The sequence below is a fragment of the Aythya marila genome (genome assembly GCF_965140915.1).
Source record: "Aythya marila genome assembly, chromosome: 20".
Lineage (NCBI taxonomy): Eukaryota > Metazoa > Chordata > Aves > Anseriformes > Anatidae > Aythya > Aythya marila.
In genome coordinates this window covers 5,977,302-6,048,121 of record NC_139061.1, presented here as the reverse complement: position 1 = coordinate 6,048,121, position 70,820 = coordinate 5,977,302, and the positions used below count along the sequence as shown (strand labels likewise).

General features: G+C 43.5%; 3 protein-coding genes across 15 annotated transcripts; all 3 read right to left on the bottom strand.

Annotated features, from left to right (window-relative positions):
• Positions 1 to 10,257: 10,257 nt before the first annotated feature.
• Positions 10,258 to 29,853, bottom strand: TMEM248 (transmembrane protein 248). Of its 4 annotated transcripts, none has more exons than XM_082776486.1 (7): positions 29,686 to 29,853; positions 20,420 to 20,594; positions 19,443 to 19,728; positions 18,244 to 18,394; positions 17,283 to 17,466; positions 16,686 to 16,829; positions 10,258 to 15,912 (listed from the first exon to the last, which is right to left on the bottom strand). In XM_082776486.1, exons 2-7 carry the CDS (start codon positions 20,576 to 20,578, stop codon positions 15,892 to 15,894), a joined length of 945 nt encoding a protein of 314 aa, XP_082632612.1. In that variant the 5' UTR covers positions 20,579 to 20,594; positions 29,686 to 29,853; the 3' UTR covers positions 10,258 to 15,891. The 4 variants fall into 4 exon arrangements, with proteins under 4 accessions (XP_082632612.1, XP_082632614.1, XP_082632613.1 ...); XM_082776488.1 differs by lacking the exon at positions 29,686 to 29,853 and adding an exon at positions 28,275 to 28,450; XM_082776487.1 differs by lacking the exon at positions 29,686 to 29,853 and adding an exon at positions 22,366 to 22,482.
• A 2,634-nt stretch (positions 29,854 to 32,487) lies between these two features.
• RABGEF1 (RAB guanine nucleotide exchange factor 1) lies at positions 32,488 to 56,099 on the bottom strand. 10 transcript variants are annotated; one of them, XM_082776537.1, is made up of 11 exons: positions 55,873 to 56,099; positions 46,002 to 46,187; positions 43,514 to 43,680; positions 42,459 to 42,578; positions 40,320 to 40,340; positions 39,264 to 39,433; positions 37,637 to 37,718; positions 36,674 to 36,806; positions 36,177 to 36,268; positions 35,578 to 35,834; positions 32,488 to 34,608 (listed from the first exon to the last, which is right to left on the bottom strand). In XM_082776537.1, the coding sequence occupies exons 1-11, from the start codon at positions 55,980 to 55,982 to the stop codon at positions 34,210 to 34,212; spliced, it is 1,737 nt and encodes a 578-aa protein (XP_082632663.1). In that variant the 5' UTR covers positions 55,983 to 56,099; the 3' UTR covers positions 32,488 to 34,209. The 10 variants fall into 10 exon arrangements, with proteins under 10 accessions (XP_082632663.1, XP_082632665.1, XP_082632666.1 ...); XM_082776539.1 differs by having other exon boundaries at positions 39,264 to 39,430; XM_082776540.1 differs by having other exon boundaries at positions 42,459 to 42,575.
• A 5,499-nt stretch (positions 56,100 to 61,598) lies between these two features.
• KCTD7 (potassium channel tetramerization domain containing 7) lies at positions 61,599 to 67,582 on the bottom strand. Its single transcript, XM_082776548.1, has 4 exons — positions 67,296 to 67,582; positions 66,374 to 66,543; positions 63,996 to 64,174; positions 61,599 to 63,473 (listed from the first exon to the last, which is right to left on the bottom strand). Exons 1-4 carry the CDS (start codon positions 67,437 to 67,439, stop codon positions 63,097 to 63,099), a joined length of 870 nt encoding a protein of 289 aa, XP_082632674.1. The 5' UTR covers positions 67,440 to 67,582; the 3' UTR covers positions 61,599 to 63,096.
• Between the last annotated feature and the right edge of the window lie 3,238 nt (positions 67,583 to 70,820).

Sequence of the window (70,820 nt, the reverse complement as noted above, 5' to 3'; positions counted from 1 at the left end):
CATAAAATCTATCAGAGAAATCAACCAGCAGAGGATCGGACCTTCACCACACCACCCTGAGACCCAACACGAGGCCATCCTCCAACCCCACACCCGGCACAAGAGCCCCCTGCCAACGTGCCATGGTGCCTGGAGTGGTGTTATGAGGGCTCTGCATCGTCAGGACAAGGACAACAGCAACCACTGCACAGCTCATCAACAACTTCCCAAGGGATCCCAAGAATGCACTTCTCCAAAGCAAGAGCCCCCAAAAGATTCAAAGGGATAGATGAGAACAAAGCCCACACAAGTGCCAAATTGTAGCACCCCAGACCAAACTCAAAGCCTCTTCCCTGCTTACATCTTGGCCCTGATCTAGAGAAAAGCCCTGGCTTGTTGAGCACAGAGCTTACTTCTCTCAATAAGAAGCTGAGGTTGCTAAATCTGGGAGAGCTGGGTGAAAATTGCTATTTGGAGGAGCGGGTGAGACATCGCGTGGCTGGGATCTTGCACTAAATGTTCCCAGTCTCACCCTTTCTGTAAGTGGGAGCAAATCAACAGGAGACCTAGGAGAGCCTACAGTGACCAGAGAAGAGATGGAGCTCTTCTGCCAATGCATGTTCAATTTTTCTGATATTTTCAGACATTTGAAGCCCAGGTTTGCGAGCATATCCAGGAGCAAGCCTACCCCTAAGAAAATCCCTGCAAGAAAGCTATGGGATTCTCTGGATCATGCTGAAGGTTATTTACAGGGAAAGAGTCTGGATTTCCATACAACACCTTGACCACATTGCAGAAGAGGCACATTTAGCCTCAGAAGGTCAACCCACATATACCCAACAGCCACACCAGGCTTCCCTGAGCCACCTCGTGGGATGGCCCTGGCCATAAATAGCAGGAAAAAGCCCTGAAACCATTGTAGAACTCCGCTGCCAGGTACCTTGGTCCTCGCTCTTGCTCTCAAGACATCCATTGACACAACCAGGAGCATTTCTGATGGCAAGGACAGGAGCGAAGCCGGCTGTCTGGGGTCTGCAGATAAGCAGATGGATGGGTCCTGGGGGCAGGAGGGAAAGCTTCAAGCCTGAGAGTCTTAAAAGGTTCAAGAAGAAAGAAATCAAATCAAAGCTAAATGCCGCAGCTCTCCCTCTCCCTACAAGCTTCAGTGTTGAACTAATCCAGGAGTGCTTTGAATTCCAGCTGTGCCTGCAGAGAAGGCGCGGAGTCACCGTATTTGAGATTCAAGCCACAGTGCAGGGAGTACCGCCGGCTTTCCCCCAGATCACAGCGGGCACACCGAGCCCTGCCCTTCTTCCTGGCCAGCCAAGGGAGGTTTACAAACCTCGCCACCCCCAAGAAGCCCTTCCAACCACTCATTTAATCAACACCGATACACGGAGATGCACAAGTGCCATGGAATAACCACAGCAGCCGCGCACTGACGCCCCTGCCTGCTGGTTTCATCGATCCTGCCCCTATCGGGGGCTCTCCCATTTCCTCAGCCATAGGGCAGGGAGGTTTTGCAGTGAGGACCTGAAGCATGAGGTGCCAATTCTTTTTTCCTTTTAATTTATAAACCCCAACTGCAGATACAGCTGTGTTTCTTATTCGAGACTGCTTTCTCTCGGTGCCCCCCTAGCAAGGCATTTCCTGACCAGAAGCAGCAGTCTTAAATTCTTCATGAACAGAGTTTAGTCTCACCGCAATTTTTAGTGTGTGTCATGAATTTTAATAGAAATACATACAAACCCCAGTCCCTCAGCACCAAGGTGTTCAGGCGGGCGAGATTTGTGCAAGGTGAGAGGTACAACTGTTTGTTGCTTTTGCTTTTTGTTTTTAAACTCAGCTGCAGTGAATCTTTGTGGTGGGCAAGGATCGCTGAGCTACTTCTATCCACCGAGCTGACCACAGCTTAGGAATCCCCTTGGTCAGGGCCCTACAGCACAGGAGGGCAGCCTGCCTTGGGTGCCCAGCAGCATTTGTCAAAGCTTTGATTGAGAAAAAAAAGCCCCAAAAATGACAAAGAACAAAAAAAAAAAAAAAAAAAATAAGGAGAAGAAAGGTAAAGCAGTGTACATGCCCTCTCCACCAGCAGCCCTCACTGTTAGCTTATGCTCCTGCCTAAGAGAGGCAAAAAGCCCCAAACACACACACACCGAGCCAACCCAGAGACAGAGAGATCTTAAATGCTCTTTCTGGCACTACAGGGGGGTTCTCTTCCATTGTGGCTTTGTTAGTAAATAAATCAATTCCTTTTTCTTCACGTCACTCTCTAAAATGGCCCCATTCAGACGCCCGTGCTGGTGCGGCAGAGCCCTGCCTTCCCACACGCAGCAGGGCAGTGATTCACCCGCTGGTTTCAGCACCTCTGGAAGTACGAGAAATTAAATTAAATTTCTTTAACACATCCTTGGCATCTCCTCCCAGAAGGTTAAAGCAAACAAACAAATGGAAACAAACACTTTCGTTTGCCAGAATGAAAAGCGATCCATGCTCAGCACGCTCCTACTGGAGAACCTTGGGTGGTGTGATGGACAGAGTCATTTTAATGGAGATCTTCCCATTTCCAGGAATGAGCTTGCTCACAGGCATGTCGAAGGTTGCATTCGCATTGGCAGCTTCCTGCAACAGCAAAAGCCCCAGATGCTTGTGGTTGGAAGCGACCTATTTTGGATAAACAGAACAATGAACAAAGCACCCTCTCCCCGGCAGACGGAGCAGCACGGAGGAATGTTTTGCAAAATCTTTTGGCAACAAGGTACCCTCTGGTTTTGCAATCAGCGAAACCATGGGCAAAGCCCATGCGTCACATGAAATCCAGCTGGGAGAAGCAGGCAGCAGCGCTGCCAGCACCACCAAGAGCCCCGAGGAGACAGAGCCCACCGGCGAGACCTCTCCAGCAGGATGCCGAGGTCCTCCCGGGCTGTCCCAGCACAGACGCAGAAGCTCCCAGAGATATCACACTTGCAGCAACACGGAGAATTCACAAGCTGCTCTCAGGAAATACAGCCAGAAATAGCAGACGTTGTGCTGTCTGCAAACATCACAAGCCTTGGCCATCCTGGATTCACACCACGGGATTCGCACTGGGAGCGCCCGTAGCAGTTCCTGCTCCGTTTAGCAGCCTCTTGCTCACACCACAGCAAAGCTGGCTCTAGGCTAGAAGGTCCTACAAACGCAAGACCATGCCTGTACACAATGAGAGATGCTCTTTGCTCTCCTTTGAGAGATTTTGAGGCCTCAGAGAGAGCTTTTCACTGTCTTGCCTTAAGCGTGGCAGCAGAGAAAAATCTAGAAGCAGGAGTGTGCCCAGGTCTCACCAGCACACAGGAGAAGTGGTGGCTCCAAAACCACTGAGGTTTCTGATCTGCAGGCACCTCCTGCTCAAAGTGAGTTATGAAGCTGAAACACAGAAAGATTCAATGCTACCAGAAACATTGGTTTCAGCAAATTTCTGTTGTCTGTGATCTTCACCACCAACTCTGTATGGAGCAGCTCAGGCCAAGAAGCAAACCTCCTGCTAGATCTGTTCCCATCCCCATCAGCACCCAAAGCCTAATGCTCCCCACACCTCGATAAAGACCCTTCAGCTCTAATCCAGAGCAGTTAAGAGATTCCTGTAAGCAGCCAGATCAGCACAGCACCAGATGGGCTGAAAGGACTTATGTCTTGCAGGAGTTTAGCGGACAACCCCAGCCACAGATGGCAGGACATGGGGGAGAAGCCCCCCCTCTGTGCAGCATGCTCCATCTCCCAGGAGCCTCACCACGACCTCCCCAGCCCATATCGAGAAAGCCTGGATTTGGTTATTGAGCCACAAATGAGTTTTAGCTCAAATTTAGCTCTATCTTCTGCTATGATGCTTCAAATGACTCAAGGGGAAATCTTGATGCTGCAGCGGCTGGCGCATTGACTCGAGGTTGTATTATTCAATGCCTGCTCATATTCAGTTTGCAGCAGATCTGCTAAGATTCCAGTTTTTCAGTGAAGGGGAAGGAAGTGCTTCTCGAAGTATTTTGACTTTGTCAGGGCAACCGTTCCAGGGGACCATTGTCTGCAACAACACATTTGGCTACCCTGATGTGGAGTCACAGCAAGCCTGAGCTGCTCTGGGCTCCAGCCCCGGATGCTGGGGGACTCCTTCCTCCAGTCACTCAGCTCAGACACAGCAGCTTTCAGGCTGCTCCAACCCACACCAGGGTCCCTGCTGGCCTCCAGCTGTGCCCAGGCTTGGAGATGATAATTGTGCCTCATGTGCCAGGGTTTGGCTCCACAGTCACTTGTTTGCTTTGTGCATGCACAATCGTGCCTGGGCAACCACTGGGTGGATGGAGCTTTTCTGCTGAAAAACTGCTTTGAATGGGTCTAGTCTATGTCGCTCCTGCACACAAGAAATCAGCAAGACATCAACCCCACGGTGCTCCGACCATGAGGGAGCAGCCAGCACCTCACCTCGTGAAAGTGCCTGCTCGCAGCGGGCACTGCTGGGACATCTCCGATGATGGAGGCTTCCTGTGTTCCTACAAAACATTTTATTCATGCACAATGGAACATCATAAATAATTCCGAGCCCGCTGTGCTCCTGGAGCACAGCACGGTGTGCCAGGGGTTTGCCTCACTTGCTTTGCTCTCCTGCTAACAGCCAGCAGGAGCTGCGTGTGCATTCAGGCAAGATCCAAAGCAGGGGGTGAAAGATTTCCCTGATCCACCACAGCCGAGAAACACAGGGACTGTGGCCTTATTTTTAACAGGAGATGGGGAAAAGTTCAAATATTCAAACAAACAAGCTGCAGCTAGGTTTCTAAATGCTGTTGCCTTCAGGGCAAAGTTAGGTACAGGAGCCAGGTCCTAGTCACGAGACATTAATGTGTTGGTGCTAGCAGGGGTTTGAGCCATCTTCCTGGAAACACTGCCTCCCTCCACCTGATAGCAATTCCAAATTATGATGGGCCCCGTACTCATTAAGTAGCACCAACTGCAGACCCAGGGCACTGACATTTACAACCATCACAACAGAGAAAGGCAAATGCCTCCTCTAGACCCCTGTAACCAACAACAGGGACAAACTTGTCAAATTGCTTTGACCTTTGCTCAGCTGCTTCCCAAGCTGGGCTGCAGTGGGGAAGATCCCCAAGCCCAGTTTATTCTTCATAATTTCCCTGCTGTTACCTTTTCTTTAAATGGCAGCAAGACCCAGGAAAACCAGCCCATTTTCCAGACTTTCCCTGAGCAACAGCAGACAGATGGGAACCTGCAGGAACAGAACCGAGCAAGGTAAAGCATCCCCAGCCCTACCACACAGCCCTGGGAACGCCGCAGTGCCTCGCTTGCATAAGAGATTTGTTTCTAATTAGGAAAGGGCATCTGTGGCCTCAGATGCTGCACAAGGGAAACCACGCACCTACTGCTAAGGAAGTGCTAAGGCCGGTGGGTTGCTTATTGGAAGCACAGGTGGAGGTAAGGAGAGGATGCACATCGCCAGGTGGGTGGCACAGCACAAGAACCTGAGCACTGAGCAAATCCAAAGGAGCACATCAGCTGAGAAACTGCTTGGGAATGTCAGGGAAAGGGCTGGAAGAGGGCTGTCGTTCAGTATTCAGTCTCTTCCTAAATGAAAACCCCTCGTTTTAGGGGACAACATCTGACAAACAATCACCAGAGGAAGGATGGCAGCACCCTACACTCGCTCTGCAATTCCTAATGCCTGTTCAGGAGATTCAGCCCCGATACCTGACAGACGCAGACCCCAGCACCCCTGTGGGGTGAGGAAGGCTCCCTGTGAATCTACAGCACGCAGACACCCCGGGAGGGACGGGGACACCCAGACAAGACCCGTGGCAGAGCCACGAGCATCGCTCACTGCCCAGAGCACAGTTACACGGCCCCGGGCACTCCTAAAACACTCTGCCATCCTCTCCCCCTCTCCCCACAGGGCTGGGGGCAGAAGCAGCGCCGTGTGTCCCTCCCTGCAGCCCGGCCCCGCTGGAAGCAGGCCCAGGCCCAAGCCCCGGCCCCGGGAGGCTCCAGGCCGGGCTCCTGCCGCCCTCTGGCGGCATCGGGCGGGCAGGGCCGGGCCGGGCCTCGCCGCTTCCCGCCCCGTTTTCCCTCAGGTCCTTGTGTGCTTCAAATGAGTTTCTTGCAGAAGCGTCAGGCCTCTTTTCCTGATCTGAATTCACTCATTTCTAGTCCTCCCCCCGTACTAGCGCTGACTCTCTCGCTAGGGATTTCCTCGGGAAGTTTCCTTCCCAGCCTGTTTGCTTCAGGCTCAAAGAGCAGCAAGTTCAGCCAGCCCCGGTTGCTTTAAGCTCTGTAACAACCTCCTAGCCCACCAGCCACCACCTCCTAAAGCCCCTTTGGGTTCACTTTGGAGTCCAGTTTTGCCACCCAACACAAAAGCACCACAGCCCCCGTAGCCCCCTGCAAGCAGGGACTTACCTGAGCCACAGCAGCGCCAGCAGGAAGAGGCAGCTCCAGTCCCACTTGTTCACTTCTAAATGTTTCTTCATATCACCCCAAGCCCCCACATGCACTGCCAGAATTACCTCTCCCCCCGGAGAAGCCTGAGTGCCCAGCAGTGACCACCCCAGCTCAATCACCACGTCCCCAGCCACCAGCTGAGGAGCAATCAGAGGCGCTCAGCAGCTTCTGTGGCACCTCGTTACTTTGCAAAATGGCAAATCCACACACCTGAGCCACAGGCAGCAATTTGGACTCAGCTGCTCAGCAAGTGCTGCTGCCAAAGGAAAGGGAGAGTCCAGCAGAAACAAGTAAACTCTAAGGTGAAAATCTTCCCTTGGGTGCTGAGCTGTGGTGAGTGCTGCAGGGAGGGTGAGCTCCACATGGCCACATCCCCACCTACAGGTCACAAAATGACTTCCCTTACTAGTAGTGCCTGCTAGAATATGGTAATTTTGTTTATATGGGGCTCTGGGGTGAAATGGGAACAAGGACATGATGGGTTTTACCACATTTTGCAGTCACTCACTTACCTGAGCTACTGCTTGCACAGTAGGAGCAGACAAAGTTAGTCTTTTATACAAAGACTGTAGGTGGTCATTGTCACCCTCCTCTCTGTAAATCCCCCTCTTGTTATAAGTTCAATGTCATTAAGCAGAAAGATCTTTTCCAATGGTATATGCTAATCAGTGTAATGTACTGGGAAGTTTCCTATTCACAAACCTTAATAACGAGGTCTATGAAACGGATCATGCATGGATTGACTTGTGTGTTTAGCTACAGATGAAATCTCAAGTAGTTACTTATTTCATCAAGGCACAAGAATATTGGTGCAAGAAGCAAACAATAGAGATGACAGAAGGAAGTCTATCCTTAGGTGCCCAATTTTTATTTTAACATCCTGTACAGAAATGTCTCTGAAAGATAGATAGCAAATATTGGTTCTGCAGGGAAGCCTTGCAGGTTAGGTAATAATCTCCCTAAGTTTGTATCAGCAAAGGTCATAGCACTTTGTACAGCTGTAAAGCCTGTAGAAGTACAGGAGAAAATGAGATCTGCAAACATAAAGCAAGCTGCCCAAGTCACCCAGCAAGGCAGAGCAAGAAATCCAGATCTCTTGAGAGCTGGTGCAGTGCACTGATGGACAGGAACACTGCTTGCATCAGCGCTGAACAAAGATCCAAATCCAGCAAGTTTGCACCTCGGTTCTCAGCAATTCTGCTATTTATTTAGCTGAGTTGTTTTCAGCGTGGGGTTAACAGACACCTCAAGGTCAGTCCCCAAGCTACATCTGAAAAGTTGGCAAAGGCTAACAGAAAGACTACCCAAGTTAACAGACACCACAAAGAAACCTTTGTACATACAAGTTCTCAGGCATCTTCCAAGGAGGATGTTTGTGCAGCTCAGAAATCAAGTTTGAAAGTCACTGAATTAACTGGTTAAAGGCAGACAGGTCCACAGAGTTTAACACGTGTAGTTTTCTACAGATTTATTTTTCATCCTGCCAGGTAAATCATCGCTAGCAATATTTTGATTAACACTGGATGGAAAAGAAATTGCAATCTAAATTTCAGCATATTTAATCATATGCACTTCTGGGGACATTTCTTTGAAACTCTTTTAAAAAGAAGGCTAAGGAAATTTGCTTGCAGAAAGAAGGCACTGCTGCAAGAAGACAGATGCTGTTCCTCCTTTTCAGCAATACTTCCACATAATACCAAAATATTTGGCACAAAGCGCCCGATTAAAGAAATGCCATTGCTGACAGCAGATGGTACTTCTCATCCCAATCTGTAGCTGCCTGCTAACACTAGATGTAATCTGATTGCAAACATGGTGTGTGCATTTTTTCCAGATGAGCAAGCTTTACATAATTTTTCATTGCCGTTGTTTGTTTGTTAACAAACACCATTGTTAGGAGCAAACAGCCTGATTACAGTGCTATCAAACAAATCCCTTCTGCTCACCCCACCCTTCCAACCTTCCGGCTCTGGAAATGTCCTGTTATACATCAGCAAAGCAGTCTGGTTTTCTCCCACTGCACTACTACCTGCTTAAAACTTACTTTTAGGCTGCTCATGCTACGAAGAGCCAGGAGAGGGCCTTTAAAGAACAGTGGTACCAAATTACAGCAAGACTTTCCCTATGCAAGAGGCTGGTCAGCTGTTCCAGACAGCAGGTTCCTTGCCTTTACTTCAGAAAAAAAAAACGCATTACATTACCTGTTCATTTACTAAGTACATTTTCCAAATGGAAATTCACTATAGGTCCTCCCTTAAGTCTACCCATGTATAATTCTATGCAGTAATAGCTCTAAAACCAGGATTTTCTTCAAGGAAGTTGCACTTCTCCAGAGCCCACTGAACATATGTGCGTATTTGCCAAATAGTGGCTGCTGGAGTTATAAAAGAGAGTTTGTTTAACAGGAAACAAGTGAATACATGTCCTAGCGCCTCTCTCTTCCTCTCTGCTGGCTGACGGACTGAATTCAGCAGAAGCCAAGAGGATTGCTTTGCTAAGTGCAACAGTGACAGACTAACTCCAAATTGAGACCATGCTAACACAGGGCTTTAATGCTAATTCAGGGCAGACATTTCAGAGCTAGCCAGACTTCCTAGAGCCAAACCAAGGGGATTTGTCAAAGCTATTCTCTTAAATTCACTTTTTTTCTATTAATTCTCAGAGTTTCTCTGCCCAGAAAAAAAAGAATCTTAAACAACTTCACAGATTTGCTTTTAAACAATGCTCCCATTTGTCACTAGATTTGAATAGGCACCATCTGCATACATCCAGAGTATGTTAGAGCACTGTGTGAATGCTTTGAACTCCATTCTCCAGCAAAGCAAGACAGGCTGGCCTTCTTGTGCTTGTCAAATACTCAGTGCCTAGCTTTTAACAAGCTTCCAAGAGCAACACCAAGTATGTTTTTCCTACTCCCTCAAGCACTGAAAACATGCAGGTGCAACTTGTTCCAGCTGCACAATAACTGGAGCTAGAATTTAATGAGTTACATTATCTTGATTTCAAAAGCCATCCATATATGTCTTTCAATGATCTCAAGCCACCTGCAAGCATTTTGAAATGCTCAGGATCTGGTCTCAGTTCAGCTGAGTGAGTTACAGAGCACCTGTAGCAAGGAGGCAGGGGGTGGGCATGATAACAATCAAGGCATACTGAGTACTTCTCTTAGCATTGCTCCATTTTCAGGTTCCATGACAATCACAAGTGCTTATTTCAACCTTTTGCTTCCTCTCATAGGTCCTTACTGCAGCAAGAAGTCCACCTTTTTGGGGGTTTTCCTGCTAAATCTAATAATACTGTCAACACAGAAGGCAGATGATATTTGGCAAAAATTCTTGGGATTCTGAAAGGGGAAATACATGTGAATGGAATAAAAACTCATTTGACTATTAACAACACATTGGTCTCAGAAAAATAGCTAAGGCTGTTCTCTGTTCTCTTCTGTCACACTCCTAGCGCCCCACCTGTATGCGTTCAGCACAGAAATCTGCACTGCATCAATAAAACAAGCTTTATGTACCTGTGACTAATAAGAGACAAAAAGATAATGAGGTCCCAAGAAAAACAGCAACAGCAGAGATGTGTCTAAGTCAAATTCTGCATTTGTCATGATGGGAACCAGCTGCATTCCCTACCCCCCATAACACATAAAAAGGTGCTTACTGCACCATACAAAGGATTTGAAATTCCAATCCATTATAGACTTTCACTACTGATTTCTTCTGAGGGTGCATATAATGCAATGATTTATGAAACCTCCATAGCATCTGGTTAGCAGAAATAAAGACAACAAAATAAACTTCATCAGTTTTATTCTGCAAAGCAATATGCACATCTTACAAACACAAAATTAATCTAGGAGAGAAATGTCATTTCCAAATCAGCTATTAACCATCATGCAACAAGACAAGTGAAATGTAAGAACAAAACAAAACAAAAGAAGCCATCTTAACCCTACAATCACCTGCAGAGGGTTGAAAACCAAGGCTCAGATTTTCTATGTAATGCCAAAGAAAAATGCAAAAGAAAATGGCAGCTTTCTAAGAACAAGAAAACACGTACAAATAGAATCAAAACTGATTCAAGTCATAGTTAAAAAGAAAAAGAAAACAAAAAAGGAAAGATCAATATGATCTGAACTTTAATATTAAGTTTTTACTCTTCTGTTTGGCTGCATTTAACTTTTGTACATTGCACCTAGGAACAATCCAATATTCCTCAGTATTACAGCATTTCAACCTGATGGACACACTTAGCTCTCTGCTGCAATACATGGGTGCAAAGGGATAAGCTAAGGCCAAAAATACATTTCTCTAACATTTTCCCTTTTGCTTTTGTTGGTCACAATCTTAGCATTTCTCTGTATTTCAATGCAGTGGGTGACAAATTGCAAAGCAGGCTCCTCTAATTACCAAATAGCAAAACTGATTAAAAAAAAAAAAAATCTGTTTTCCCCACCAGATCAATTCGTAAATAGGACATTTGGAGGTGGATCTTTAGGTTGCTGAAACAGAAAGGATATGGGTTTGCTTTTTTAAAGGAGTCGCATTGTGGTTTTTATTAGGTATTTCCAGAATTTGCAACACCACCCCAATCGGTTTCCTCTTCCTGCCTTTGGTCCCGAGATCAAGCCACCCTCGTAGGCAACTCTCAAAGTCAGTATCAATGCAGAAGGCTGGGTATGCATGAATTAATTAGGAACAGCTCAGACAATTTTCAGGAGAAGCTGTCTACCTGTGTTACTTCACCGACTCACATCAGTGAAGCAGTATTAGCCCATAGCAGCATCAGGAGAAAAAACGGAAGCTTCATTTTATCCCTAGACTCCAAACTAGGCCATCTCTCAAGCTTTACCTTAACATCCCTGGAGAAAAATGCAAGTTAGTTAACACCATTTAAGTAACCAAAACTCTGGAATGGAAATATGTTCTGAAGAAAAGCGTGGTTATTTGCTTCAAATGCTCTGAAGAGTTGTGAACTTGCTGAATACTGAAGTCCTATAGATACAGACCCACGAATCAGTAGGGTAGCAATCCCAATAGTGTCTATGTGTAATAAACTAAGAATCTTATGCCAGCATAATTGAGACTGTAAGACCTTACTTGGGTTTTCTTGTTTTGTGTACTTTAGAGCAATATTTACCAAAGAAAGAGAGAGAAAAGCATATGTGTGGGCTGCAGACCTACCTGCAAAAGGTGTGCCCAGGTGGAGGACCTCCTGCAGCAGGTGGCTGAGCTGCAGGAGGAGGTGAGAAGGCCATGTGACATCAGGGAGGCCGAGATGGAGTTAGATAGCTGGTTCCAAGCGCAGCCTGCAGTGGACCCACAGCCAAACAGCCAAAGATTCTCCCGGGAGAGGGGCCAATAATGCAGAAGGGTGGAAGCTTGCAGCGGCAAGGACCAGCAGGAGGAAAAGGCTTCCCCCGAAGGCTGAGGTGCCCTTGCAGAACCACTTTACTGCTCCACAGACTGAAGGGGAGAGACCCATCACATGAGGAGAGATGCTGGAGCTGAGCAAGGCAGACAGATCTGTTCCCCGTATAACAACCAGTGTGGCTAAGAAAAGGCGATGGGAGATAGTAGGTGACTCTCCGAGGTACAGAGGCACCCATCTGCCAACCTGACACGCTATAGAGGTGTGCTGCTTACTGGGGGCTCATATCAGGGATGTCACCAAGAAACTAGCACGCCTCATACAGCCCCCTGACTATTATCTGCTGCTGTTGTTTCATATGGACACCAGCAATTTAGCCAGGAGCAGCCTGATGGCTCCCATGGCTGGAGTGTTGGGATGGAAAGATAGAGGCTCTTTAGGAGGGATAGGCAGGGGGAAACGAGGAGGAAGAATCACCCTCTGTGTTGGTGACCAGCTGGAGTGTGTGGAGCTCTGCGTGGGGATGGATGAGGAGCCACAGAGAGTTGAGGGGCCAGGTTTAAAGGAAGGGCAGGGACAGGTGACACTGTAGTGGGGGTCTGCTACAGGCCACCCAACTGGGAAGACCAAGTGGATGAGGCCCCTCTATAGATGGACAGGAACAGCCTCACATCCACAAGCTGTGATCCTCACACGGGAACTTTAACCACCCCATTATCTGTTGGAGGGACAGCACAGCACGGCACAACAAGCCATCTAGGATGTTACACAGATGTTTTGATGAAAACTTCCTTCCCCAAGAGATATAGGAGCCAACGATCAAGGCGATTCAAGGATCGCCTCCTCCAAGCTCAGGAGGAAGTCGGGCAGGAAGCCTTCATGGATGAACAAGTTACTTCTGGACAAACTCAAGCAGACTAGAGGGAGTGGAAGCAAGGACAGGTAGCCTGGAAGGAATATAGAGAAATTGTCCAGGCAGCTGGGGATCAAGTCAGGAAAGCCAAAGCCCTGATAGAATTACATCTGGCCAGGGACATCAAGGGCAAGAAAAGCTTCTATAGGTACATCAGCACTAAAAGGTTTCTCTAAGGAAATGAGAGACCTGATTACCTGGGATACAGAGAAGGCTGAGGAACTCGATGACTTGTTTTTGCCTGCCTTCACTAGCAAGAGATCATTGGCACACCACCCAAATTGCAGGGACTGGGAGAATGAGGAACCACCCTCTGTAGGAGAGGACCAGGCCTGAGACCAGCTAAGGAACCTGAAGGTGCACAGGCCCATGGGACCTGATGAGACGCAACTATGGGCCTTGAGGGAACTGGCAGATGAAGTTGCTAAGCCACTGTCCATCATATTTGAGAAGTTGTGGCAGTCCAGTGACGTTCCCACTGACTGGAAGAGAGAAACATAACCTTCATTTTTAAACAGGGAAAAAAGAAGACCCGGGGAAATACAGGCCAGTCAGCCTCACCTCTTGTGCCCAGCAAGAGCATGGAGCAGATCCTCCTCGAAACCCTCCTAAGGCACGTGGAAAACAGAGGTGATTGGTGAAGCCAACGTGGCTTCACTAAGGGCAGATTGTGCCTGACAAATCTGGAGGCCTTCTACAAGAGGGTTAGTGTTGGTGGATAGGGGAAGAGCAACTGACATCATCTACCTGGACTTGTGCAAAACATTTGACACTGTCCCGCAGGATACTGTCTCTAAATTGGAGATGTGGATTTGATGGATGGACAGCTCGGTGGGTAAGGAATTGGCTGGATGGTTGCACTCAAAGAGCTATGGTCCGCGGCTCAACATCCACGTGGAGACCCCTGACAAGCAGTGTTCCTCAGGCATCTGTTCTGGGACTGGTGCTGTTTAACATCTCTGTCGTGGACAGGGGGATCGAATGCACCCCCAGCAAGTTCGTCGGTGACACCAAGCCATGTGGTGTGGTCGACACGCTGGAGGGAAGGGATGCCATCCAGAGGGACCTGGCTAGACAGGCCTGAGAGGTGGGCCTGTGCAAACACCATAAAGTTCAACAAGGCCAAGCACAAGGTCCTGCATCTGGGACGGGACAATCCCAAGCACAAACACAGGCTGGGTGGAGAACAGATTAAGAGCAGTCCTGAGGAGAAGGACCTGGGGGTGTTGGTGGATGAGAAGCTCAACATGATCTGGTGTGGTGGTCTTTCAGCTCAGAAAGTCAACTGTATTCCAGGCTACATCAAAAGCAGCGTGGCCAGCAGGGCAAGGGAGGTGATTGTCCCCCCTCTACCCCACCTGCAGCACTGCATTCAGCTCTGGGGGCCCCAACGTAAGGACTTGGAGCTGTTGGGACAACTCCAGAGGACGGCCACAAAGATCAAAGGGCTGGAGCACTTCTGTGAAGACAGGTTGAGACAGCTGGGGTTGTTCAGCCTGGAGAAGAGAAGGGAGACCTTCTAGTGGCCTTGCAGTACTTAAAAGGGGCCTGCAAGAAAGTTGGAGAGGGTCTATTTATAAGGTCTTGTAGTGATAGGACAAGAAGTAATGGCTTTAAACTGAAAGAAGGTAGATTTAGATTAGATATAAGGAAGAACCTCTTCACTAGGAGGGTGGTGAGGCACTGGAACAGGTTGCCCAGAGAAGTTGTGGATGCCCAACGGGGCTTTGAGCAACCTGGTCTAGTGGGAGGTGTCCCTGCCCATGGCAGGAGGGTTGGAACTAGATGATCCTTAAGGTTCCTTCCAACCCACCCCGTTCTATGGTTCTACAAAGACAAGATGAAAGGTCAATTAAGGCAATCAGTGAGATTTTAAAAGCAGTGGTGGAAGTGTCTGCAGGAAAATCCAGACTCCTGAAAATTAAGGAGGTTACCAAATAACAAGCTGGAAAGAAACAGCAAAAGCCAGAATGAGAAAGGGAAAAATGCACATCACAAAAACTCCTCTGATTTAAGAATGGACACAGAGAACAGTATGAATTTTACTGTGTGGTCTCTCTGACCTTAATCGCAACAGTACTAGTTCACTCCTCATCATCTTCCCCCGAGTGCACAGCATTAAATTGAAATTGGACTAAGCTAATAAAGTGTCATTTTCAGCTGCCCTTCAGAGATGGATAGAGTCCCAAAGTGAGAGTTGGTAACAGACTATGGGATTTCTTTTTCTTTCATTATTTGCACTTGCCCAAGGCTGTGCAGAGCCCCAACAGACAGTTAATACAATGCATCTTTTAACCAAGTTTCACTTTCTAGAAAAAAATGTTTACAGAAAGCTGCTCTGCAGCGGAGATGCATATTCTGGGTCTGAGGACTGCAGATGGGAGGCTAAGTAGAAAGCTTTCCAGGTAGTCTCTATGCTGACTGATTCTCTGGCATTCAGCAGGCCAAATGGAAAAAAAATAATCAAACTTAGCAGTTTTCAATAAGAAAGATTTTAAAATGGGACTTCACTTCTTAAGTTTTTACTATGAATAAAAGCACAAGTTTGTCCTAAATACAGCACTATTAAAATGTGTATATGTATTTCTTTTTTTCAAAAAAAAATATCTAAAAATGTTCATATCTTTTCTTGCAAGCAAGGAGCAAATGGAAGAAGGTATCAGGCCACACAAATACACATTTAATTCATGTAGTAGATTGGTGGCTCTGGAAATGCAGTATTATATCAAAGGTGCATACTGTTTCAAACACACTGTACATATCATTGGGCAAAAAACAAAGATTCATTGTTTTGTTTGAGACATTTGCAAAGGCATCTTAACCTGCCCAGATGCAGCTAGACAAAAATATCTTGCTCTGACTATATGTAGCCATATCACTAAACATATCTACACAAACATTCGGCTATGTCCACAGGTAAAGACTGAAAGTTTCTGGCCGCACTACAATGCGGAACAAGTGCATCATCTGACCTATTCTGAATATACTTTTATAAATATGTACAAATCAATTACAGGCACTTGAAATGTCTTTGGTTGGAATAAACCAACATTGCAAGATAATGTATTCACAGAGTGTTAAGACCCATTCTGGGTTCAGCAGGCAATGATTACGGTTCTCAGTCATTCTCAGTAAAAGAAGAGGATGGATTATGCTTCTGACAAAACAACCTAAACAAAAGAAAAAGAAAACATTTAATTAAAGTCAAATTCCTAATCCCATAACAGTGATATTACTTATCTCCATGCAGCTGGCATATCTGTCCTTGCCTTTTTCGAAGAACCTTGGAAGTCTAACTTGGAAAGGAAATCAAAGCAAGTCTGAAGGTATTTTGTTCTTAGCATAATCAATTTAAAAACAATACAAAACAGAACAGCTTATGTTACAAAAAATCATTAAGATCAAAGGGTGCCAACATTCATTTCCTACTTCACAATAAATATATTCATATTTAATCCTTCAAGCAAAGTCCGTGTCTCCAATGCATACTGAATAATGACTGTTTCAATACCTTTGTGATTGTTTTTTGTAATTCTAATGGCTGCTAATCAGAATTATGTATCATGTTTTATTCAAAATTTTCAGTCTGTTGCGATGAAAGGTAAATAAAACCATTCGGTGCTATCTAATCAATGCTTCATACAAAATAGTGAGAATAACAACAGAAGTGTGGCAGAAGAGCTGCATTATAGCACTTCCTGAACTGCAATAATCCACTTCTGGAGGAGAGAAATCTAACTGAGGACCTACACAGCACATATATGTATTTTGTAGAACCCTTCTTTACTGTCCACGATAAAACACCTACATCTCTTTGAAAACGAATTAATCCTACATTTCAAGAGATAAGAACTAATCTGTACTGTGTAAAAAAAAAAAAAAAAAAAAGAGGCTTGCTATGTTTTCTTAACAGAGTCAATATTTTGTTATTACTCAAACTCACCTTTTCAGAGCAGAATTCTGTATTGCTTTGCCTCAGTTTGCTTGGTCTGCCTTTAATAACTGCATAGCAGAACATTGTAATCACCATCACAAAAAGAAAGTAACTGGTATGCATGAGATGCAGGTTTATTAGAGAGCGATCATCCTGCACAGAAAATTAAAACCATTTACTGACAATGCACCAATAGTTGACACTTAATATTAGAGCAATAATTACCAGTTCAGCACAGAAATTACTTCATGAATCAACTTTCTCCCCTATTAAAAGATGGCATAGTAATGAAAGGGATTCTTAATTGTGGCACAAAAAAGAGCCAAAATGCTCCTCATGTTAAAACTCTGTGCGAGAGATTTCCCATATACAAGAACTGCCTTTTGTCAAATGATTTCAGAATATAAAGCTTGGTTATTAAAAACTTTGAGGGCCATAGAGATTACATGAACACCATCGTGCCCACCAGTGATGAAGCATATTCAACTCTGTTTCAGCCCCTGCACTGAATATAATAAAAACGCACTAAATCTGACTATTTTGGGACCCATATTCAGTTAAACCACATTCATTCAACATAACGTGTAAAAACACCGGGGCACTTACATCTGGAACTATAACAGTTAGTTTGGGATTTAAAGCGTGGTACACTTTTCCAATTGCTCCTTTGTAACACCAGAAAGGGTTATAATCTTGTGCATATTTTGTATTAGAGTCCCTTGCTGTGGTAAAGATCTTGTACCAAAGCGTGGCATTGCTGTACGTTTCAGGAACGCAATGTGGTGGCTGACTGCAGAAAAACAGAAATAATTAGCACCTTAATTGCCATTCTCCGCATTCAGTAAGGTTAACTTTCAGAACCGAGTCAGGCCCAGTCTCCTCAACAGCAGTATAAAACACAGTTTCACAAAACAGCAAAAAAAAAAAAGTCTTCACCAAAACACTGTATAAAAAACATATGATTTCTATATGAACATTAAAATTTAACTGAATTTTGTTGCAGTAAGTCAACACCCCACGGCTTAATTAGAAAAATACTGGTTTTCATATGGCTTCATACAGTCCTGGGAACCTGTCTGATGGTTCTCCAGAGTATACTGAATAGTGTCAGGGAGTCTGGAGGAGACAAAGGGAAACTATTTTGATGAAAGGTCTGCACCTGCTGGGTTTGGTAGCAAAGCAACGTTCAGCTTATGCTCATCTCTTGGCAGGGAAGAGGATAAGATCCTCAGAGTCAAGTCTTAGCTCTCATACAAGGCAGTGAAACTAAATTACAGGGTATCTTTCTTAAATATTCACTGATCCCATAGTTCCTGAGGAAGTTTAAATCACAGGCTGCATGCTGAAAGGCAGGCATGCCTAGAGACAAAACATTCACAGAAAAATCTAGCCTTGCTAAAAGACAGCAGAAGTCTCAAGACAGACAGGGTTTTACGGCAGGGGAAGGAAAGCAGGTACACGATATCCAGTCAACAACAACATTCATCAGATGTGACAACCTCAGAGAAGCAGCTGAGAAATTAATCACCCAACAACCAGTCTACAAAAGAGTCTAAAATGCACTTACACTGTGACAGGAAACACGTTGCTGGCTGCTGTCACAGTCATGCAGGTTGTGAATACGACCTGCTCGCAGTGACCATGAAGAACGCAGTCATCTGAATTCCAGGCAGTCGGCAGGGTGAACGTAATGTTTATCTCCTCGTGGGATTCTCTGCCTTTGAGAAAGAGAGGAGGAAAGAAGAAAAGCTGTTTTCCAATCACAAAAGTAGCCAAGCAACAATCGCTAGGATAAGGAAAGCGTGCAATTGATTAAGAAGGCAACATTACCCTGGATCTGTACCTTTGAAGTCACCCAGCATCTTTATTATCAACAGAGAAAGCAGAAAAAGTTTAAAAAACAACAAAAAGCACCAGAAAATTTTGAAAATAACAACTGCTGGTCCTTCTAATCTCTCCTGCCCCCAAAAGAAGTGGGATTGATCATCAGGCTACTTTCAGAAACAAATACCTCCCTATTTATAAATGAATTCATGCATGTTCTGAGAATTTTATTAGAAAGTACAATCACACTTCTTTAGCCTTTCTCCTGCCAAAGACGTTGTTGAACATCTGCTTTTTCTGAAGCTCACATTTCAAATTGGAGATATTTGTGCAGATGAAAAGGTGCTAGCAGATACTGAACTGCAGATTAAGTAGTCTACACTAAATCCACATGGACATATTCATACTGAAAATAAATCCAGGCTACTTGAAACAGAACCTGCATTTGATAGCACGCAAAGCAGTAACAAAATAATAATATAAAATACAAGAACACAGATTTACAGCTATGGCAAATGTCTCCTTACAGATCTCTGAGGTTCAAGACACCTTCAGACATGATTATAAAATGCAACCCTGGCTAAAAGCTAAAATTCCACAAGCTTCTATTATTAACAATCTAATCTCATGTCAAAACTGTCAGGGCAGCCAAATAAGAGGTCTTCATTCCACAGAAATTTAAATCATTTTATTTGTTGCTGTTTTCAGTATTAAAATTTATGTATGCATTTTAACTAAACTTTGTATTTTTTAGGCAATACACTACTTGATCTCTAAAGTACATACGTTAATGCCTTCAAAATGTGAGCAAGTGAAGGGCTCTGTACAGGGCTCCACTCACAATAAATCTGCTCTAAGCAAAAGATTCGTCTCACCAATAATAAAGTTTTAATTTGAATCTGTAGCTGTCATTCAAATTTATAAAAGTCAAGTCCCGCATACCTGAGAGTCCGATTTGGTGTCCAAAAATTGTGGAACTTAGATGTGTGACGTTGCGGGAATATCCGCCAAATGGTTTGAGTGGGTCCAGCGTCAAAGTGATTGTAACAGAGATGTTTATAGGACCAGAGTCCTCAAGAGTCTGTGGAGACTGTGTAGAAGATCTCGCCTGGCCACTGGTCACGGTACTTTCTGGAGTTGTGGTATCATTGATGAGATGCTTTAGGGTTTCATTCTCAGATATACAGAAGTCCAAATCGTTAAACCTCAGGAGGAAAGTATTCCAGTCCTTCAAACAAACGCAACGATTTAGAGCAGATTAGCACGTTAACTTCTGTTGCCACTTGCCTACAGCAGCACAGACCTTGCTACGTACTATCCTGCCTACAGTTTCAAGCCATTTAACGTAAATTACATGGCTCACGAAGCAAGCACAAACACCACCATGGCTATCTCAACAACGGGACAAGTTGTTTACAAAAGTCTGAAGTGTTCAATCCCAGCCACTGCCTGACCGCTGCTGGGCACAGCAGAAGAATACCCTTCTTGAAACTCCAGAAATATACTGGCTTGGTCCACCCTCACTGCGCGCAGGGTACGAGCAGTTTCCACCAAGGTTTTCCTCCTTACAGCATTGTAACGCTAGGTAAGAACAGGATTTTCACAAACAACCTAGCTGACATCATGGAATAATAATAAAAACTAACAAAAAAAAAAAAAAGGCTCCTAGCCACGGCAGGGAAAATCCAAGTCAGATGATTTGGCCTCACCCTTAAACTAAAATAAGACTATTCACACATTCACACCAACAGTCACTTTCCCTGTAAAATCAGTGGCAAGTCTGCTGAAAACAATCTCCCATAAGACTCTTGCACCGCCATAAAAAGGTTTTCAGGAGGGAAAAAGTAACTCATTAGCTTTGTGCATGTATTTCAAATCAGTATTCCCACTGTTCAACCTGGGAACTTCTTGTACCGTACCTCTGTCATCTCTGGTGACTTGATCTCCTTGATTTTAAAGAAATAGCCCAGTGTCAGAAAAGCTATTGCCATAGCGCTTACGCTGATCATAAAGACCACAAGCGGAGGTCGGCTGCTGACGTAAACCTTCAGGTTCTCCAACAGGTTTATGTTGAACATTATTCTGATTGTTCACCTGCAAAGAAAGAACATTAGAGCAGAGTGACTGGGCCGTGTGCTGCGGGGTGGGGGCGGTCGATCACAAAAGAGAGAAGTTTGACACTAAAAAAAAATGAAATCATATGCGAAAATGAGATTCAATTATACAGCCCTGTGCTGGTCGTTGAACACAGGCTCGGTACGCCTCAAATAAAGCACAAATCAAAACACGCTCGACTTCACCTCCTCAGCTCCAAAGATCACCAACAGACTAAGCAGCGCAGACAACCTCTAGCACAGCCCAATATCGCTGATGAGCAATAATACCAGCCCTTCTCCTTCCCCACTTTCCTAGGCAGAATAGGCTCTGTGACTAATTCCAGCAATATTTGGACGCCTCGAATTGCAGTGCAAATGGAGCTGCAATGCAGCCTACAAAGCGAACTCTACATCTCTGCATATATGATCAAAACCAAGGCTGAAGCCTGAAAACATCACTCTCCCCATCCTTAGCCCCAAATGGGATCCAAGAAGCAGCCTAGGGGCATTTTGGACTTCTGCACCAAGAATCCTGTTGTCAGAAACACCCAATAACAGCACGAGTGGGGAGGAGAAAGCAGCTCCTTTCTTTCTCCAATTTGTGCAGCAGCAAGAGAACTTTTACTGCAGTCTGTAAACAAAAGAGAGGACTCAACATATGCTGAGGAAACGTACTGAATCAGTGCTTTTTATGCAAAAAGAGTAGTATTTAGTCTGATTCTTCTAATTGATTTTCCATTTTCATGGCAGGAAGTCTTAAGCTAAGTTCACTGTATCAGCTTCCCCATCTCCTAGTCAAAAGCAAACATTCAAGTGTTAAAGTGCAGCCTTGCAGCACCTCGTTCAGCAGCTCTGCAAGGAGAAAACACAAAGAAAACTTTTTACCTTTGTCTTACCTACAGTCCCGTTGACAAGGCTTTTAACCCCATCTGTAACAGGACAGAAACAGGTCCTAGCTACATGCTGCTCAGCCTCAAAACTCAAAGGAAATGGCAAGCTCCAGGACCAGTATCTACAGGATGTGGCACTGCAGTGGTTAATGTTTGAGCACTCATACTGATCTGATAACCCTTAATTAAGTCAGGGACTCTGCTCCCTGCAGGTCTGTGCGATTCTCATGGACTCTTATTAGAAGCACATGCCATTTACCTCCCAGCTGCAGCACGGCCCAAGCCCCGGTAAGCCCACGGGTACAGGAGGCGCGCAAGCCGTGATCTGATCTACTGATCCAGAAGGGAAGGGGAGAAAGGAACAGGACAAGCTTGCAAGTTGTTGTTTTTTCAGATCCCGCAATGTACATCGATCACAACTTTTGCATACTCATTATTTTACTGGCAGAAATGCTTCAGTTATTCTTGACAGAAGCAATACCAACTAAAGCTGCAAAACAGCTCCAGAGAAGAGAAATTTGGGTCCAGAGGAGAGACCTGAAGCCCTGGGGCAGCAGCAAGACATGGAGCTGTGTGTGCCAGCTCTCCTGGACTCTCCCCACACACCTACTTGCTGTCCTTGATGAGACGGGGCTCGCTCCAGAGCACAAGATCGTGTCTTGCGTTTACTTTTTTGTTCTATCAACCAATTTCCATCCACTCTGCAAAGACCAGAAAAGCCAGGAGCTTGTTATCAGCAAAAGCTGATAAAACTGCAAACACCCCCTGCCAAAAGTACGCAGCGAGTCCGAGCGTGAGAAGCACGGTGCCGAGACAGCAGAGAGAAGGAGAAGAGGGGAAAGAGAAGGAGAGAGGTGGTGAGACGAACATGCACCTTACCAGAACTTCTGTCTGCCCAAGAGCAGCCGTAGTACGGCCAAACAAGCCAAACAAGCCTGCGACGGTGTCAGGAGAGGGCAGGAGAGAGAGGGGAAAGGAGAACCGGTGCCAGTCAGGACCATGCTGGTTTGTTCTCTGCGCCCTGCCTCCTGTCTGGTCACTGGCAGCAAATTTTTTAAACGAGCCCTCGTTAAAAACCCCGAACGCTCCAGCTAAAAACATCAGAGACACATGTTGAGATGGAAATAGATCAAAAGATAACCCAAAAGCAGAGCCGTATGCAGCGTTCCCTTCTGGATTTCCTTGTGAAAATAACAACACAGATGCAGGCTTTATTAGAGCATTTAATCAAAGCTGAACGTCACCCAGAGCATATACAGGTCTGCGAGCCCTTTTTTAAAGGGGCTTCCAACAGTTCCATTAGCGCTCTTGTTTACCACAGGGCCTAAAACCAGCCATAAAGCTCGATGTGCTGAGAAGCACGCGTACGAAAAATATTTGGGCTAATATTTTTACATAAGAGATCACCAGCTTTAAAGTGCCGGGTGCTTAATATGCTCCCATAAGTCACCAGCTTTGAAAGCAATTAGAAAATGCTATAAGCTGCAATTTCCGAAGCGTAACATGCCTTTTGAGCGTTCGTGAGAGAAAAGGGAATGACTGTGGATTTAATACCAGAGCTGACATGAAAACAGCAATTGGACATGGCTAGCGCAAACCAGAAGGAAGAGGAGTATTTCCAAGCTGCTGCCTGGAGAGCTGCCGATTTTATAGGGAACAAAGTGCTCAAACAGCATTAATTATCAAAGAACTCATGAAACGGCTCAGGGCACGTAAAACGTATATTCCTGTGACATTTTAGGGGGCTGGTTAATGGTCCACACCCTCACACTCCTCCCTTCTGCTAAGGCCTGTCAGGAATATACCACGATCGCTTTTCCTCTACCAGCTCTCCTCGTAACTCACAGCTTCCTCTGTGTAAATGAATAACCTACAGGGTACCATTGGAACTTTTATTTCTCTTTCACACAGTTAAGAAAAGAAACAGAATGCTATTACCTCCTGGCAGGTCAGGGAAACAAGATCGGGTTTCTCATTTTAGCTAAATCAGTAATCTAGAAAAGAGGCCCTAATAGCTGCTGTCTGCCTCGCTCCACGCTGCCCAAGCCTTTTAATGCTTGCGCTATAAAAATATCCACGACCAACCTAACAAGTGCCTGGAGTACAAGAGGAGGAAGGAGAAATGCCAGCTTGGAACAGTGGCTCCAGCTCCAACGTAGCTGCCTGGTGCTGAGGTGTACGCGTCGGGACGACACGGGCAGTTCTGGCTGACGGTGCTCATCTGGAAACACGGGACAAGAGCTGCAGAGGTGGCGTGCTTTTAGATCCCTGCAAAACCTGGGATGGTCTGGTACGGAATTAAAAAGATGAAGATGGTGAAGGATGGGAATAGCAGTTAGTGTGTCAGAGTCCCAGGCAAACACAGACTTGTTTAACCATATAAAAATAAGGAGAAAGTCGTCTGTTCTGCAGTCTGGGGGAGTTTTCCACCACGATGGCTCAGGAATGAATACAGCAGCCTCAGGAAAGCAACACTATCAGCTGTTCCTGCCTCGTGTGTGACAGGGGATGAAGAAAAGGTAACTTCTGAAACGGAGCTGTGAGGTTTTCGAGAATAAATTACAAATCAGGAAAATCTTGAAGTCTATTGCAAAGAGCAAAAGGTCGATGAAATGAGTCACAGCAGAAGTATTAAATTCTCTTCTCGGGGCTTAATATCAAAGGAGCTGAATTCATAACAACATCAACAAAAAACATGGTGTACTAACGCAGGTATTAAAAATAAAATTGCAGTTGCCAAAAGGAAAAACTAAACATGATTTTCCAAGAGATTAAAGTAAACATACAATGTAATTTTTATGTCTCTTGCCAAAATGTTGCTATCTTTCCACCAGAAACCTTAAAATCGAGTGATTTCTGTAAAAATATTTCCCCTTCTTTTTACACATACAAGATAGTCACAGTCCACAGAAGAAAAATATTTGGGGGGCTGAATATTTAAAGCAGCAACAACAAAAACCAACACTGAAATGCCTGAAGGAAGAAAAGGGTGGCTGGAACAGAAGGGGTGCAGGCTGGAGCTGACCCATCCCTACGGCACTGCACTGAGACCTCGCATCTTTCCCAAGCTGCATCTTCCTGCACTTCTGAGCATTTCGTCTTCCTTGCGTGCAGTTCCGTGTATTTTTATTAGCAATTATGTTTTCAAAGACACCTCACGCTACCAGTAGCACAATGGGGGTTAGGAAATGGGTCACATCAGGGTTAACCTAAATGAAAATAACATTGCATGCCAGGAAAACGCTCCAACACAAACCAATCGAACTGTGATTTTCCTAGCAAATCACCCATAAGTAACACGCAAACAAAGCCATGGTGTTGATCTCAAACTAAAGCGCCTCTCATTTAAGAGCAGGAAACTGTAGCGGGTACTAAAGATATCCTTAATTAAATATGGCTTTCTTCTCAAGGAACAGAATGTGATCTCTACCACCTAAACTGCCAAAAATAGTAAATACACACATGAAAGTACACTGAAAAATGGTAAAGCAAAATAGATCACAGATGTGTTACCTGTGAAGCTGCCTATTAAAGTTCAGAGTATTCAAAGTGCTCTGTCAAAGCCTTAAAAACATTCTCATTAAGTGGTCTTCTAATCTCTAATCTGGTATCGCCAAGCTATCAAACAGAACTGGCAAAAGGAACCTCAGCTGATCCGACAAGTGGAAATCAGGCCTCCACTGGCTCTCACGGCAACACCAGTTATCATCTCCCACTTTCTGAACAGGTAAAAATCTCACACATTTTAAAAAGGGAAAAAAAAAATCAGGGTAAAACTTAAAATTAAGAAGTGTCTAACCTCGCCAGGAGGCTGCCCCTTTGTGCCCTGAAATGAACTACCCACTGCTACTACGCACTCTATCAGCAACTTTCACAGGCAGCTTCTTCCAGGAGTTGGGGACAGCTAATCGATGGATTTCCATCTCTGTTGGAATTTCACAATACACTATTTTTAACATAAAATATGCAGTTGGGAGAAAGAAAGCTTTCCCACTAACTCCATAGGAAAAGTTACTTTTCCATACTGATATCTATGGGGAAAAAAAAGAGGTGTCAGCAAATGCAGCTGCTTTAATTCATCTTTCGGGAACCATAACGAGATGCTGCAGGATGCAATCGCACAGTCCCAAATCTCTGCCAGCAGCAGAGGGCACGCAGGGCTAACTCCTGAGGGATGCCAAAATCTCTACCTTGGGATTGAGAGGAATCCTCCAGGGCAGAGCACTTTTACCAGCCAGCTGATCCTCTTCCCCTTCGCCTGTCCTCCAGCGTTACAAAACTAAACGAAGAGACTCATAGTAACTGCCATCAGTCGTCTCAAAGTAGAAAAGCAGCGAGCAAGGCTTGTGGAGGAAGAAAAAAAGTTGACAAAAACATCCCCTAGGATCCTTCAACCCCTGCAGCCAAAATATCACAAGGCACCCAGGCAGAGGTGCGGAGGCCCCCCTGCCTTCAGGGCTGTGCGAGAAATGGAGATGTTGAATCAGCTCAGGCCAGTCCGTGGCTCATTCTCTGACCTATTTCATCCTACAAATATGTTTACTGATTAAAAGCAAACAAACGCTTGCCTAGAGTCTGGAAACAGAAAGCACCGAGCACTGTTTCTCGTGAGAAGAAAACAGCCCGGTCCTCTGCCCACACGAAGAGCACAGATGGAAGGCTCTGGACAACACCGAATGAGCCAGAGAGCATCACCTGCTGCAAAGGAGGTTATTTCCTCATATTATCCAATAACAGAGCCATTTGGGAAGCTGATTATTAACAAAAGTGTGAGAGCCCAGGGACTTACTTGCACAAAGTGTTTTTTTTCCACCTCTCGAAACACTTTTCAAAGCATAATTAAACATTTCAACATCCCTGGGAGCTACAAAAACAGCAAACATTTCAGCTCTCCTACCCATAAAACAAAGGCAAGGAAGGGAAGCAATCTGGTCACGCTTCCAGGAAAGCTGAAGGTTGAAATTAATACTGAATTTCACACCCCCAAGCCCCCGTATGTAACTCTTCTCAAAGTCAGAAAGCAGAATCAAAGGTAGACGAGTTAAAAAATAACAAGGAAAATTTTTAGATTGACTTTTACTCAGCCAAATGTCCGTGTATGCGACATTTCCACGTACTGAGCAGCCCTGCCCAACAAACTTGTGTGTTGGAGTTCAAAACGCCTGCGGTGGATTTACCCCAAGCATGCGGCGTGTCGCGTAATGCTCCTGGGAAGGCAAAGGTAATTTTGTAGATCTTAATTTACAATTTCAAGAAATAAATGCCAAAAGAAACATTGCATAAATGCAAACAAGTTCAAAATACTTTTTAAATGCTAAGAGTTAGAAAAGAAGAAGAACCAGAAGAGTAGAGAAGCCAAGAGCCAAGAAATACAAACGATGTGAAGAAAGCCTTTTCTTTCACCAGTTCAATGAACCCTGAATTCTGACCATTGTTAAAAGCAAAAAAAAAAAAAAAAAAAAAAAAAGATTTAAAATACACCCAGCTGCAAAACAAAAGCAAACCTAACCTGTGCTTGAAAACAGACATTTTGTTGCCAAACTGTAAAAAGGCAGCCCTGCTTGCCAAGTGAGGCTGTGTGATGGGAAAAATATGTTTTCATGTGCAAGAGTTCTGGCTTGGGCATCTTTAAAGCCTTCCAACTTTTAGAAGCCAAAGCCATGACTTACAACATGACATATTCTGCATCACACAGGCTGCAGGATAAGACATATGATATATATAAAATATTATACAGCGTCAAAGTCCTTGAGTCTAAAAAAAAATACATAAATAAAAAGCTGTTCCAGTTACTGCTCTTCAGCGTGAGAACCTGGGAGAGGAAGGCAAAATGAAAACGATTCCTTTTTCTAGGGGCTGTCCCCTAGAAGCGGATCCTGTACATTTCCACCAGAAAGCAAATTTAGCCCACCACAGCCACGCGGGCGCAGTTCGCCGCAAGGCTTTGCTCAGGAAGTAATGAAAAGTCTCAGTAACAGCTTAATAATCAGACGCTGGTTTAGCAGCCAGTTTAAGGAGGTTAATCGTTGACTTCATTAAGGCTACACATTAAGGAAGGCGGTACGGGATTCTGCAGGGTAAGTACAGAAAAACGCCAGGAAAAGGCGCTTCAGACAGTCTGTAATGAGAACTGTTGTTTGTAATGAGAACTGTAATGAGACAGAGACCCAGACAGATACACAGCTTGAATCACAAGCAGAAAATGAGTGACAAGGGGAGGAAATGGCAGCTTTAGTGGGAATGGCAAAACAGAGCTCTGCGTGTAGAAGGTAACACTGCCAGGGCAAGAGGAGTAGAAAAAGAGCCAGTGGCCACCAGTAAAGGAAAGAACACAAACAGCAGCCGAAACACCTGAAAAACCAGGCACCGGCTGAAAAAGCAGAGACCCAGCAGTAACGTTACCACGCCGGTGTACTTCACACCCCTGGTCAAAAGAAATACAACTTCAATTTGCTTAACCCAAACTCGTGGAGGAACAGTCTCCATTTTCCAGATAGGTAATTACCAAACCTCGACATGCCAGGGCATATGCGAGTTCTCCTATAAAACAAAACCTGGCAGTTCTGACTTCTGGGAGCCTGCTTTATTGACATGTCTGCTGGGAACAGTGTGCTCGAAAATAACAGTCCCAACACCTCCATGCCTTTGGCAAGGGGAAATTTGGGGAAAGCAACGAAATTGTGACACCAAGGGTTTTCGGTAATACTTTCTTACGTGCTCGTTTGATAAAGCAGCATTATTTCTACTTTTAAAAAGCACATTTTTAAATAAATAAAGTTGATGCTCACAGAAACGCCGCCAGCAAGTTCTTAAAGAGGGAGCTGCACTCCTATGGTACGAAACCCGTCCGGGGGTGATGGAGTCAGCAGCGTCCTGTCTGCTGCCAGGCGCATCCGGCTCACACAAAGGACACCGAGGTCTGGTTGTCACTGCCCTCGGATGCAAGCACTGCTCCGCGCCTTTCTCCTGGCAGAGCACAGAGCCTGTTCTGTGTCATCAGGCGGCGTTTCAAGTCCTTGTCTTTCAAGTGGAAAAGAAGAATCACATTCCTCGGGCCTCAAGCCACTCCTCAGCTCACGGGAAGGAACAAAGCCACCGAGGCCTTAATCCTCTTTGCTGGGACTCAACCTAGGGTCAAAGAGCGTCAGGGCTCTCGGGCACAATTCGATATTATCTCTGCTCAGTCTGCCAACAGAAGTTGTCCCCCTGTTATGCGGACACCTGCTGACCAGACATTGGATTGCAGCCACCAGCCTCACGGAGCCCAGGGAAGAGGCACAGCTCCCCAGGTGAGCCCAGAGCGGCTCCGCACACCCCACCTGGACACAGAAGGCCGGGTGACCGCTGCCTTGACCTTACCTGCTTCTCCAGAGGCATTAATGATTGACAAGAAAAAACGGGCCTGAGGAGGCATTCCCATTTCCCGACCCACCACGCACCATAAAACTCCTCTGAAGCCCAGCGAGGCTGTGGAAAGGAACTCTTAATAATTCATAGCCAGAGCCGAGCTTTGTCAACCAGGATCAACTGTGTAATAACGTGGGCAGAGCTAACTATGCAATTACATTTCCCCAGAGAAGACAAGCCCTTAAAAAACAAACAAAGGGGAATTAAAATAAACAAAAAAGCCCGTGCAGCGATCAGTCCTGTCCCTCGTCAGGCCCCAATGGCTCCCGGGGTGCCCGTGTCTACGGCTAAGATTTACGGCTTAAATTTAACTTGAGGTACCCAGCAGCCATCTCCTTGCCATGGTGCAGCAGGAATTTTATCCTTAAAGAAAAACAACGCCTTTAGGGAAACCAAGAAGAGAACCAAACAGGGATGTGTAGCGAAGAGGAAAAGGCAACGAAGGAAGCCGTTTTGCAACAGAAATACCGGCCGTGCTACCGGAATTACCCCTTCTTACTATTTTTTCCTGGCACGACAGCAAGCACACAAAGCTGGCGCTAAGATCTAATTAAAAATAAACCCTTGGGGTAAGCAATAGAGAAGAATTAGCGATAAAGCACAGGGGGCACGGCACCACAGGACGCCTCCCAGCCCCCCCAGTGCCCGACCCAGGCCGGGGGCAGCCCCCCAACCTCAGCCCCCCCTCCCCGCGGGCTCAGGGTCCCCGGAGGGGCACCAACAGCCCAGAAAGACCCCGAGGAGGCTTCAGAGGGGACCCCCACGACCCCCCAGGCCCCGTCCCTGCCTTACCGGCGCCCGGAGGGGTCGGGGTGAGGAAGAAGCGGCCCCCGGGCCGGGCGGGCGGAGGCCCGGAGCTCAGCGGCGGCGGCGGGGCGGGCTCTGCACCATCCTCCTGCCCTGACGGGGGGCTACGGGCCGGGGGAGGCCGCTGCCCGGACACCCGCCTCCTCCTCCTCCTCCTCTTCTTCTTCCTCCTGCTCCTCCTCCTCCTCCTCCTCCTGCCACAGCTTCCGGGGACGCCGCCGTCACCTCTCACCCCCGCCGACGGTGGCGCGGGGGGGACAAGCTTGTGGCGGCGCCGCCACCGCGAGGCCCGGCCCCTTCAGGCCTCCCTCAGCAAGGGGGAGCCCGGCCCGCAGCCCCCCCGAGGGTCGGGGGTCTCCTCCCCGGTCCCCCTCACCTCAGGCCGGCCGGCTTGAGGGTGCTGATGTCTCCCCGCCGCCCCTCAAGGAAGGCGATGTGCCCCCGCTCTTTATGCCCCGCTGTCTGCCTCAGGGTAGTGTGGAGGCCCCCCAGGGAGAATTTTGTCCCGTACAGTCAAAAGAAAGAGTTGGAAAAGGGAAATTTTATGAGGTCACCGCCGCCACTGGCTCCTGTTTGCCTTAGGTCCCTTAAGGGCGGTGGTGGCGTTTCCTCGCTGCTCGTCGTCCCCCCACCTTGTTCCAAGAAAAAGAATTACACAACCAGTTTAAGGCATCCGCTACCTGCAAGTGTTCAAAACAAAATCCTGAAGCGGTTGACTTGACAGAACAAACCAGAACAGTAACATTTCCAACACGAGAGGAGGGGAAGCCTTGTGCCCACAGCAGGGTGGTGGGGACACAGGGCCAGGAACTGGGATTGCTCTGTCAGAAGTGAAGGCTGTGGGGACCGTACCCATCTGTACATAAATTCATACAAAAATACCTCCCAGTAAAGAAGAATGAGCCAGGCCTGGCAGTTTATGATAAAGCCATGGGCTGTAAGCTCCTGATAGGAGGTAACAGCAATTCCAGCCCTCCACTGCTACCAAGCTGTTTTATCCACTCATTCCCCTGTAACCCCAGTATTCAGAGCAAGAATGTCTGGGCATCTTACACAGCTTACAGTCAGGGTCTCCACGTTGCAAGCCTACCCAGCTCTGTCTAGCATGAGCAGGACAAGGTAGAAGGAAAAATTGCAGTACTTGCAATAGCTGTGGTACAACTACAGCATTTTTCCTAAGGACGTCCCAGAACTCTCTTAGTTAAGGACCATTTCTTTCTCCTTGACTGAGGCTTTTGGAAAGCAGGAGGTCGTAGTGTCAGTGCATATTTGGCAAGCCTCTCAGACAGTTGAGGAGAAAGAAGTCTCATACAACATACACCAGTTTTGTACAGGTCTAACAAAAGGATGGTGGCTGGAGATAAGACAAAAGGCCACAACGGTCCTACTGCATACCACGACAAAGTGTCAAACCTGTTTGTCCCCTGTTGCATCCCCTGTAGCATAAGCCTCCAAGGTGCAGTACTTTGTTAAATGGAATGCTGCTAGTTCTCCCCCCAAATTTTAAGCTTTTTTTTTTTTTTTTTTTCAATTAAATATCTATACATATCAGCTTCTGTCTTTGTTTCTCTACCTGAATCATAAGATGCCCAGCCACAAGAAAAAATATATATACCAGAAGATCGGTGAACATTGATAACTGGGTAGAAGAATCAGTTTAATTTCATAACTCTGTTAAGTGAAACAGTACAGTTTAATTAACCAGAACTTACTCCAAAATAGGTTCTTTACTACAGCAAAATAAATAGGTAGCTTACATGCAAAGTAGTTTACAAGAAATTCTGATTCCTGGTAATAAGACACACAGTCTTCCTTTTCAGTAATACAGAACTAGCAGTGGGCTGTTAGGAAAAAAAAAAATAAAATCTGATACTGTGACTTACCAAAGCACAACAGCTGTTACTCCAATTCACTTTAAGACAGTATTTCAATTAAACTCTCCTGTTCACTAGTAACTTGTTTATAGCTATTTCATAACTTAGATTTTTTTTTTTTTAATCTTAGTGTCTAACCAATCTCAACCTCATCTGTGGGACCAGAGCATCTCATACTACAGTGACGTCCAGTATCAAGCACCAACCCCACCTGGTACAGCGCTCTAGACAATTCATAATCTATAACTGATGTGGCTCCTTCCAGCTCAGCATCTTCACCTTCTCAGCATACTCAGCACAGTGGCTTGCCCATTCTGAATTTTAAACACTGGAGAGAGATTCTACAGTTATTACTCTGACAACTGAACTACCTTACTTTTAGGCAAAACTATTTATTGTTTTACCTACAGACAGGTTCATTCACCTAATAAAATATTGACAATGCCTTACAGCAGTCTAGTTACTCAACACCAGAACACAAGTTCCTGGGAGAGGTGCTCCCAGAGTTGTTGCTGCTGCCCAGGCTACACAATGGCTGAGAGCAAAGTGCTCTACTCCTGCTTGCTGACTCTTAGATGGAATATGGAAATCCATCTTACCTGCCTTACAGGGATTTGGAGGATTTGTTTGCCAAAACACTCCTACTTCAGTGGCTTGATAACAAGATGGCATATGAATTGGAGATACTTTAGTTACAAATGCACCAGGCAAGTCATTCTTAAGTACTTAATCACTACAATGATCTTTCTGCAAAGAAAAAGACATTGTTACCTAGACTTGCACTTGAATGACTAAGAATTCTCCCTCCCTAGACACAGAGATACCAGAATCAGTCACAATTATGTTTACATTAATCATTAACAGCATAACAAAACCCAGTGACAAGATTTTGGGGAACTCATTAACAAAGGCATGATGTACACACGTTTATTTAAACATGGCAATTTATACAATAGCTAATTAGCTAATCCCCACCCCCCAACCTGTGTACCTGGATATCAGAATTAGCACCTAGTATTTATAAAACAAAGAAAGACTTTGCAGTATTATTTACTGCAAGCACTGGTCAAATCCTACATAATTCGGGCAAGTGGCACATGTGTAAATTAAATAATCCAATTTCTTGTGATCATCTGACTAGCTCATTGCCTCACCATATCAGAGGAATTTGGGATAACCGGTTATCTTTGAAACACTAGGAATGCATAGTTCGTACATAGCTGACAAAAAGGAACAAAACACAGTTTTGGTCTGAAATTATTGCAGTGCAAATTTAAAGTATCTGTTTTTAAAGCAGTGGAACATAAAAGAGGTAGGTACTTCCCTCCTTGATGGTAACAACTTAACATTGCAGTTCAAGCTAAATAGCTCTGTGCTAGATATCTCAGGTACACTAACAAGTCAAGGCAGACTGGATTAACTGAGATATTTAAAATGATATAAAACGTTTCACTGGCATAAAAAAAGTTCTATTGCAAGAGGTTACTTTTTGCAGAGTGAGCTCTTAACCCGAAATACACTGATCTAGACTTTTAGCGACATAAAGCTGTATTTATCTCAACGTTTAATTCTTTAGCAAGGTAATTTCTCTTGCTAAAGAGGGTCACTAAAGATCTGAACAGTGATGTTTCATGAAAATAAAGTGCACTTTTCTGCTCAGAGCAACAGCTCATACTTCTGCTAAAAAGCAGTCTCCAATTATATGAACTTATTTATTGACCAGGATTGTTAAAAAATCAATCAAGACCTAGCCCAGTGATGGAAATTACTAGGCAATGCCAGAAAAGCAAGCCCCTTTTGGCACAATTCTTTCTTTACCTCCTTCCCTCCCCCTTTAGCTCCACATGATGCAGTTTTTATTCAACATATTCCCTCCTATTTCTGAAGCCTGGCTCAACATTCTCTTCAAAAGTGGTAGCAGCACTGATGCACACCACTGAAGGCTATCAGGTATACTGACAAAACAGAGAATGTTTACATGAAGAAAAGTCAAGTTTTAGATGGCAATAACTGTGAACTCAAATCATTACAAGAATATCCTCTCTGATTCATCAGCTACACCATCTAGTTTATTGAAACACTAGCAGTGTTCTTGCCTTTATACTGCAATGTGATTTAACCAAAAGGTGCTAATGTGAACACTTCCATATTTCATTTTCACTAATACACGAGATGTCATGCACAACCCAGACATTAGATTTTAAATCTATTTACAATTTTACATATTTTACAATATATATTTCATCTTTACAGCTACAGAATAAATCCAAGCTAACATTGATATCTTTCAAGTTTCTGCTGGAACTCGAAATCTGTAAGTTAAACTAATTATTAAAAATGTTTAAGTGCATGCCTAGAAGGAAGCTTTCTGGAAATATGTCAATGGACGAGTGTTGCTTAAAAATTACACTGTTTGTGTAGAAAATTTAAATTCATTTCAAAAACTCACAAAAGCCTAATAGAAATCTAATTGACTAAAATAAATACAATTTATTACACCTAACCAAAAAAATGTACCTTTAAAAATGTACTGATTTAAGCTCATCTGATTTTTAGCCTTGAATTTACTTCCCTTTCCAAGAAGGGGATAGTACTAGGTGAGAATAATGACACTCTTCAAAGTTAACACTTTTAATTATCCTGCATAAACCTGAGGCTGCAGTGGTGGGGGCAGCTTGTCATTTTCCATGTTTTCAGAGTCAATAGCTGCTAAGGCTTGATTTTTTGGCTTAATTTCTAATGGATATTTCTCAACAATATCTTGGACTTCCTTTGCAACTCCATCAGTCCAATCTATCAGGTCTTTCTCAAGCTTCTTGGCTTCACTGACAATTCTTTCCTGTCTCTCATTCAACTGAGACAGGAGATCTAAGTTTTTATACATTTGCTTAACACCCAGGCACACATCAGGTGACCAGCTGTCAGATTCTTGCTTCTTCGGGGATGTCTGACCAGTCATAAAACGATCAAAATCCTCTTGGCTTAGATTTAAAGACTGAGCATCCAGTTTTTCAATGAAGGCCACAGCGCAGCACTATGAACAAAACAAAGTCAGCATCATCACAAGCTACAGACTGGAACTTGTATGTTATTTATTTATTTATTTATTTATTACTGTGTAATAATTTATTTATTTATTACTGGTGTAACTACTGTTACACCAGTAAAACTGTTAGACCAAAAACCAATTATTTTGTGTCTAAACAGATCATTCATAAAGAGCTTTTCAGGAAGCTAGCTATATCAGACAGTTCACATACATCTCTCTCCTCCCAAAATTTGAATAAGTCAAAAACACAGAATGATACCGGAAGATACAGTTTCAGCTGAACTATTCTGACTTGGTGGATAACATTTAATCATGTGATCGGCTGAGATATGGTATGCTCTCTTCATTTCATGAAAGAAGCAATGTTGAGATGCCCATCTTACCTCATGGATGCTCTCCTCCTACTGACAAGAATTTTTAACATCCCAAGCATCTCATTCAAGTATATGTTTTCCTCAAGACTTGCTTTAAGATGTAATGCAGAGAAGCCAAGTTCATAATTATAATATAAACAAACACTTTTAAAAGTCTCTTTTCCTCCACTCATTCATGACAATTCTGCAGTCCTTTCAAGAGGGAAACTCTCATGGGCTTATACAGGGAATTCTGCATCTGTAACAACTGCACTGCCCAAGCCCAGGATTTTAGGAATAAAAAGTATAATCTCCTCACAGAATAAAAGTATGCCTAAGTCTCTGCATCAGACAGTGCAATAAAGGGTTCCATCTTGTGAGGAGCAAAACACTCTCTGGTTTGGAAAGCAGAGAAAAAAAGAAAGAAGAGATACATAGCAAAAGAGCTTGCTGTACCCTAAATAACCTTTAGCACTATTTGAAGAGTTGTTTTAATTTTCTTTCTACAATGTTATACCATGTTTGCATTTACTGGAAATTCCGGTATCTAAGTGAAAGATACTGTTGTTGTGTAAAGTGTCAACACTGTTCCTGCACTTACCAGATTGGTAAAATAGTAGCCATCTTCTCCTGTCATTAACCTGCTTGGATTACAGAATCGTGTTATATACTGGATGTTGGACTGCAGACGGGGTGGGTTTCCCTTCAAAACAATATATATAAGTGTTGGAAGAAAGTCATCAGCAGAAGCTGGTTCATTTTTTGTGATCTTTATAGCATTAAAGATGTGCTTGCTGCACTTGGTGATGCATGCTAATTTATCACGAGGCACACGCTTTGAATCCATCTCAATAATATCTGTAAGATAGAAAAGTTCTCAAATCATTAAAGCCACAGAAACAGCCACCTGAACAAGACAAGGTGGACACAATAGTAAAAATGCATTATTTTCTATCTTGTGGTGCTTGATGTTCCATTAAAGTACCTGCTTATTCAGCCTTTTATTGGTTCAGTCCAAGCATCTCAAATAAGTTAGGTAAGACTAAGCACTTCTCTGATAGTAGTTATTCCTAGATGACAAACTAGCTCAATACGACAAAGGCTACTGCAAATGTAAAAGTCTGAACAGCAGATAATAATTTCTCCAAATAGGAGATCTGAAATTTAAAACTGTAAATGTAAACTTCATCAATCACAAACCTGTAATTGCTTTTACAACCATATCAGACACTTCTGGAATTTCTTCATTGACAGGAACACACAGCATTTGTGGAGTTACCCAGTGCAAAGCCCTATGACAAGAAAAAACATTAAACTATTCCATGCCAGTAACATTCAGATGTTGGAAGCCAGCTTTTTCTTGAATTCAATGCACAATGAGTGCTTTGTGTGAGGCACTAGAACATTTATAAGCCAGTTTATTCCACTGAATTAATTTACTATTTCCAGAAAAAACGTATTTTCCTTTTTTTGCTTTAACTTAACAAAAGCACACCAATTTATTTTGCTAGTGAAGTAGACCTTTCGTTATTAATCTTATTCATTCCTTCTATTTATTAAAATAAAATGCTTTTAAAACTTTTTGTTTAGAAAGCCTGCCAATTTTTTGTGCACAGCAACAGACTTTTAACATGCTTGACTCTGAGCCCTTTCACAGGACTGTGGATTACTCAGCTGTTTTTCTTTGAAAGGCTTACCTGATTCTCTTCTGGACGGCAAGATCCTTCTTCTCATCATCAGTTGTTTCAGGACAAAATACGTATTTATACTGTCGAGTCATAATGTATTTTTCAATCTGATCCATTGCTTTCTCAACTTTTTCAGGGGGCACTGAAAGGTACAAATTCCCCACACCCAACACAGTAAACATAGTATTCCTAGACTGCTTAGAAGATTTAATACAGTTTGGTTCTAATGTCACCAAAACAGCAGCATTGACTCAAGCCAGCTCTCATAAACATTCCTGAGTTGCTAACGAGCTGATATACTTGGAATATTTTCACTCTTTACAGCAGAGGCAAAAATATAATGGTAAGAACACCGTAATGATGTACCAAGGTAGGTACATGCACTGGCTCCCAATGAAGCACGTTCATTTAGCATGCAAATTAGGTTCACCTGTTTGTAGCTTACAAGAATATTTCTTGAAAAACAGTCTGAGAATAAATCCAATGAGGTCCTCAAAGTCCTCTGTGCCTATTTATCTCTCTAAAAAAATCCTTAAGTGTGTTTAAGATGTGCCACTTACATACCAGACACAGAAAGGCAGTCTGCAACAGAAGCACTCCCCTCTCATTGGCTTTTTGAGTATTAGCAGTGTGATAACACTATAATAATACTGCTAATTGGCTTGAGGCTACACATTCAACCTCAGTTTTAAACGAATAACATTGAATTTAAAACAGGAAATGAAAACATCTGAACCATCTTAATTGGGAGTTTAAAGAAAACCTGCAAAAACAAATAATTTAGATTGTAAAACTTTGCAGAAATGGTGCTGCTGGGAATAGTGCAGCGATACTACCAGACTAGAATCTGTTAACACCATCTCTGAGAGGTGGGTAGGAATGTTTTGCTTTTACTTGAAAACGCAAGAAGCTTTATCCTCAAAACATTACTTTTTTTCTAGCACTAGGATAAGAGGAAGAAGAACACGATACTTTTCCAGCGTGTCTGTAATTTCTCTGCTACATTTTGATAGAAGTCCTGGGCACATTCAGATTGCTCCTCAATACTTAAGTCCTGCAACAGAAAATTGATTTAAGCGTGCATGTGTGGAAGAAATGGCAAAAATGCCTTTGATGGCAAGTGTCCAGCTGCAATAACAGTCTAAGAATGCAAATATATCCTCCTTAGAGATGTTTACGTTGGCTACATTATATTCAAAAATATGAAAAACCAAGACTAGCTCCTTAACATATGAAAGATTTATGGTTCTTTGCTGAACAGCTGTGTATTAGCAATGGAACCAGACAGTTGCAACGTCATTTTCCCCAGCCACATCTCTGAGTAACAGTGAGAAGACAATGTAGACTGTTTAAGTAGAATACCCGTTCCCAATTTTGTCTCTTTTTAATTATGATATTCAGTATACCAAAAAAAAAAAAAAAACAGGAATGTAAGTTACAAATCTGAAAGAGTATCTATGAAGTAAACACATCTAATAATACAGTTACTATGAACATATTCACATCATTCGTGAAATAACATTGTCTTTTGGGCATTAACTAATTGAGCTAATGAAGAACAGAATGTATGTTTGAAAGATTAAAGTTAACTATACTTAAGTCACTTTACACCACTGAATGGCAGCAAAAACCATCACTTCAAAAAAAAAAAAAAAAAAAGATGGAGAGAGAACTTAGTGTTCTCTAAGGCCAAAACCAAGACAGCTCAAACATGTAGTCTCAGCTCTGACAGTAGCAGTGCTGCATTTTACACCTGGTTTATAAGTAGTAGCAAATTTTAAGTTTTGAGAAAGACTTCTTTGACTAGCACAAACTGTCAATGAACCAGTTAACTAAGAACAACTTTAATGTTTGTAGCTAATAATTATTTTCACACCCTACGCTCAGAATAGATCAGTTTTAAAAGAAAAGAAACAAAAATCCAAGATGTTTTCAAAGTGGAATGCACGTAAGGTTCCATCAGAACTCCCTTTCAATTTCCAGTCCAATTTGAGGATATCATTTGAACAGCTGCATATTAAACAGGAAGGGGGATAAAAAGTTGTACTGCCTTACTTAAACCATAGGTGGCACTAAAGATACATTAATCTTTCAAGAGCAATTAAGCTTTTATGTTGAGAAATTGAATATATCCCATGTTCCCTATAAAAAAAGTAGTCAAGTCACCCTCTTTCCCCAGAGGGCAGTATCAACCTGCACACCTCCCTTTCTATCTTTGTACCGTTTTATCTATCTAAATCTTTTTATCTATCTAAGATATTAAGCTATCTAAAAACTGAATATGTAATATAGAACTACTTCCCAAAATCATGTTTATCCAGAAGATTGCTTGTTCAATAGGCATTTTGTCTTTCAGAACTAATTTCTCTGAGATGCAAAAGAAAGTTCTCTCAAGATACCTGAGACACTGAAGTTTGAGTTTTGCAGCATATACCATAGCAAACCTACAAACAGTAGTGCATTCATCTTCAATTTGACTAAGCACACCAGCTGAAAACTCCTGTATGCATTGCTTAAAAAACTGCTGGAAGAAGTGCAGCACTTTTTCCATCTCTCATCAATTTCCCCAGTTTAAGTAAAAGACATGCAAATCACTTACCCTTTTATGATTCATTGTGTCCAAAAATAATTTACATTGCTTATAGATATCTTGTCCTGATTTATGATATGTCTTGAGAAATTCTATGAATTCCTTGTATACTCGATCTGTCTCGATGCTAGCCTGCCTGTTTATAGAAGGGCTGGGAGACTTGGATTCTTGGATCTCTGCTGGGAAAGTTTGGACACATCAGATTAGCCTTTTCACATTGGTGTATGAATTCAAGAAACGTTTACGACTTCAAATTTTTCCCCCTTATCTTGCAGATGAAAAAGCAGTCTATTTCTTAGCAATGAAATATTGGATATTATTAAATGGAACAATTAAATACTTAGTTTCCTAGAGAAGTGAAACACTTAGAGCCACATACCCCATTTATAGTACCGGTCTTTGTATATTAGCAAATTACTGTAACGTTTGTTTGCCTTCAGACTTCTTACATTTCCATTCCTAGGTAAAATCCTTCTATATGAGATCAAGGTTTGTCAATGGGATTCCACAGCAGCTTAAGCTAATGGTGTGGTCCCATTTCCATCGTCCCTCACTTCTACATTCCTGCTCCCGCACTTCCACCAACACAAGCATTTATTCAACTGGCTCATGACCTAGCTCAGGGAATAGCAACTCTAGGTTCCTAGTCAGAAACAAGTCTTTCTTATGGGGTTTTCAGGAGGATTAGCTCCCCAGACTGGCTTACTGAAAAGGTCACAGGAGCACCAGCAGCAGCACAAAACAAGGAAAAGGAGCATAAGGTTGGTGAGAACACAGCAGCCCCTCTGGCTAGGCAGTTGGTGCCACAGGGTCACACCTGCAGCGTAAATGAGAACTCGGCCATTTGTGTTTCAGCAAAAGCAGAAGCATTGCATCTGCTCAAGAAAGAACCTGCTTGGCCCTTGAGAAGGGAGGAGGTATACAGAGTGCACCCAGCACTGGTTGCAAGTTTATACAGCTGCAACCACAGGGCTATCCCACAAGCACATCTGATTTTCCAAGATATACGCTGGAAGTTAACTGTACTGATCCAATACCTTCCCTATCAAAGTTTAGTTCACCCACCTTTCAATTTGCCAGCCAACACTGTTCAAAATGAAGGATTGAATAGAGATGATGTACATGAATATGATGAAAAGCAAGCAGCAAAGAAACAGAAAACATGAAAATATTCAAAATCAAAAGGGTACAAACATATCTTGCAACCTGAAAATACCAACATGCACAAGAGCTCCTTGTTTCAAGGAGCACACAGGCAGAACTCTCACATAAGCAAAAAAGAGTTAGTATATTTAAGTTGATGTGTTTAATTTGGACTCAAAGTAGCTTTTTTTTTTTTTCAATTTTTTTTGTTATTTGTTTTTAAAGAGACACAGCACTATAGTGAATTCAGAGCTCTACGATCCAGTGACTAACACAAACAGATCATTTGACCAAAGCACAAGGCTTGTTAATGCCTCTAGGCTTCAGCATAACCTTCTTTGGATAATGATTTGGTTCCATTAGACCATTTATGCTATTTAAGTTATATGAATGTACAGTTACAACTGTAGCAACAAAGATAAAAAGTGCAAATCGACCTCCGTTCCAGTTATACTAGAACACTTTCAGAAGGAATTTCCTTCAGTCGTCTTTACACCTAAGATTCAAAGCACAAGTACAGCATTCATCCTGAAGGGGCAAGAATTACTGTTGACTTTTGTCACATTTAATACTAAGTAATCAGTAAGTAGAGAGCATAATTTCAAAATCATAAAACGAAGAAAGCAGGATAACATTCAAAAGGGTAGAATTATCATTTTTTCCCCTACAATCAGTGTTTTTATTTCAAAGAACTACTGACGATTTATTTAAATTTCAACATTGATTTCACTATATCATAAAAATAAAGAACTGCATTCTGCTATTTCAGCTCAATGAGTATGGATATGAACTTTTTAATTGCAGATATAAAACAGGTTTTAGATACTAGAGATTTGAATTAATTGAAAGACAATTGAAGCAAGTTTGCTGCTAATGTAGGTATTAAAAAACTGAATGTTAGAATGACCTGAGTCACATCAAGAACATCAGGTAGTCACTCAAACACAGCAACTTCACTGATTTGTGTTGAAATCCTTTTTAAGGAAACTGAATCTGTACAATATGCACTGAGCATTAAAGTCTGCAGGAAAAAATGTAGCTTCAGCAACAAAACGGTTTCAGCTTTTTCACGTGCTCTAAAAGAATCAAGTCTTAACTACAAAGAAGCTGATTGCAGGAAAGAAATTCCATTTGAACAAGAGAACCTACTAGATGCTAAAATTAAAAGTACAGGAAGAATTAAGAAAGGATCATCTCTTATAAAGAATAAGCAGTATCCATATTAAAATCTTTCTCAAGGCATTCTACTGAGATGCTAGTTGTCACAGCAGAACATTAGCACTCCAGTGAGTCACTATGGTTGTGCCATGGTCGAGGATCTGAGTCCAAGCAAAGAATACGAAGTAAGCCCTATCGTTAGCTCTGCTACACACATGCATTCATACTCTTCGTATAATTTGCAAAATAAAGACATGGTACATCTGCAAATTTCTTTAGTAAGCAGACCATGTCAGAACTGCAAACAGCATAGGATAAGATCCTAAAGCTGTTTGCATCAGCGGTTTTGGAGTCTTTTGGGTTTAAATAAAACCAGCGTGCCTGTCTTCTCTTGATATGAAATTGTCTTCTTAATATAGCAAACATCCGGAGATGTTTTGAAGATGTAAAAGTTCTTGAAGCGTGAACTCTTAAATTCAAGTCATTTCAACTTATAATCAGTTTTATAATTGCAACCTGGAATTATTTTTTGATAAACATATGAAGCAGCACAAGACCCAGCTACTTCTTACAAACTGTGGTAGTTTTTTTTTTCGTTTTTTCTTTTCTTTTTTTTTTTTTTTTTTGGAAACTGCATAATCCTTCACGTGTCAAGCTAAGGTAGAACAGAAAGAAGCTTCAACTTTATTCCTGTACTGTCCCTACCAAAAAGCTCACAATTGGTTTAGAGATTCAATTTCCCTTCAGAATTCTAGACTTGCTTTTTTATTTCTTTTGGTCACCATTACACTCAACAGCACAGGTTATAACTGGCACAACCCTAGTTTGTATTTTGCAAAGCCCAACTAAAGAGTAAGCTTACTAAAACCAAGCAGACAGCTTGCTCAAGCTGTGCTGCATTACCTTCAGTAGGGGAAGCCAGTTCCCAGGAGGGAGTAAAAATTTCCTTCAAATCCCTGAGAATGTTATCAGCATTTCGCTCCCTCCCAAGATGTCCTTGCTTAACGATTTTCTCTTGAGCTGCTGAAATAAATGCAAAAGCAAGCAAGACACCAAGAGCAGGAGCATGTCAGGAGAGATGACGAATGGGATAAAAAAAGAAAATATGGGAAGTGTGAAGAATGAACGTAAAAAATGGTTTTCATACATAGCTGAATGTCTCATTTAGCCATCTGTTGCTTATACACCAAGACAAATTCTAAGATGAAATAGAGACTTATTTAAAAGTTCTTATTAAAGAAATGCATCACCTGTAAGGCTAAAATACATTAATGTTGATTTTTCTTCTGGAATTCCTCCTCCAGTCTAGTGGTTTACAATTTTCACCCATGTGAGTTATTGCCATGCAAAGGCATCAGTCATTAATCATTCTTACTTGTACACCTGATCCAGAACAAACATTCAGCCAAATACAGCCTTGATATTCACAACCCACATACATGTAAATACTACAAGGTTCCTTTCACATTTATTTTCATTTAAAGGCACCATGTTTATACGTTCAAATTTTCCTGTTAAAGCTGCTGAAGCGATAAATTATGGCAGCATCACCTGATACCTTGTATGTCTAAATGCAACAGAAATGCTGATTCCAGTTTTTTGGAAATGACTGACAGTCAGTACCTTGTCTCCCATTTTCTTCAGGACGAGTTCAAGTTCACGTTCTAAACCACAGGATCACACAATGGTCAACTCATTATTCTAGCACGAGCATGTGTCACACAAACAAGATACTTTCATTCAGCAGTGCCACTCAGCAACACCTAAAAGCTCACATTTTTGTGTGTTTTCAGTAAGACTTTGTATACAGAAGTAGCTCTCAAGAAGCATCATTGCCCCAACTTTTTCAAGTCAAGTCACAGAGCATTACCCTGCCTTGCAGGACAATATATCTGTCAAAAATACGTGTTAACTTAATGTATTGTATAGAACCATTAAAAACAAGGTGGAAAAGTTACCCTTCTTAGCTCCTGCTCTGGAGGAAGCAGTGAAGAACTTCTTCACAGTAGTGACCTTCCGTGTTTTCTCATTGGTTTTCTTCTCCTCAAATTTTGAAAAGGTCAGGGACTGCGCCCCTTGGGTACTCTGACTACTGGCATACGCTTCTTCCTCCTCACGCTGAAGCCTGAGATTAGAAAGCAAAAAGTTCTCATTTAACTGATTAATGCGAGCACAGATAAATTAATATCCTGTGCAATAAATTACTCACTCCTCTGACATTTCAATTCTCCTCTATGCCCACCTGCATTTCAAGCTTCCTCTCGCACATCCCTTCACTACATTAAATCCACTCTTCCCGTGTTGTAATGGGGAAAGAGAGGAAAGACTTAAGATAGCCAGGGAAGATTAAACAGTCTCCTCCCTTTTGACATTACCAAAGTATAACAACAATCACTTTCCCAATGTGTCACAGCCCTGAATCCCACAGAGGTAGTCTTTCCCCTCAGCTCTATGGGAGCATTTCCTATAGCCAACTTCCTGCCCACGTCCTCCTCTTGGGGGTTTCACTGCACATCACCAGAACTACTTTCTATTTTGAGATGTCTTCATCAACTGACATACAGTTCCCTTCAACCCCAAATATGCCTTGGCTATCTCAAGACAACCCCTTTGTTCTTATCAGCCGTTACCATATCTCTCCATTCACAGAGAGTCGCTCATCTTCCTTTATCATCTTACTGAAGATAAAAAACCACGGCACACAACTGAGCAAGTGACATACCCCGTCACAATCTTAAAATTATTCTGGGGAACAGATTATTGCTGTCATAACTTGTTTTCAAAGTCGTGGAAATACATATGCTTGCTTGAATGAATGAGGCAGACCACTTCCCTGCAACACTAACAGTGCTTTGCAAAGACCAAGCCCCCTTTAACATACAAGAGATTGAAGAACTCGTATGTCTCTCCTATGGTTACTGTTCTCCTTACGCAGGAGAATTAAAATGGGTTAAATTACACTTCTCTTCAAGCTGCTAAAGAATTTCTGAAACGTTCTGAAATTTCTGAATTTCTGAAGCTGTTAAAGAATTTCTGAAATGCCCATTTTTACTGCACATAGTTACACACTGACAGCATAACTATCTGCTCCAGTAATAATAAAATTCTTAAGCCAAATTTATGACAGGAAAAAAAATGACACATCCCCTATGCTGTACTCAGCAGTTTACCTGCAACCTTCTGATTAGGCTACAAGTTTCATGCACTTCATTCTACCTATCTTTGCAGTTAGTCTGTTCCAGTGACAGTTAAAAGAATTAAAAAAAAAAAAAAAAAAAAAAAAAAGCCACACTACTTCAAGGCTTAAGGTAAAAGGTTCTGGTATAATTAGATGCCAGAAAACCCAGGCTTCCAAATCATAAGATTGAACTCAAACCCAGAGAGCTTCCACTGACGTAACCTTCTACAGGCAGGCTGATAAGAAAACTGCACTTCATGGTGTTTTTTTTCTAAATTACCTTGGTTAATTTATCACTAGGTAACTCAAGTTCACCAAAGCGTTCTAAACTCAGCTTTCTCAGGCATTTGTACTTTTTCCTAGAGTTCCAGCATATACCACTAATACATTAGGGTAAGCATATGCAAAGAATCTGTGTCCACGTGAACAAACATCTTGACCAGCTCAAGCCAACTGGCTCTTAGAGAGAGTTAACACGCAGCCTCATCTCAGCAATTCATGCAGCCTTGAAGCATTTCACTTTGAGTGGATATCACGTAAATTATACCTGGAAGTGGCACAAAGGACAGTTGTGGTGCGAGAAGATGCTTTCCACTTTTCTCAGGTAGTGGATGTTGTTTTTACTTTCTACCCAAATCCAACAAAACGCAGTTGTGGCTGCTCTAACTTTCTCAGCCAAGCATAGATTTCTCTCAACTCCCAATTTCAGAGTCAGATATTTATCACACTAGAAAAACTAAACCATTTTGCAGAAAACACATGCTTAGAAAAATTGCTTCAGTTATTAAAGCTAAAGCTTGGATGCCTTTGGGTTTAACCCTGAAGTCTGTTGAATGACCACAGCTGAGACTAAAATTAGTTTTTTAAGCAGTAGCTGAAACATAAAACCACCATGCTGGCTGTATTCAAGACACAATAACTGCCATCTCCAGAGGCAGAGGGATTTTAATCAAAATTGTCACTTTGACCCTTCCAACTGCTAGTCAGAATTACAGATTTCAGTATGCAAATAGGTCAAAGTATTTGTTGAGAGGTTGGGGGGGTGTTTACATTTGTTACTTCAGGCTTTCTTTTGAAACATCTTAAATTAGAATGTCATAAAAATTAATTTCTGCATCAAAAAGACGACTTTAATTCTTGCTGGAAAGGTCAAATTTGAGCACTGATGATGAAACTGAGCCAAGTAGGACTAGAAAACATGAGACAGGAATAGTATTTAGTAGAGTCAGCCTACTGTGAAAGACGAAGGCATAAAGAGGGCTCTTTACCGCTCTGCCAGCTCCCAATCCTCTTGAATCTGTTTCTGCCTGGCCTTATGGTATTCCTCTCTCCAGCACTTGGAGCAAAAGCCCTGCCAAGCAGGATTGCCATAGTAACCACATCCCTTCTTGCACAGGAGCTCCGACTGATCAACGTGAATTCCTCTGCGTTCAGATTTCAGGTTCATTTTCCTCCTGTTTAAAGAGAAAAGGGTTAAAAGCCAGAAACCTGCTAGCTAACAGCCCGCCGTTTGAAGGCTCCTCTCTTAGAAAGCAGTCACCTGCTTTAATTATTGAGCAGTCAGTCCCATGGTGACACGGGAAATTCCAGAGGAGGAAGGGCAGTTACATAAGCACGCAGCCGCAGCATTAGCATACGTTTGCATGGCTGTGACCTGCAAACAGGGCTCGGCAGCTGGCCGGGAGAACAGCCCAGCACTGCCAGCCGTCCGGTGATGGCACGCGTCTCTGAGCTCACCCGCACGCTGTTCTGACAGCCACGCAGGGACAAAGCAGCAGGGGAAAGAAGAAACACAGAGCTGCCATCCCCAAAGAGGACTCGGTAAGGCAAAGCGTAAATAGCTTTGCACCCAGGCTGTTTGCACGAAGGGCAAAACCGGTGAGAGCTCAGCGAAGGCATCTTTGGCTCCATGGGATGTGTCTTCAGAGCACAGGGAAGGATCCTAGCAGGGCACGTTAACATGGATGAGGTGCATCTCCATTTCACACAGTGCTCAGGTTACCGCAGGGTTAAGCTACGCGTCTGCACCCAGCCCTACAGAATTCCCATAGTGACCACAACAAAAACACTGTTTTTGCACCACCCAGCCCTTCCCTTTCTTTTTTTTTTTTACTCGACAGAAGCCAGCCCACGTGCCAGCTTGTTCCCAAGGGCATTCCAGCTACTTGGTGCCAGTTGTAAACGCTGGATTCATTTCATGATAACAGCAGTGCAGGATCACCTGCGAGTTTCAGGCGTGCACATGAAGACACCGGCACCGGGATCACACTACTGACATACACAGACACTAGAACAAACACCACGGGGTGCAGGAGGGCAGGTCTGGCCCCAAACTCAGCCCCTTTTCACCCCTGGATCCCCTACAGTGCTCCTTCAGTTAGTTGAAGAAGGCATCTTGGCAGTTCAGGTTCTTGCTCCTGGATTCACTAGCGAAGGCGTCCCTGGGACCTGCTCCCCTCCTGCTGTCACCAAGGGAAGGTGAGCTCAGGTTCCTTCAGGTGCCACGTGTGAAAAGCAAGATGAAAAGTCATCTCCTTAAAATAAAGAACATCAGTAGCTGTCAGAGCAATCTCATTTCTCCCCAAGTGAACCCTGAAGTCCATATGCTTGAAGAACGCAGTCCTCTGCTTTTTGGCATTTCTGCCCAGCAAAGGTCACTCACCCCCGGGAGCTCGGCTGCTCGACAGCCTTGGAAAGGGCCCCCAGTCCTTCCCGGGGCCATTCAGCAGAGGACAGCAGTGAGATGCACGACTGCCACTGCCAAAGACAGTTTTCCACTCTACGACAGCAATTTTATTCCATGCTGAATTCTATATGATCAATTAATTGAAGAGGCTGATAGCGTTAAATATTCCCCGTTGATCTAAACAAGCTATTTTAAGTAATGGGAAATGTATGATTTTCTCCAAGGGAGGAACAAATTAAATATTCCATCTCATCTACGTAAGTATTAAGGCTCCCTCCTCTAACATCTTTATCTTTGAAAAAAGTAATGAGTTTCTAAAAATAAGCTTAAAAATAGTTTTGTTGTAGACTTAGGTTAGAAAAACACTACAATTTAAGTTTTAGCGCTTTATTTCCCTCACTGCCTTCCAAAAAATCCTTGTTTCTGTGCTATTTTCATTTTCTGATTCCTCAAATGAGGTGTTCACGTTGATGACGACATACAGAACTGCGGACTGACGGTCCATCAGGCACCAGAAATTAGCAATCAAATTTTTGTCAGCGGCACAACCTGAAGCTAAATGGAGTAACGGGATGGGAATTGCACGTCGTCAGTATCTGGCAGCGCAGCCCTTTCTCAGAGCGCCACACACAGCCTCTGTAAAAAATTTTGAAAAGAACAGGGAAGCGAAGGATTGCAATTTCCACAATTGTTGCTGACCTGGGGGTTAGAGGGACAGCTTCCCAGAACAGAAGCTGCAGCAGCATTTTGATTAAAGCCTTCTCTTGCCTGCACAAACAGTTTTCCATACTCACGGCAAAGCTGACGGGCCTGGATGTCTCAGTTATAAATGCCAGAGAGCTATGAAGACATGGCAGATAAAACCCTTTTCATAACACAAAGTTCAGAGAGATTTTACACTGATCCCTATCACGCAAGGAAACGCTCTCTCAGATCCTATCACCCACTAAAAGGGTCAAAGTCACGACAGTTTTGCAACTGGATTCTGTCACCCGGTACCATAACCGAGATATTTGCTATACTTAACGAAAAGCACTGTGCTTTGGGCACTTGGATTTCTGGAAAAGGAAAGGACTGGAACAAAATCTTCTTGCCTAAACCCACATCGACACCCGGCTTTTTGACAGCTCGGCAGCATACCCCGGCTTCTGTGCCGCTTGGGCACTTTCCTGTCCCTCCACCGACACACACACACGTCAGCTTTCAATATCCACAGGGCTTCAACCACATCCTGGTGTCACGACCACCTCTGGCATCCTGCTGACCCCACCAGAACGAAAAATTCGGTTCTGCTCAGAGGCACAGCTCAGCAGCTTGCACAGGAGGGAGCGAAGCAGGTCTCTTGGTAACGAGATTTGTTTTTTTTTGCATTCTTTCTGGAGAGGTTTGCAAGGAGCCACGAAGCCAAGCCACCAGAAAACGAGCTGTTCTTTTTCTTCCCCTCAAGTATTTCCAGTTGCAGTTACATCAGGCTGGGACCCAGGCAGGACAAAGGAGGTCACGCTGAATTGATGTGCAGAAGTCACATGCTGCACTCAGAGCCACGGCTTTTTCCTTTAAAGACAGAAAGGGTTCACAGCCACGTTTCACGTGGCAGCATTTACATTTTAATAAACTGAACCCAAGGAGTTTATTTAAACTGAATACGAACAATCCACCCCAGGTCAGCTTTCTTGCAAACGAAAGATCTGTCATTCCTAAAAGTGTTTTTTTTTTTTTTTTTTTTTAAGAGCATTTGGGGTCCTCAGAAGTTCTTTCTCCTTCTTCTGTTCCCATCTCTCCTTCCTTCTCCAACTAAAGGTGCATTGTTCTGTATCCAAAGCCCAGCTCCTCAATGGATATGCATGGCCAGACCTTTTATTTGCATTCACACCCTGAATGTATCTACTACCCAAAGCTCAGCTCATAACCCAAAAGAAAGAACAAACGTGGGGTTCTCCTCGAGTCAGGCTCTATTAATAATGCTAATAATCAAGAAGGATCAAAGTACCAGAAGATGATAGCTGAAGTTACACAATCTGGAGAGATGCCCTGCTCCAAGCATCCTCGTTGCAGCTCCTGCAGCCCAAATAAAACTTCTCAACAGCTGCAAGAAGCTCTGCTCCTCCCTCCCAGGAGCAAACGCCTGTGTAAATGGCTTATTTGTACTCACAAGCTGCTTTGCTCAAAAAATGCAAATTGTTCAGCTGTGAACGTAGTCAGGGAAAGCAGAAGTGACAGCTTCTTACAGATTTCCTCATAAATACCACACCAGAGAATTTTCTGTGCTGGTACTAGACCCCTCAAAGATTCACGTCCATTTTAATTAGCATCACCGCTCTGATGCTAAAACAAAAGTCTATAAAATCGTTTTCCCTATGTTCCTTATTTGCAAGTAAAAGCTTCTGCCCTGCCGTTTTCCTCTGACACTGGAAATGGAGAAAGGCCCAGCTGCTCACCATGCCCACAGTCTTTGAACTGCCCCCAGCAGGACCACGTGTGCCCGAGGGGGTTGCTGGACACGTGCCCGACACCCGGACCCTCGCGCACCACTGGTGGATGAAGCACAAGACACCAGTCACGCTGGGTGGATTGAAGACTTGCACATCAAAGGTCTGAAAGGGAGATCTGAAAGGTCAGAAGGATCTCCCTGCGCAGCCTTCTCATCAGCATCCTTGCATACTTTTGTTAGAGTGCCCAGTCCATAAGAAGATGGTACGGTTTAATTCAGACATAGCTTTTTACTTCCTTTAATGCAATTCGTTCTAAAACTTACACATCTTCCCATCAACACAGTTTTATATTATTATTCCTAAGCTCATTTAATTTTTTCCTTTTATTCAGTAGGACTTTGAGCACTCACATACTTTGAGCAAGTGTTTTGAGAGGCGTGCGATACCAGCTCGGAGGTTTCCCAGCACTTCCTCACACCCCTAGGTGCCTCCTGCCAAATTTGGCATCCAAGAGAATATCCAGAGAACCGCAGCTTTCTTCAGAAAATGGAAACACATCATTCACGGGGGATAAGCCAGCTGTTTGTCCAGCAGTTCCTCCATGACTTTGTCATAGCTGCAAGTGAAAAACGTCTGGGGAAACAATACAGGGATTCGGTTACCGCAGGCACAGAAGCAGACGTGTGAGCCAAAACCAGAAAAACCAACTCTTCTGCAACATGCTGCTGGCCTACAGCCACATCACTTTCCAAAGTCACACAGCTCGGTCTATCTATGAAGGTTTACTTAAGCAGACACAGGACAAGCATGACACAGGGAACATATTTTGGTACAAGTACCATAGGAGAAAAAGAACCAAAGCATTGAGGTTGTTTGGAAGGCGGCTTTGTGTTGTCACGAAATCTTTTTTGTTGACCTGAACCAAGACAGTTTTCATTGAGTGTGGGTGCTCAATAAAACACATTCTAATTTCCACAGATTTTCAGTTTCAGGCCTCAGGAGCCCAAGTCTCTCATGGCAAGCACTACAGAGACATCTAAACCTACAAAGGGATTTTATCAAAGCGTTTCGTCTTCAGGCAACATCTGCAACCTGCAATCTACAACCTACACAGGCTGGGAAATACCCACAAGCACCCGAACGCACCCTACAACAGCCAGCAAAGCGCAGCACCTCGCTTACAGCTCACCTTCCACCTCTCAAGGATCCAGTCCTGAGCACGCCAGGCTGGATGCCCGGCCACCGGCGTCTGGTTTGCTGCTGCGTAAAACCACCGATGCAGAAGGAACCAGGCTGCACCGGCACTGAATTATGCAGCCAGGTGTTATTCCACCTCATTTCTCTGATGATCTGCCATCGCACCCCCCCGGGACTACGGGCACAACCTTCCCCATCAGCTGCTTCCCAACTCATAGGATAAGAAGAGAGCTCAGAAGTTTGCAGGCACTTGATAATCACACGATGCCTTGATTCTAGGCCAGTTACATCAAACAATCCTACCATTTAGATTCCCAAAAGCACGCTCTCTGTCAATTATAAGGCCATAAATCCTCAGGCCATCTTTCCAGTATGCTGTAGAGGGCAGGGAAGTAGCAGCAAGCAATGCTCCACAACGCTGCACCTTTCATGTCAGGCTCACGGCTCTCAGCAACAGCGAGAGGCTATAACCCAGTATTCTACACAGAGCAGCTTGCAAAATAGCTGGAAAAATTCACAGCACAAGTCTTCAAGCAGGCATCAAACTGACAGCAAAGAGCGAGCGCATTCCTAGCCTCGCTGTAAAACAAAGAAGGGGCACCTCTCATCCAAACAGGAGCTGTCACCAAGAACTGATTTAATGCACACATGAAAGACTGCACTTACGTAACACGTTCTTTTCAGCAATGAACCTAAGATAATTTTCAGAACACTTTGGGGTTTGCAGAGGCTGCAGGCATAGCTTTGGCTTTAGGAAAAGCACTGTTCGTGCAATAAGGCTTGGAAGCAGCATGGCTTTGTCTTTAGGTCTGCCACCACTGCCTTGTTTTTCTTGTTCCTTTCTAATGTGCACCTACCTTAATTCCCAGAGCCTCAGGAGGCAAGCAGATACCTTTATTGTCCATGCAGACCACATCACTGCCAGAAGGACAAGTTATTGAATTATTCATACACTATTTATTAGTCCTGGATTGCTTAGGTCACCTCTGATGGAAGAGCTGGTTGAAAAGGCTCACTTATCATGCGGGGGTCTCAACCTACAGGTGCCTTTATTAAGATGCAATTGCAAGACAACATATAATTACTACGGGCTGTGAAACACAGCTTCTAAATAACTCTGCGTGCAAACTCTGCAAATAAAAGCAGTGGCTTTGTACAAGTGCTCTGTAAGCAAGTTTCAGTTTTGGTACCAAAGTTCATTAAAATACATCTGTAACCAGGAGAAGACCTCACACAACAGACTCGGGCAGTCTGGCACAAGGTATGAGACTGCCTTGGGCTTGCATAGTTCAGCCTGCTGCTCTTTTGTGCAGAACATGAGCATTTTAAAGTAATAAAAAATAAAGAACGCTGTCTCCTGACATCTGAATTCCTCCTTGTTTTTTCCCATCACTTTACTCTGTTTCTTGAAATGGAGTCTTCTCAAAAAAAACCTTGGCACAACTCATAGCAGCGATCTACACCCGTCTTTCCCCTGGACTGAAGCAAATGCTATTTGGCTCTCCGAGTTTAAGCCTTCAGAGAACTTAATGAACAACTCGTAGTAATTCTTCTCATTAAAAAAACATCCAAGTGCTCCAAAGAGCATTCTCTGCATGGCTGGTACAGCATCACCCGCTGAAACTACCCATTTATGGCCAACCCAGGCATGGGATTTTAGAGCAGGAGAAGCAGCAAAGCTGGGGCAGTCTCCAAATGCATAATTCAGGTGGCTGAACAGCACCATACTTCCCATCTGATCAAGAGAGGAGCAAGTCCCACCTGAAACTGGATGGAAGCTCAGTCCCTGAAAATAAGCTTACAAGGAAGCCTAGGAAGGGCATCGAAACAGAGGGGTGGGACTGGGTTAAGGTCTCTAACAACTGGACATCTGGGCTGTGGAAAAATAACACATCGATTTTAGAAGCTACTGCAGCATCCCAAATGAAAGTGATCATAAACAGATAAATTGCCTTAACTTAAAAGCCAAAGAAAGCATCTTTTCTAGCTAAATGGTACAAAACACTACCAGCACTGGTAACTGACGAAGCAGATTAATTCTTTTAAGTGAAATATCTGAAAGCAAACACCCTGAAACACCAACTTGCAAATTACCCAGAGAGCCATCCTCCTCTCTTCCATCAGCCAAGTATTTAATGCAAAGAACACCCATCGACCCAAATGCCACAACGTCCTTCAGAGCCAGGTAAGTGTTGAAATAGTCGTGACTCACGCTCAACCTTAAACATTCAAGTGTGTAATTAACAGAAAGCTAATTAAACATGAGCTGGTTTCCTCCAAAGGAAAGGGTGGGGCGAGGATGATCTAAGAGTCACTGACAGAAAATACAAAAGCCATTGGACAAGCTAAGAATTAGGAAAGAAACAGAGGAGCTCTCTTTGGAGAAGAGATCGCATGTCTTCACAAATTTAGCATGCATCTTTCTTGCAATTAAGAAACTTCAGCTATAACATTTGCTTCCTAGTATACACAGCACAGGTTGTTGACTAATGTTCTAGAGAAAAGAAATAGTTGTTAACTGTATTTACGGACAAAGAGCTCAACCTGGAAACAACCACAGTCTTGTATTGTAATTTGGCAGGGGAAATTGCAACCACTGCTTCAAACGTCAGGAGCCTAATGGTCAGGAGGCTCCAACAACCCACACTGCTCACAATCTGAAAGTCAGTTCACTAACTAAAGACTGGACAAAGAGTTTTCCCCCCTCCAACGTCAATACAGACCTCAGGCTACAATTTTATTTGTCCACATCAGATTCTTAACAACTGCTCTGCCAGGAGTAGCGTAGACTGATGAATTAACAGCCTATGTCTCCCCACCTACACATGGCTCACACCTGCATTTCTACATGAAATCACAAGAAACATCCAAAAATCACCTTGTACAGCCTGACTTGGAATTCAAATTAGAAGAGGATTACCTAGAACTTCTAAAACCTCCTCAGGGGTAGCAGCTAGCAGCTTCTACAGGCTTTGCTCATTCTGCCAATGTCAACCACACTCACCTGGGTGCAGATTAAAAAGCAAGCTCACTGCACCCTCAACAAAATACTTCAAGGCATCTCAGGTGCCTGTTGTTTGTGGTGTAAAGTGATCTCAGGAATTAGCGTAATTAGCCTTATATTCCTATTCTTCCATTGTGTGTTGTTTGAGGGTTTTTTTGGGTCAGCAAAACACCCGTTTGAGCTATGATTCTCTTCCTAATCCTCTCCCTGAAAAACAAAACAATGTAATCATATCCAGAAGGAACCCCAGGTAGCTCCAGAAGACCAGGAGGTGCTCAGCACACTGCCCCAAGCACCAACATCGGGCGCTGCCAGCCCAAAGCACCACTTCATGAACAGTTTCACAACTACAAGAGCCAAGCAGACCGGTACAGCGGGGCCTCATCAGTAACAGCTGCAAAGCACAACTGCCGTAACGCACCCTGCTCCCAAAACTTCCCCCAAAAAACATCCCAGACCCCGCTCAGCCCGAAGGAACGGGCTGGTTTTGCCTCCAACAACCCTCCCAGCTGACTCAGCGCCCGTCACAGCGCTGACAGCGCCCAACAAGGGCAGCCCAAGCAAAATTAATACACCGGCGTCGAACCACACCCCCGTGAGCACTTTGGTTACTTCAGGCTTGTCACTCATCTTCCAGTATTTCGTCTCCCAGTGTTTCATCTCCCAGTATTTCGATTTCCAGTGTTTCATCTCCCAGTGTTTCACACCCTTTTGGGTGATACGGACACGTTGCTTCAAGGCGATGACTTGGTCGCTACCCGGGGTGCTCGTACGACGATGGACACCCGCAAAAGCACCCAAAACGCGCCACCTGGGATCCAACATGCCCTGCAAACTCCGCTTGGCTTGAGTTGAACGGATTTTGTTTTAAAAGAAAGTGTCCAACTTACAAGCAAAGAGCCAAAAACCCCTCGATCCACCAGGGAAAGGGGGAACAGGCGGTGGGGGCCGAGCTGCAAAAGTTACCGGCGACGCCTCCCACCCCAACCACCACAGCGCACGCACGGAAAAGAAAAACGAGATGACTGAACCGTACCCACGGAAAGAAAAATTGGAAAAAAAAAATAAAAAAGAGAGAGATTCTAAGAGAGGCTGAGCCTTAGGAGCCGCACAGGGAGGGAAGCAGGGCCCTGCGCCCCTCAGCCCGGTGGCATCGCCCTGACCAGCACCGGGGGGGCTCCCCCGAGCCGGTCCCGGTCCCCTCAGGGCCCGGGCTGGGTCTCACCGGTTGCCGGGGCCCTCCCCGGGTCCCGCCGCGTTGCTCCGCTCCCCTCGGCCCGAAGCGGCCCCGGCCGGGCCCGGCACCTCCTTCCCGGCAGCGGCCGCCCACGGAAGAGCGGGGACGTCGCTTCCTGGGCCGGGCCCCGCTGAGGAGGCTCCGGGGCTCGGCCCCGGTGAGGGGCAGGAGGGGCAGGGAGAGGGGGTTTGGGGACGAAAAGGGGTGAGGATGGAGAAGCAAGGTCGTAGGGGGAAAGGGGGAGGGAAAGGTGGGGTGTCTGGGGATCCTGAGCAGCAGCCGCCTCAGCCCAAGGGTTGGAATCGCACTTATCGTAGAATATCGCCGTATATCATAGAGTATCGCCCTATATCGTAGAGTATCGTCCTATATCGTAGAATCACGTTAAGGGTGGAAGAGAAATCCAAGATCAGCTGCTCCAACCGTCCCCCCGGCCACCAGTGTCACCCGCTAAGCCATGGCCCTAAGCACCACAGGGCCAGGAGACACAGTCCAGGGAAAGGCTGATGTTTCGTTAGCTGCATGGCGAGCACGAAGGCAAGGACAGGACATCAGGCAGCACCTCAGGGACCCTTCACAGCACCTGTGTCCCACGCGAGCTGGAGCTAGGAAGAGAGCTGCGTCCTTGCGGGGCTCCAATGTCCTCCTCAAATTCTCCTCTTGCACTCTTTCCTCTGCGCCGCGCAGTGCCATCCCTTCTCCTCTCAGCCACAGCAAACCAGTGTCCGACAGCCGCCTTGCTTTTGAATCAAAACTGATTTTTTTCCAGCTCAGACTGCTCCCACGAATGCCATGGGGTGTGCACTTATGCTGACTGCAGCAGAAAGAGAAAGAGCTGCTGCTATTTAAAACTTATTCCTCTTTCCCTTCTCGTTTACTCAGTGCTGTCACTTGGCGTGTTTTTTCCCCATTCAGCAGAGACATCCAGTTGCGAAAGCAGGTCTCACCTCAGATGGACAAACAGCAAGAAAAAGGGCAGCTCAGTTACTTCAGAAACGGAGGGAGAACACTTCTGAACGCAGCCAGCCAAGCAAATCCAGGAACTCAACTTTCTTTCAGAGCATGGCACAAGTAGGGATGGCTACTTGGACCTTCTCTGCGCTGTCTCGCACGCATGGGTGGGTATGGGGAAGGAAGTAGAACTCAAATTATCTCATACCAGTCAGACTCCCCGGGCAGCCAGCAGACTGCCTAAGTGCCATCTGTTAAGGAAGTGCTGATGAACAAGTTACTGGCTGGTGCCATTAAGAAAAGCTTGGGAGGGAGGCTGCTGTCTTAATTATCACTTGCAGTCATGCAAGGCAAACTCAAATCACAGAATGCAAAGAGAGGGAGTGCAGTAGCTGCAGACCAGGTTAGCCAGATTCCAACCATTTTCAGTATAATTCACTTTTATTGCACAACACAAACATTTGTCTTCTTTATCTAGTCTGGTTTTTATTTAAAATATATTACCTGAACTGAAAAGCCAAGTGTAGTAAAAAATAAAATACTACAGTACCCACAATATTAAACTTCACACCGCAACTTATTTAAAAATAAAAGACATTTGGAGATAATTCCAAACTCTAATCGTTGGCATCTAGGCTGGATTTTCAAAGGCATAAAAGGTTACAAAGCTTAGAGACATACAATTCAGCAAAACAAAATCAATTTATAAAACAGTAAAGGAGAGGTAAACTTATACTAAGTTTGTGTAAGTAAAATGAGTAAGAACTGCTGTTCTGGAAAGCAGTTTTCAGTAAAAGGAGTACATAAAGATCAGAATAACAGAACGATTACCCCCCAAAAAATAGCTTATTTGCAGAAAGATTAAGAGACTAGAGGGTTTTTGGTTTTTAAATTAAATTATGATTCTATAGCCTAAATTCAGAACTGTCCTGCTTCCTCTCTGACATGTGTCAACAACCTGAAAACATTTACAATTGTTTACCTACAAATAACCAGAGGTCAGTGTAACCCCAAGGTTCAGCAATACCAATCATAATGTCAAGCTAGCGAGGGCTACACAAGGTAAGGAGCAAAGTAGTTATAAAAATTAAGAAAGTGAAAGAAGCAACATCATGTCCGAGATTTATGATGAACGACGAGACCGTCTTTCTACATTCTTTGCTCCTAAGTATTCTCTTATCTCTAGGCAGATGTGTCCCAAACTTGATCAATACTTTGCCACCCACGCACAAAAGAAAGATACGGTGCATAAGGTGTGGCTCAAAGGTCCTCAGACCTCTAAACAACAATGCTGAAATTCCAGTAGCATGACCCAGCAGCCACCTCACTGGTCACTGCTGTAGCTCCCAGTTCAAGCCCCACAGCCACTGATTTTTGCCCCAGACTTAACTTGAGATATCTCAATACAATGAACTTACACATAAAAACTGGAAGAACACAGTCAAGGTTGGCCAGGTTTCTGGAGGGACTGGAGTCTCTGAATGACCTCACATAAATGGTGATGAATGCTCCTCTGCTTCACACAGCACACGAGCTAAAATAAAGTGAAATATATACACACATATATATATTCTGCACAATGCAAACAATCGGCTCTGAGACTTTCCCTGTTGGCATTTCCATCATCCTCTCCATCATGTCACTTGTCCCAGGTCATCTATGAACAAGAATGAGCAGTGATAATAAAGTTGGGCCGGAAGACTGCCAGGGTTCACACAAATTAAATGAAGTTAAAAAATGTTTGTCAGTAATATGATTTTCACTGATTCTTTAGCAACTATCAGTCACAATATTGTAATGCTAAAAAAAATCCTGAAGGTTAGGACAGACTGGGTATTCACCTAGAAAAAAAATCCCAGGCTGCAGCAGAGAGAAGTAGCAGATTTTCTGCACACGGAATTGTACATCTTAACGGTTACAGAAAGGGGAAGGGGCCAAGGGGGAATCCAGTCAGAGTCCTTATCTCATTGTGAATCTTCAAGCTAGACACCTCATCTCCTCATGCCTCTTAGAGTTCATCCCAAAAATGGAGATGTGGGAAAGTGCAGAGCAGGACCCGACTGACTTACTCCTACAGAGCTGGTGAGGTTTGTCCCTGGGGAAATAACACTGCAGAACTGATTCCTTCCCGCTTTCATTTGCGCGACAAGCAGCACACGTGCTCAATGCACATGATCCGCTTGAAACAAGCTGCTGATCACTGCCCCAGGCCTGAATACAATCTCACTCGGCTTCAGATTCCAGGAGGAAAACACAGATACGCTGAGCACCATCAATAAAAGAACTGGCCAAGTATCTCTGCCTTACACAATGCATACATTGGAACGATATGGCTCAAAACAGATTACCGCTTAACAAAGCTATCAGTTAGAACAATTTAAAATATCAAAACCCTTCAAACTTTGCTGGAATGTTAACAGCCACCTCAGTAAAGGTCAGATTCTGTGCTTATGCAAATCTCAAAATCTTATGCATTTCTCACATGACAAAGTCTTTGACATTTGCCTTCAAGGACTCAGGCCAGCAAGGTCCAACCCTGTGACGACTTGGCTGTGCTGCTGAAGCCAGACTCACCAGAGCAGATGAGAAGAATGGAGGCTGCAATTGCATCAACAGGTACTTATTCCTAAAGGACTCATGCTGAGAATCAGGAAGGATCCTTGATTCTCCTCTAACCGTGATAGCCTTTACTTTTTCATATATTGAACACCTCTGGGATGAGGGATTTCACAAAATGAGCGCAGGGGACATTGAAGGCATGAGCAGGCTCACCAGACACCTGATGTTGAACTTACTCCTACTCCATGGTAGTTTCAGGAAAGAGTGTTACAGAACTGAACAAACCCAACAAAATCCCCAAAATACGCACAAATGGAAACTTGAAAAGCCCCAAAACAAGCCAAAAAACAAACAAACAAAAAACTCATAAATGCAGAAACTGATCCTTGCTTACAGGATTGAGTTAAAAATCAGCTTTAAAAATATCCATCAGTTTCAGAAGAAAACATGCACCAGGAAACAAGAGAGAATCTGTAAATAGCTCCAAAGCTTCCCAGACAAAGTTCCTAGCACTTTCATTTCCCTCCAAGGAGGACAGAAGTTCAGCAACAAGTCTTTCGGCTGACTACATAGAGCAATTAGAAACAACATAATTTTTCAACTCTTGAAATCAACAGCTGTTAAGTGGATGATTATGTAAACACTGACCACAGAACACCACACAAACATCTTTTCATGAGTGTTTTACAATGACAAGTAGGCATCCTTCCCATTTTACAAATGTAAAATTAGTGCAGGAGTATCTACTCCACTGTGAAATTGGCTAGGATGCTTAACGTAAGCGCTGATAGTAAGATCTCTCTTTCCTCCCTGTTAAAAAAAACGCTAAGCAATGCGTGTATGAGTTTGTGTTTATACACACAGCAACTTCAAAAATATCTAACAGTTCTACTTTTTAAATAAGTACCCCTAAAACAGCCCTGCCATTATCACCTGCAGTCATAAAAAGGAGGGAAACCACTGCAATGCAGATATTTAGTCTGTGCTTTGAAAAATATCTGAGACTCCTTATGTAGGAGGGGAAAAAAAAGTTGATTCTTAACACCAGTGATCCTGTACATCATTTTGGAACCAAAAGTAGCATGTATCCTGTCTCGGGATACAGAACACAGAAGGAAGAACAACTTTCCTTCACGCTGAACCAGCTAAACGAACTGACATGCATTGTTCTTTTAATATCTGCAAAAGTGATGTTCATCACAACGTTATTTCAATGGCATGAAACCTGCACAGCCAGTTTATCCAAGGACATGGTGTCAGCTTGCGACGACAAGGTATTTGGAGGGTTGTGTGCATGTAAAAGTTGCAATATAGGTATTAAAGTGACAAAAACATTTAAGTAAGGAGAAAAACAAACAAACAAACAAAACATTTAAGCACAGGGAAATAGGTATGTTCTAGCAAGCCTCTGGCCTAGCCAGACAGAAATAAATTCTTGAAGTAAATAAATAAATAAATAAGCAGTATTACATAGGCATTTAGTTTAATTAGACAATTATATAGCATTCATGATATACAAAACCAATCATCTTAACATAGATCAGCTACTCACATTTTTGTTGCAAACGCAGAATTTCAAAAATTACGTTATATGCCAAGAAAAGATAAGCCAATAACATTATATAAACCAGTTATTAGATTATACTCCCCTGACATCTGCCTGCACAACTCTTCTGTTTCTGTCAAAAAACGAATACATATTAGGCAATATAATCTAAACCATTGTAAACAAAGACTGCTTAGAACAAGTGTAGTCACTCACAATATTGTTAATTTGTACAAATCACAACACGCAGAATGTATGTGCTAAGTGAAAGCATGTTGGCTCAAATCCATGCTTTCTTTTGATATTGCACAATGTTTTCTGTCTTCTGGAGGACATGAAGGATGAAAGTTTCAACTAAGATGCACCTGATACAGACCAAGATTTTTATCGTTTTGGTTAGGTAGTCTTCCTTTCTTCCACACTTCTTTCAACAATTAGCAGGAAAAAAACATATCAGTGTGTGCATATTAAAAATAGTAAACGATTTAAACAGGGATTTTATTATTGTAACTTCTCTATGATAGCAGAACAACTCCGCCCTCCAAAAAATCCTACTGTTAAGTCAGACTGTGTTCCATTTCTACAAGTAGTGCTGAAATTCAAACCAGAATTACGTCCCCATGTAAATAGTTATATGGGAAGTAGCAAAAAATAACAGTAAAATCCCAGTAAAACTGGGATTCTCATTAGGGTCTCTGAATAAACTGATGCTGGAAACTCTGAGGTATATAAACAGCCAAAACTTCGTAAGCCTCAGCTGTAAGGTTTTATGTCATTTTATTGGAAATTGTGGTTTGCAATTTAAGACTCCCTGAAATAAAAACAAAACAAAAACAAGCAGAAGCCAGCAGAGTAGCAAAGAAATCATGCAAGCTTCCTCTCAGTTTAGGGAGATTTTATTAGTTAGTTTGACGTGTGATTTTAGGTTGTCAAATACAAGTACAGTGACCTGTGACTTGTAACAGAAAGGCCAATATTTAAGAAAACAGTTTAATCCAACTTAAAATAAGATACAAATACACAGACGTGACATTTGCCTTCCTCCCCTTCCTGCCTCCACCCCACTCCCTTTCCAAATTTAAGCTCTGGACCTGAAGCTCAGCACTTGACAACAACCCTAAGTAAACATTTGAAATGAGATCGTTAGAGCTGTGTGTCCTTACCTCAGGGAGAGGATTTAATAAAAATCCCTAAATTAAAAACATAAAAGTGTGAAGGTTAATTGATGTAAACAATTAGCCTCTTCAAAAATGTTTTTACAAGACAATTTTATGATAAAGTTTTAATAATTATTCTGAAAATTATCTCAGGTAACTGAGAATTTTGATTATTATAATTAACATGTTTCTTAAAAGCATTTTGGTCAGAAGTTTAATTAAACAAAACTGTTGGATTAACTAATCCAACGGAATGTATTAGGCAAACATTAACTTTCCCTCTCTCCTCAAGCTTGTTTTGAGGTCACATCAAGTGGGATCTTTTTGAAAAATACTTGAGTTTTCTGCACCTTCAGATCTTTAGATCTGTATTTCAGTTTTGGACATGAAGTAATTGAACTTCAGGAGATGGCTATTCATAGACAGAACTGCAACAACTACCTTTTAAAAAGAATACGATTCTGCAATGGTTGCCTCCTCCAGTATGGAAAGAAATTTACTTCCCAGCTATTTCTCCATACATCAACCAGTACATTTGAATATGAAGGCTGAAAAAAACAAAAACATCCTGATATTACACCAAGAAGGGTCAACGAGAATGTTGAAAATGAGACTTAATTGTCCAAAGGTGAGGCAAAGGTTAGTACTTGTCATTTGACTAACTCTAGAACAAAGTTTAATATCACAGAATGTAAAAAGAGTCAGTAATAAAATAATATACATTAAATATTCCTCCTACTTCTGCTAATAGGAACATACATATGGAGTTTTCTCATTTACCAAAAGCCTTTGCAAATGACCTGATTCTATAGAGCTTCTTTTTGTAGATACTGTAAACATTTAGAATTTCTAAGGCTAAAAACAGGCACAAGTCTTCCATGAACAGTAATTATTCCTAAAAGCATTAAGGAATATATTCCAAATCTGCTGTTCCTTTTTATAACAATGGAAACAATTGAAATATAGTATTATAATTCACAATGCAGATTCATAATTAAGAAAAAAAAAAAGGAAGGAATATAGCTTAATCTTCACAAGTAATAATACATAGGGAATACTCTTTTTTTAAGTTGTCTATTACATCAAAATTACATTTCCAGAATCTCTGTGCTGGATGTTACTCAATTGTATAAAGTGGCAAGTTTAAGTAGTGACTAAAACATTTCTAAGTGGGTAAAATTCAACCACGTTATATCAGCATTAGTAGCACCCCAGGCTTTACAATAACGCAGGTGAGATCTGTTATATCCGTTTTGCAGACTAAGATACTAAAGCCACCTGGTAGGTGGCACATTTTTTTCAGATGTTAGACACTCCTCTCCATAATTTCCATGAGGTGACTTTGTTTTGTGCCTCATTAAGGTACCTGAGCCAACAGTCTTGTTTCAGGCTGGTTTTTAAACATTTCAGAGGTTTCTCAACCTCTGCAACAGGTTCCTCTTTGCTGAACAGCTAAGCATTAGCCAACATTTCAGCAGATTGATTCCAATATACGTTAGCAGCAATGCATTTCCAGAGACACGTTGCAAAAATATTAAAAGCAATCGTCATCCAGAAGTCCCTTCATCCCCTGCACTGCTCTTGGCAAAATAACTCACCACCAAGTGATCTTGAACTCATAGATAGGACGCTTGCAGTAATAGTGATTTATCAGGTGTTTATCACACACCCCAATACACTGATGATCCACAGTTATCCCTCTGTCAGACAGGTCTGTCACAATACAGTGCAGAAGGTCATAAACATCAGCTACAGCCTCCCAAGGTCCAAAAGATACATCTACTTCGCAGTGATGTTCAAACAGCTTCGTCTCGCTTTCACTTCTTTCAAAACGTAAAGAATTGAAATGGGGGCATTCATAAGGAGTGATGGGCATCTCCTCTTTGAAGACACAGACTTTCAGTTTCGCAAACCTTGCTTTTCTTTGCATAGCTCTAAGCTTTGCTATTTCAATTATCCGTTCCAAATGATCTAAAAAACAATAAAAAATTGTAAACAACAGTGAAGCACACAGTAAAAGAAAAGCAATGCATTTTTTCCCTGTGAAACATATTACTGCAGTGTCTCACATGTTTTTCTTAGTAGAGTATTAGCAACTGTAAGCTGCATGCAGCTAGATACATTCTGTATTAATTAAATCAATGTCAGTTATCACGTGAACTCTGTCCTTACTATATGCCCAGAATTATTCAATTGCAGGGCCTAGCAGAACAGATGCAGAGGCACAGAAGCCTTCTCGTTCAATAGTAAGCCTTGCATGTTATGACCTAGATCTTGCTCCCTTTTAAGACAGCATAAAAATCCACATCCTCAGATGCAGAAGGAACAAATCTGACGTGGAAACTTCAAGGATCTAGATAGCATGAAAGGTACATAAGAAACTCTAAAAATACAATGGAATTGGTTTGAAGGCTGAAAGCAGGCCTGAGAACACCACATATACTACTTAAATCATGCTTGAAGAAAACAGTCAATACTACTTTGTTTATTTACCTTTGTAATATGGCATTAGGCCCAGGAAAGCTTGTCTAACTTTTTCTCCTTTAAGAGGCTGGACATCCTCCAGATAGTCTAGCAATGGTCCTATGGAATAATACTGAGCTTCCTTGTAAACTGACCTCACTCGCTCTCTTGGTGGCAGGTCACCGGATCGCAGAAAGTTAAGTATGTCTCTAAAACAGAGGAAAAAAATACTATTAATTAAGAAGTTTCTGCCAAAACTGTTGTGCGTGGGAAAGGAAATGTATTCATTGTTTACTGAGATAGAAATCCTTTATCTTCAGTAACTGAGTTATATTTCCAGCACACATTTTTAAAAGCATTTGCCATTTCCAAGCCTCCAATTCAAGTATTTTACCTTTTGACTGTTAATGTTAAAGCTCATTCAAAAAAAAAAAACAAAAAAAACACCAAACGAACACCACATTTTAACAAAAAGTTCAAGGTGGAGTAATAGAAGAGGATGCAGTATTTCACAGGAAAGAGATTGTAGTCACTGTATTTCAAAATTATGTCCGTGACATAATTATCTTTCTGATTTTCAAATGCATGGACATTTTATCCCACCCAGAACTAAACTTCTAGCTGAATGGATGCTGCATTTGCAAAGGTGGTGTTCATTTCACAGTATCAGGGCCGTATACATTTGTTTAATCAAAAATAATAATCAGTTAAAAGAGAGAACATTTCCTTTTGGTTCTGCAACACTTAAGCTGCAAGATTTTTAACAGGGAAATAATTTTATAAGCATTAACCAACTATTATTGACCATATCAAGTAAAACAAGCATTGCTGTAATCTTCATTACAATGTCAACAAACACAGCAAGCACTTAACACAGCTTTCTGTTCCTGGTATATTTTGAATTCAGATCAGTAACATCGGAAATGAACTGATTTTCCAGCACTGTCGCAGGAACTTTTACATAGCTAAATGTAAAGAAATAATTATTTTCTAATAACTGCAGTGGCTTAATCTATTTTTGCCTCAAATTAAGGTACAATCCAAACGTGCTTTGAAAATAATTCAATCCTTCTCTGATGAAGAGATTAAGGAAATGCCTACAAAGGAGAAACAAGAAATAGACGTTAAATTGCAAAATGTGCCTTGGGTGAAGATCTTAACCTATGAACATCGCTAACAAAGATAAACATCATTTCCTGCAATCTCACGGGCAATCTTACAAGTAGAGTATTAGTAAGATCAGGGTTAATTTAGCTAAAGCTACACAAATGCTACAAAGTTTCAAAACAAATCCTGAAAGTGAAGGAATATGGCATGGCAAGGAAAAAATAATTTAAAAAGATCTTTAAGCCATGTTCATTTTTTTTTCCTCAGTCACATTTTAATATAATGTATTTTTGAAGAGCTCCAAAGGTAAGTTATTCACTTACCAAAAAGCACATATACTTTGACGACTCTTTCTTCTTGGGAAGTTGAAACCCATCAGAGGCACAGACACTGTGTTAGCTGTCCATTTATACTTTCAGAAATGCATTAGTTAAAGCCAAACAATACTTCCCCTTGCATGTTCTCTTTCAGGGGAAATCCAGCACTTACGGATGTGGCTAACTGTATTCAAAATGAGCAGTATAATATACCTAGAGGCAACAGTCTGATAAGCAAAACGTGAATTTGACTAAGTTCAGATACATGGTAAGAATTAGAAACAACTCAAAATATGATTTAAAGGCATAGCACACACAAAAAAAGATCTTAATATAATGGGAATTTTATAGGAAGTGAAATACTCCTCTAATCATTGCAATTTTAATAGAGTAGACTAGTTTAAACCAGTCAGGCATCTAAATTGGAGAATTTCTGGACAACGTGTCTTCTTAACACATGACTGCACAGCTTGACTTGGATTAATATCCACAAATACCCTATTAAACACAGAAAACAACATTCTTTTAATAGCGTAAGTAACCTAGATGCATCTCCTCCATTTCCTCTTCATCATAAACAATGTAACATTAATTGAAAAGTACTGTTGTACAAAAGAGCTTCATATGGAAGCAATGTCAAATAAATTCTTTTTTAAAACATAAGAATGTTTTGATACATTGAAAGTAGATACTCCAGAGGAGACAGTGCACAAATTCAAAATATTACTTGTTTTCTCTTTCTCCATTGGAAAACTTAAGCCCTTGGGAATGAAATGCATTGTTTCAGTTGTGATATGCTGCAATTCATTTTCTCTTTGAGGTGTTTAGAAGTCAGGGATGCATGCCAGTCACGTTTTCCTAAAGCCTACTTCGCAAATATGATTTAGCTAGAAGAAATAAACATAAAACTTATTTCTCTTTAAAAGTTATTTTCTTTAAGCAACCCCTTGAGAAGCAAAGTGCTGAGGCCACCACCACACATACCCAAAGTAAGTTCCATCTCTGTCTATGAAGTATCTGCCCTCGGCGTCGGTTGGAATATAGTGTCTTCCGCTGAACATAGCCGCCAGCATTGTATCCTCGTAACGTCTCAGCGTTGACAGTCGCGTTGTAAAATGCGTGCCTCCTACATTTAGTGGGACAACTTCTGGAAACTGAAAAAGCAATCACATCATCAGAAACGAGCCCGGAGCGCGCTGCAGACACGCGTAGGCCAAACAGGTGAGAACTTCCACAGGGCACAGCACAGTCTTTGCTGCTGTGACACAATTTGGTCTGACAAGTGCCTCCTTCCTGGCCTGCTGCCACAAAGCAGCGAGGATCAAGGGTTAACACCTTGAATACTTTGGATGGCTGCTGGATGTAATCAGTGAATGGTGTCATTGAGGATGGAAGCCTGAAACATGAATAGCCACTACAATTTTAATACCAGATATTCATTAGGAGTGTGGATGCTTCCTTTTGGCTCTTTTGGGGAAAAAAAAAAACAAGTACAAAACAACCTCCCCTCCCTCTTCCATAAAAACAAAAGGCAGGGGGCAGAAAACTCCAAGGCCAGCCATGGGACTTGCCCTCAGCTGCTGTGGCCCGGGTTCCTTTGGGCTGAGCACTCGGTGAATCTGCCTTTACCTTGGGCTTACAGCAGGCCCCAAGAACTTCACAGCACACCCCAAGATGCTCCGGCACCGGAATAAAGACCTATCTGCATCTGTCAAGTTCAAACACGGATGGAAATTGGGCGTACCGCTGCCAAGGTGCCAGATCAAGCCGCCAGGGGCTTCAAGGATTGAGGAATTAACGGGAACGGCACCGGGCACGCAGGGACACGAGGAAATCCCGGAGAATTTGGGCTGTGGGTGCCGCAGCCCCGGGCCCACCGGGGGGCTGGGAGCCCCGGCGCCCTTACCTGCTGCGGCAGCAGCGGCAGCGCTTCTCCCGCCTGGGTTGCGGTGGGGGTGGCCGGCTCCTGGAACTCATCCTCCGCCTCCGAGCTCGACATGGCCTCATCCGGGTCTCGGCTGGCTCTGCCCTGCCCTGTGACAACCACCATCCCGCTGGCTGCGGCTCGGCGGGAGCGGACGGGACGTGCACCGGGCTGAACGGGAGCCGGGAGGCTCAGGGAGGGCCGAGGGGAAGGGCCCGAGGAGCGGCGGCCGCACGGAGCATCCCGGGGGGGGGGACACGGCCGGGGGGTGGGGGGGGGCGGCTGCGGGCCCTGAGGCGACGCGAGCCGGGCCCCGAGCGCTGCGCCCGCCGCCCGCCGCCCCGCCAGCCCCACACGGCCCCGCGACCGGCCCCCATTGGCTCCGCCGCCTTCGGGCCGCGCGATGCGATTGGTTGAGGGGGAAGAGGGAGGCCCGCCCACCGGCTGTGATTGGGTAAAGGAGGCGGGGGCAGCGGGGGCGCACCTCCCTGCGGCGGCGCGCCCCCGGGCGGCGGGGCCGGGCCCTCCCCGGGGCACCCCCCCCCCCTCAGGGGCGCCTCCCCCCCCTCCGCCCGTTCCCTCCTTCACCTCACTGCAAAAGTGGACATAAAACGTTAACAGCTGGGTGAATGGCAGAGGAAAGGGTCCTGGGCGCTGCTGGGTGCCGCGTTCAGCTTTGGGTCCCTCACTATAAGGGCATCGAGGCCCTGGAGCGCGTCCAGAGAAGGGCTACGAGGCTGGGGAAGGTTCAGGGACACAAGTCCTGTGAGGAGCGGCTGAGGGCACTGGGGGGGTTTGGGCTGGAGAAGGGGAGGCTCAGGGCAAACCTCATTGCTCTCTGCAACTGCCTGAAAGGAAGGCGTGGGGAGCTGGGGGTCGGCCTCTTCTCACAGGTAACCAGTGATAGGACCAGAGGGAATGGCCTCAGGTTGTGCCAGGGGAGGTTCAGGTTGGAAACAAGGAGACATTTCTGCTCAGGAAGAGCAGTCAGGCACTGGGATGGGTTGCCCAGGGAGGTGGTGGAGTCACTATCACTGGGGGTGTTCAAGGGGAAGGTTGGACATGGTGCTTGGGGATAGGGTTTAGTGGGTGACATTGGTGGTAGGGGGATGGTCAGACCAGCTGACCGTAAAGGTCTTTTCCAACCTTAACGATTATATTATTCTGTGATTCTATGAGATATCGTGCCTGCTTCTATCTGCTAATGCAGTCACTGCCTCTCACTGGAAAAGCTGCAGGTCCCCGATGGACCCAGACGGAGAAGGGCTGTGCCTGCCTACAGAAGCTCTTCAGGGCTAACCCCAGTCTGCGGGAATGGTTGGAGCCTTCTTGCACTGCAGTTTGGAGGTGAATGCCACATCCTGTTCAACACCCTAATCAACACAGGGAAGCAGGTTCAGTGCTTTTCAATTGCTTGGTTAGAGGCATTGTCTCAGCTCAAGGTAGGTGTTTAGTTTTTCTCTGCAGCTCAAAAATTGCGTTTCTCAACACCCTCACCACACTAACAGTTTTAATGCTTGCCCTGAAACACTATTTATTCTGACGTCATCAGTTATCAAAACAAGTCAACCACGCCTTGCAAAGTTAAAAAGGAATACACAACATAAATAAAAGATTATTTATATACAGACTACTTTAAGGAAGTAAACAAGTTATCATTAAAAAGCAGCTTATAGAAGCTTAATTTCTAAGGTGCACAGTCAAAATTGAGTGTGACCCTAATGTGAACGTATTATTTATCATGCTGTTACCTGAAACCAGTGCTTCAACTGCTGTATTTTCCCTACTCTTAAGAATATTCAAAAGAACTCAAAGCTGGCAAAAATGTGATCTTCAGTTGTCCACATTTTTTTCAAGAATCTCTCCTAGCTTTCACGTAAATGGAGCATAGTCTGCATAAACAAAATGAGACTCCATTAAGTATATGAGAATCACAGACCACAGAATGAGTTTTGGGGTTTCTACATTGGGCACTGCACCAGAACGGTCGTCCTTCCCAGCACAAGTAGAGGTCTGAGAGAAAGAAATGCTTCCCCTTTCATAATCCTCCTTCAGCGAGACACCAGGTTTTGGAAATAAAACATTGAAAGAGGATAGGTTAATGAGGTCATCAACAATAACCTTTCCCATTGGAGCTTTCACACAAAACAATCTCCTTAATAGTGAGGTTCAGAATATAAGATCTCAGCCCACAATTAGTGCAGGATTTTATGAATAAGACTTGTGACAATAATATGAAGATTGATCATTGACAAGTTTAACCTGTTTTTAATGGTCAAAGGATCACTGAAGTTCCTCTCAGGGTTTGCCTCGCTTCTTACTCATCCACAGACACAGGCTAGTGAATGCTCACTGGACCAGTCAGTCTAAAAGAGAAACAAACTACTCCCTGGCCAGTTTTCTGACATAAAATCTTCATCATTTTGTGAAGAATATGCATTCATCTGAATATCCTTTCCTTTCTACTTAGGGCATATGTGATAAGTAACCAGTCACAAAAATATTTCTCTATTACATCTCATTAAAGTTTTCTTTTGTTTATTTAAACCAAATAAATGGGTCAATTTAATTTTCAAATACATCTAGGGCCAGACCAACAGATAATTAATAAGAAAGCATCACCAACAAACAAAAAGATTTCTAAATCAAATATTTAATTGAACCTATGTCAGCACCACCCAACTCTGCCAGAAATACCTCCTTCCAGTTTACAAGCTGCTTGTCCTTCAAATGGCACAGATCACTTCCTTAAGCTTTGTTTATTGACTACTCAGACACTGCTTCAAAAACACACGCCAAAGAAAGCTCACTCAATGAACTGGACCTGCAAGTTGTGCTTCATTCCCTAGGGAATAACAGCAACCCTGCGCTGGGTTCTACTTCATGCTGAGACTGAAAAAAGCTTTTAAAGCACTGCTGTTCCCTCAACTTTTCCATATTGGTTTAAGCAGCTTTCTCCTAAACACCTTCTGAAGTTAAACTGCTGTTGGCAACATTATGCGTGTATAAAGAAGTGACATAATTCCACGCTCAAAGTCTGTCCCAGTGTAGTGATCTCTGAATCCGTCACAAGAGATCTGGTAACCTACATGAGCTGCTATTCAAAGCCAGCTCACGGGAACACTGGGGAGACACCAACCTGGCTGCCAGGGAACCTCCCTCATCTCCAGGAGAACCTGGGTCCCTGTGAGGATAGAGAATGAGACAGGACCTCTGCTCTCTACGATTTTTTTTAAGAGACTCAGATGATCAAAGCCTTGCGTGAGCAAAGCAGGAAGAGACAGGACATCCAGTTACAGCAATCCTAATAAATCTGCGTAACAACAGCAAAGAAACATTCTGAAACAGGGCAGGAATCCCTGGGCTGCAGTAAACTGTGTTGTAAATCTGATTGTAAAACTCTGCGCCAGCTTAGCACATCTAGTCATGCCCAAACGACAACAAAAATTACGCTGAAGGCACGCTGTAAATTCGGTACCTGGCCATGCAGAGCAGCCTAAAAGCAAG

What these genes read in the sequence shown, in the direction of transcription:
- TMEM248 (XM_082776486.1), bottom strand. Translation starts at nt 20,578, where the DNA reads ATGTTCAACATAAACCTGTTGGAGAACCTGAAGGTTTACGTCAGCAGC. An exon ending in AGTCACCAGAGATGACAGAG is followed by an intron (nt 19,729 to 20,419) that starts GTACGGTACAAG and finishes GTTTGTTTGAAG; the next exon opens with GACTGGAATACTTTCCTCCT. An exon ending in TAACTGTTATAGTTCCAGAT is followed by an intron (nt 16,830 to 17,282) that starts GTAAGTGCCCCG and finishes TTTTCTGTGCAG; the next exon opens with GATGATCGCTCTCTAATAAA.
- RABGEF1 (XM_082776537.1), bottom strand. Translation starts at nt 55,982, where the DNA reads ATGGCACTGCGCGGCGCAGAGGAAAGAGTGCAAGAGGAGAATTTGAGG. An exon ending in CCAGCTCGCGTGGGACACAG is followed by an intron (nt 46,188 to 55,872) that starts GTGCTGTGAAGG and finishes CTCTTTAAACAG; the next exon opens with GAGGAAAATGAACCTGAAAT. An exon ending in GCCGTCCAGAAGAGAATCAG is followed by an intron (nt 36,269 to 36,673) that starts GTAAGCCTTTCA and finishes TTCTTGTCATAG; the next exon opens with GGCTTTGCACTGGGTAACTC.
- KCTD7 (XM_082776548.1), bottom strand. Translation starts at nt 67,439, where the DNA reads ATGGTGGTTGTCACAGGGCAGGGCAGAGCCAGCCGAGACCCGGATGAG. An exon ending in TGCCGCTGCTGCCGCAGCAG is followed by an intron (nt 66,544 to 67,295) that starts GTAAGGGCGCCG and finishes TTGCTTTTTCAG; the next exon opens with TTTCCAGAAGTTGTCCCACT. An exon ending in CCTAATGCCATATTACAAAG is followed by an intron (nt 63,474 to 63,995) that starts GTAAATAAACAA and finishes ATTGTTTTTTAG; the next exon opens with ATCATTTGGAACGGATAATT.